At 37.2% G+C, this 60,948-nt stretch overlaps 3 protein-coding genes across 3 annotated transcripts in view; all 3 read right to left on the reverse strand.

Moving 5' to 3' along the window:
* Window positions 1-1,730, reverse strand: part of tlr8b (toll-like receptor 8b) — a 4,379-nt gene extending 2,649 nt beyond the window's left edge. Inside the window, exons 1-2 of the mRNA XM_017693766.2 lie at window positions 1,457-1,730; window positions 1-1,228 (exon numbers count right to left, since the gene is read on the reverse strand). The exon at window positions 1-1,228 is cut by the window's left edge and continues 2,649 nt beyond it. Of these exons, the coding sequence (XP_017549255.1) occupies window positions 1-1,200 (1,200 nt within the window). The 5' untranslated portion in view covers window positions 1,201-1,228; window positions 1,457-1,730. The remainder of the gene's footprint in view (window positions 1,229-1,456) is intronic.
* A 9,976-nt stretch (window positions 1,731-11,706) lies between these two features.
* mctp1b (multiple C2 domains, transmembrane 1b) lies at window positions 11,707-45,464 on the reverse strand. The gene is made up of 22 exons (XM_037547043.1): window positions 45,112-45,464; window positions 36,835-36,955; window positions 36,609-36,751; window positions 35,047-35,126; window positions 34,532-34,643; window positions 34,368-34,415; window positions 30,295-30,333; window positions 28,755-28,925; window positions 27,397-27,527; window positions 26,818-27,004; window positions 22,603-22,696; window positions 21,676-21,778; window positions 20,980-21,082; window positions 20,558-20,659; window positions 20,322-20,396; window positions 18,040-18,159; window positions 15,898-16,017; window positions 15,121-15,177; window positions 13,094-13,203; window positions 12,829-12,938; window positions 12,495-12,592; window positions 11,707-12,365 (listed from the first exon to the last, which is right to left on the reverse strand). The coding sequence occupies exons 1-22, from the start codon at window positions 45,349-45,351 to the stop codon at window positions 12,309-12,311; spliced, it is 2,421 nt and encodes an 806-aa protein (XP_037402940.1). The 5' UTR covers window positions 45,352-45,464; the 3' UTR covers window positions 11,707-12,308.
* A 1,213-nt stretch (window positions 45,465-46,677) lies between these two features.
* Window positions 46,678-59,809, reverse strand: sept5b (septin 5b). Its single transcript, XM_017693765.2, has 12 exons — window positions 59,670-59,809; window positions 59,460-59,470; window positions 55,037-55,127; window positions 54,871-54,957; window positions 53,002-53,125; window positions 51,541-51,675; window positions 50,914-51,031; window positions 50,679-50,780; window positions 49,920-50,016; window positions 49,241-49,376; window positions 48,657-48,759; window positions 46,678-47,874 (listed from the first exon to the last, which is right to left on the reverse strand). The coding sequence occupies exons 1-12, from the start codon at window positions 59,710-59,712 to the stop codon at window positions 47,812-47,814; spliced, it is 1,110 nt and encodes a 369-aa protein (XP_017549254.1). The 5' UTR covers window positions 59,713-59,809; the 3' UTR covers window positions 46,678-47,811.
* Between the last annotated feature and the right edge of the window lie 1,139 nt (window positions 59,810-60,948).

Below are 60,948 nucleotides of genomic sequence, written 5' to 3' on the forward strand. Positions count from 1 at the left end.
TAAATTGTAAAAGTTTTCAAAAAGGGACAGATTGATCTGCTGGAGAAAATTGACCCCCAGATTTAGGACTGAGAGGTTTTTTAAACTAAAGAGAGGTTTCAGGTCACTTTCACAAAGAACTGAGAACACATAGCCCTCAAGATGTAGGCTTTTCAATGACTTCAGTTCTGAAAAACCTTTCGAGAGTTTCAGTCTTCTGGATAATTTTTGTGGTGGGTTATTGTATGACAGGTCAATGACCTCCACGTAGGGCAAACTAGAAAAGAACTGTCCAGTTTCAATTTCACTAATGAGAAAGTTGAAAGAAAGATACAAGTACTTTAATGCTGTAAGATTCTTAAACCATGATGGATTGAGTGTTTGTAACGAATTTCCTGATAATCGTAACTCCTGAAGTTGGGAAAGTTGACTAAAAGCTTCTGGATCGATCTGCAAGGCATTATTTTTTGTTTTACAGGGGCTGCATGGGAAAGGAGCATTGTAACAAAGAGGACAATTTCCAGATAAATCCAGAACTATGAGTTTTGTTAAATTTTCAAGGTCAGATGCTTTAATATTCTCAATTGTGTTCTGTCGTAAATGGAGCTTTTGGAGAGATCCAGGCAAATCTGGTGGTAACATTTGCAGCCTGTTTTGTGCTAAAAAAAGGTAAGTCAGCTGATGTAAGTCAGAAAATGTTTTGTTCTGAATAATTAAGCACTGTATACTACCAATTTTTTGATAGCAGTTCTTGCTTAATCTAATGTCTTTTATGTTTTTTATTCTTGCAAAGTCTGAAGGTCCAATGGTCTCGATGTGATTGCCACTTAGACTTAGAGCCTGCAGTCCAGCTGGAACATCTCTTGGAACGGCGGAGAGGTGATTATCATCAAGTAACAATATTTTGAGTCTAGCTAAATCAGAAAAAAGGAGTTTGTCTGTATGAGGCTCATTCTGCAGCCGATTCCCTTTGAGATTTAACAGAGTTAGATTTTGTAGCTTTGAAAAAGAGTCGCTTGAAACTTTTTTAATTTGATTTTTAGCTAAGTTAAGTTGAGTGGCATTCCAAATGGAGATTTTAGGAACTGTGCATAGTTTTCTGCATGAGCAGTCTAGGGAAATGGAGGTGTTGGATAATGTAATATCACATGGTAGGGTCCTCCAAGACCAAATAAGACCATATGATGAGTAAACATAAGACATCAGAACTACAATCAACATCCTTTCCTGGTGTTTTATTGAATACAACCTATGAATAAGGAAAAAAGTTCAACATTAGATATACCAGCTGGAACTTTCCATTGTTTTGTAGATATGTCTTGATCTCACATGATACATATTTCAACTTGGAAAAAATTAAGGAATACATAAGTCATAAATACAGAGTCTTCCAAACTACCATAGTTAAATAATATTTACTTCCCAGACAAATAGAGCAGACATTAATAATGTTTTAACAGGAAAAGTGAAATCTTACCAGAGCAGTCCTTTCGATGCATGAAAATGTAAGTATGACTTCTAGCGAATGTAAATGGTCTCTTTAACAGAAGTTAAAGTTCCTCTTTCAAGTTTCAAAATGTACATTTTAGTTGCAGAAGTGTAATTGTTATCCTCTCCTCTTTCCAATCACATCAACACACAACCACACTAATGGATTTAAAATAGCAATTTTCAAATAAAAAAAAGTTTTATGTATTGTTTTATGGGTTGTTTCTATGGTTTGCCTGAGACTCTCCAGCTGTATTCTACTTGTCTGTGTGCCTCAGTCTCTGAATAAATCTCTGAAAATAGGTCAGCTTCCCTCAAACAAAAAAAACAATAGGTGGTTATGGTCTGTTTAATGTCAGGCTGTGAAGTTCCTCTGCTGTTCCCTTTACAAAGCAATCATTGTAGTGCTACTGAGTACCAGGGGCGTCACCTGGCCTGGGCTTAACCCAAGCATTATGTTGCACCTGAAAAATGTTTATATAGTAATTTACAGTCCTGTTGAGCAGGTAGCAGACCTCTGAAAATGTTTATCAGTACACTCTTAAACTTGCTCAGAGTGAAATTTTTGTACAATTTAAAGGTAATTCAAAAAGTCTGGGGGAAGTACCGTAAAACCTCAGATCTTTACATGCTCAGGCAATGCCGCTGTTGAGGTATGGTAAAATATGGTACAGACATTATTAGACACTGGTATTCATTAATAAACCCAAGATGATGATAATTTATCAGTGCATTTCTAAACTTTAATGTACATAAAGACAATTGTGAGGGTGGGTGGGTGTAGGGAATGTAGGGGTGGCCTATAACAGGGACTTTTTAGCCAATCTGTAGCTGCTAGCCCATTAGTATGCTGCAGAGAAATAGAGTGACTGGAAGTGGACACTCCAGCAATTAGAGGCATAGCACTCTATTTGAACCCACAGAGGTGCCAGTGCTCATATTCTCCTCTGCACCTGGGGGCAGCTTTCATGTATTGCTTTCCAACGGCTGCTACGTGTTTCACATACTGATTGGGCAGTTATTAATTTTAAACGTGTTGTATCCATGCAGCAAAGTCTACTCCTTCGCTTAGAAAGAATAAGGCATGAAGAGGGTGTCTGGGTTAGCCATTTAGGCATGTATTACTTTGGTGCTCAGCTCTCTGTTGTCAGTACCCTAATTTTCCCCACATTTTGCTATAATGTTTATGTGCTTGTGGCTTTAGCATCAAGTTGTGAGATCTTTGGCGACTCCTCATGTTTCATGCAATTGGTTGTTCATCATAAATGTCACACTTTCAAAGGCACACACCCATAGACTCATCGTAGTCTGAGTGTCTAAACCTGTATTAACAGAAATTTTCTTACTGCTGTTCTCAAACGAACTAACCATGTCTGTTTGTTAGGTTTTGTGAAGCTGAATCTTAGCCAGAGAGCAGGCTTCATTAGACAGACTCCAGATCTACTACTTCTTGTTGTCAAACTGCAAGCCAAAACAAACATAGGCCCTGTGCCTGAAGACTATGCTACATTGCTTTGTCTCATTTATCCCAGTATGTGTCTGGTTTGCAGTTCACCAGCAAAGAGTTTTAGGAATCCAAACTGCAAGTTTATAGGCTCGGAGATGTGCCTGTTTGATGTGACGCTTGAGAGGAGCACTCATGCTCAGTCCTACTGAATAAAACCCAGGAGACCGGATGGTTTTACACAGATTTGAAATCCAAGAATCAAAACAATTTTTGCAAATTTTTAAAACATACTGCACACCAAGAAGGATCACAAACATGTAAACAGTATTCAGAGATTCAACGTCCTACAGCTGCTTGGTACTTGCGTGTCACATGATATTATCATAACAGCCAGGCTTTGAGTGGGTGAAGCCATCCTGTCATGAACACTGTGTTGGGGCTGTGTATGGGGAACTTCAAACATTAAAACAGGAAGCAGCTCTGGCCTGGTATTTTTTGTTCAGTCCTAACATGCTCTACATGGACAGGAAAAGAGATGAATCAGCTTAGTTTCGCTGCAGTGCTGTTCCTTTTTAGACTGGAACTATTTTTGTCTTGAGGCAAATTTTAGTGAAAAACAGGGATTGATATCCACTAAAACATCACCATACCGTAATTTGTTTGTCCCATTTTGATGATATTCTGATTTAAGAGGCAAGAAGATTGTCATTGTCCTTGTTTTGAGCAAGAATATAAAACTGCTGTTTATAGTTGTGCAACAAGTTATGCAACACTTTTAGACTGGACCCTTTTATCTGACATACAAAACAATCATGAGTTGAGCACACCTGATGTAATCACAATTACATTTAAACTAGTTACATTAAGTGAGCACAGTATACTCAACAGATTTCTTTTCATTCTTTTTAATTAATTAAATATCTGATTCAATTGATTCCTATATACAATGTGTGTGAAATCAAAGTGATTAGATGTCAAAAATGTGCAAAACTATGCATGGTTGAAGACATGAATGAAATATCTCAATGTCTTTGAGCAAACATAGAATTTAGAATTCCCATTTTTCACTCAGTTTGCGCACTGTGAAATTAGACCTCTGCATTTAACCCATCCGTGCAGTGAAACACCCACATACATGTACACTAGTGAGCACACACACTAGGGGGCAGTGAGCACACTTGCCTGGAGCAGTGGGCAGCCCTATCCATGGCGTCCAGGGAGCAATTGGGGGTTAGGTGCCATAGATGTCTCTGAGGAGTGAGTGTGTTTGACCAATGGTGAGGTTAACTGATGGATCCCAAGCTTACATTCTTTGATGCTTTTTTATTTTTTCTGTATTAACAGAAATTTTCTTACTGCTGTTCTCAAACGAACTAACCATGTCTGTTTGTTAGGTTTTGTGAAGCTGAATCTTAGCCAGAGAGCAGGCTTCATTAGACAGACTCCAGATCTACTACTTCTTGTTGTCAAACTGCAAGCCAAAACAAACATAGGCCCTGTGTCTGAAGACTATGCTACATTGCTTTGTCTCATTTATCCCAGTATGTGTCTGGTTTGCAGTTCACCAGCAAAGAGTTTTAAGAATCCAAACTGCAAATTTATAGGCTCGGAGATGTGCCTGTTTGATGTGACGCTTGAGAGGAGCATTCATGCTCAGTCCTACTGAATAAAACCCAGGAGACCGGTTTTACACAGATTTGAAATCCAAGAATCAAAACAATTCTTGCAAATTTTTAAAACATACTGCACACCAAGAAGGATCACAAACATGTAAACAGTATTCAGAGATTCAACGTCCTACAGCTGCTTGGTACTTGCGTGTCACATGATATTATCATAACAGCCAGGCTTTGAGCAGGTGAAGCCATCCTGTCATGAACACTGTGTTGGGGCTGTGTATGGGGAACTTCAAACATTAAAAAAGGAAGCAACTCTGGCCTGGTATTTTTTGTTCAGTCCTAACATGCTCTACATGGACAGGAAAAGAGATGAATCAGCTTAGTTTCGCTGCAGTGCTGTTCCTTTTTAGACTGGAACTATTTTTGTCTTGAGGCAAATTTTAGTGAAAAACAGGGATTGATATCCACTAAAACATCACCATACCGTAATTTGTTTGTCCCATTTTGATGATATTCTGATTTAAGAGGCAAGAAGATTTTCATTGTCCTTGTTTTGAGCAAGACTATAAAACCGCTGTTTATAGTAGTGCAACAATTTATGGAACACTTTTAGACTGGACCCTTTTATCTGACATACAAAACAATCATGAGTTGAGCACACCTGATGTAATCACAATTACATTTAAACTAGTTACATTAAGTGAGCTCAGTATACTCAACAGATTTCTTTTTAATTAATTAAATATCTGATTCAATTGATTCCTATATACAATGTGTGTAAAATCAAAGTGATTAGATGTCAAAAATGTGCAAAACTATGCATGGTTGAAGACATGAATGAATTATCTCAATGTCTTTGAGCAAACATAGAATTTAGAATTCCCATGCACTGACCTAAAGCTTAATTGACATAACAGCAAGACCCGCTATGCAATGATTGGAGGGCTAAGAAAATGGGATGAGGCTTGAAATTGGTTAACTGTGCTTTGACTAAAATGGCACAATATTTGGGGCAATATTAACTGGAGTGTATATAAAGGTGAGCCAGGGTTAGCTGTTGTTCTTTTGTATTCATTTAAACCACTTTGTGGCAGCCCACTTTTAACTGTAATCATCATCCAGCACCTGGTTTCATTTATTCAATGCTGGTGATGATATTTTAAAAAAATCTATGTGAAGGCTGGTGCAAACAACTAAGAGTCCATAACTAGCTAACTAGACATTAAATATATTATATGTTTTCTTAGGAATAAGACATTTAGTATGTCCTGTTTCGTTTGATTTTGATAATTTTATGTTTGTTTGATTGTCCAAGCATAGGCTTTATCATCTATGCAAATTTGTTTTTACTGATCTGACTTAAATGAGGCTAGATCAGGCTAATGAGATATTACAACAAAGAGAGCTGGTTTAAAACACATGAGTACTCAGGTCTTTCACATGTTTTAAGACCATTCATGTAGATTTCTATCATTCATGCAATAATTATGGCTGTTATGATAATATCATTTGACACACAAGTACCAAGCAGCTGCAGGATGAATTATTATTATTATTAATATGGAAAAGTAATAAACAGATTCAGTAGCCAGGAAAAAAATATAAACAGAAAATAAATAAACAAGAACAATTGTTTTTCAAGTGTTCTAAATACATTAAGTCTAAGTTGCTTTTTATGTACTGTAGCAGAACGCCTTACTGAATACATTTAAGAAGGTGTATTCAGTGTGCAGCCATCACTACATACTGAAAGGATTTTGCCCATTTTATTATATGTTCATTTTAAGGGGCTTAAAAATATTTTTATTGTGGAAGAGAGTGACAGTAGATGCTATAATCAAGGCAACTGACAAGAGGGACCAAAAGCAATTCTCTGTGTTGTTAGTTTTATCCACATGCTCTTTCATCAATGTCTTATGTGTGTCGTGTTTAACTAGAGTTCAAATAAGTCTCCCAATAATGCAGTAATGAAAAAGCAGATGTTTCATGTCTATACAAGTTACAAGTATATATATCCAAATCAGTGAATCCAGGTGTTCCAATCACTTCCATGGCAACAGGTGTATAAAACCAAGACTGCAGACTGCTTCTACAACCATTTGTGAAAGAATGGGTCACTCTCAGGAGCACAGTGAATTCCAGCAACAAGTCCAGTTGTGAAATTTCCTCACTACTAATTATTCCACAGTCAACTGTCAGTGGTATTATAACAAAGTGGAAGCGATTGAGAACTATAGCAACTCAGCCACAGAGTGGTAGACCACATAAAGTATAACGCGCAGAGGTCGCCAACTTTCTGCAGAGTCTGCAGAATCACTACAGACCTCCACATTTCATGTGGCCTTCAGATTAGCTCAAGAACAGTGCATAGAGAGCTTCATGGAATGGGTTTCCATGGCCAAGTAGCAGCATCCAAGCCTTACATCACCAACTGCAATGCAAAACGTCAAATACAGTGGTGTAATGCGCCGCCACTGGGCTCTAGAAAAGAGGAGACGTGTTCTCTGGTGATGAATCACACTTCTCCATCTGGCAATCTGATGGACGAGTCTAGGTTTGGCGGTTGCCAGGAGAATGGTACTTGTCTGTCTATATTGTGCCAAGTGTGGTGGAGGGGGGATTATGGTGTGGGGATGTTTTTCAGGAGTTGGGCTCAGCCCCTTAGTTCCAGTGAAAGGAACTCTTAATGCTTCAGCACCAAGAGTTTTTGGATAATTTTATGTTCCCAACTTTGTGGGAACAGTTTGGGGATGGCCCCTGCCTGTTCCAACATGACTGTGCACCAGTGCACAAAGCAAGGTCCATGAAGACATGGATGAGTGAGTTTGGTGTGGAAGAACTTGACTGGCCTGCACAGAGTCCTGACCTCAACCCGACAGAACACCTTTGAGATGAATTCGAGCGGAGACTGCGAGCCAGACCTTCTCGTTCAACATTAGTGTCTGACCTCACAAATCCGCTCCTGGAAGAATGGTCAAAAATTCCCATAAACACATAATATATATGTGTGTGTTTGTGTGTGTGTGTGTGTGTGTGTGTGTGTGTGTGTGTGTGTGTGTGTGTGTGTGTGTGTGTGTGTCAAAAAATATCTTTTTTGGCTTGCCATATTAAAAAAAGTAATAAATTGTGCATTTTGAGCTTTAAAGTAAATATGAATATCAATGAATGAGACACAAAGAACTAGCATTATTCTCATTAAACTGCAAAGAGCTGAAGCCATAAGAGAGTCTGCTCTTCTTCTTCTTTAAAAAGATGTCCTTCATAGCTCAATTAGTCTGTCCTGATTCCCAGAGAAGCATTTATTTAATAAAGCCTAGGATTAAAGAAGCTAGCTATAAGCCTTTGGTTTGTAACCAGGAGTTGGTCCCTCTATATTTTCCCTCAGTGTCAAAGACTGCCAGCAGCCCATATGTACAAGCTCAATGGGTATTGGCTGTACTCACAAAGCATAATCTATTCACTGTTTCATTCATTATCTAACACCCCATCCCCTTCCCCCTGAACTGTCTAAATATGGCCGACTTCCCAGGCAAATACACATGGTGTATAATGCAACATGACTGAATGTCCCTTTGGAAGCAAGAGTTGTTTGCAGTTAAAATTCTATAAAGGAATCCTGTTAAATGAAAACATTAAATAAAAATGGATATTCCCAGTTCTAAAATTTGATTAGCTGAGCTACATTTGAAGCAAAATAAAATACTCAATGTACAAACATACAACCGCATCAGATGACTTTTATCTTAATGTAACAAGTCATTAAGCAGTTGTGCTGTTGATGAAATTATTTTTAATATTGTGTAGTTTGGCAACCACAATCTAACTTACAAACTATGCTTAGCAGAAGCATTGACTATTGCAATTATTAACAATTGCAAATTGTGTCATACTGCATGTCATCATTTTATAAAAGCAATAAGCCACTTGAAACCTGCATGACCGTGATTGTGCCTAAAAACACTATATTGTTATTTTTAATATTATTTTCATCTACATTTACATTTACAGCATTTATCAGACATGCTTATCCAGAGCGACTTAAAAAAAGTGCTTTGTCTACCTAGAGAACCTATCTTTGCTAGTTACAATTAGGTTAGAGCTAAAGCTAGTCCTGAGCACAGATACTGCTAGAAACAAAAGCCCATGTTGATTCCTAGAGAAAAGGGAACAGAATTAAACACAGTGCAGTGCAATACATATCAATAAGTAAGTGCAGTACAACACATTACAATAAATACTTAACTCAGTGCTCGCTTAAGTGCTGTAAAAAGAGATGCGCCCTCAGTGTGCATATAAAAGAGACATAACCATAACCTGTTCGGACAGCCAGTGGGATTTCGTTCCACCAACTAGGTGCCAGGACAGAGATGTTTGTCTTCCACACATCTTGAAGGATAGCGGGGTCAAGCCGAGCTGTACCTGAAGCACGAAGGGCTTGAGTTACAGTTTGAGTTTTGGCCATTGCTATTAGGTAGGGAGGGGCTGGTCCCTTTTTGGCTGTTTTGGCAAGCATTAGGGTTTTAAATCTGATGCGTGCAGCTACAGGAAGCCAGTGAATGGAGTGCCGCTGTGAGGTGACGTGACAGAACAAAGGAAGACTGAAGACGAGCCATGCTGCTGCATTCTGGATGAGTTGCAGAGGCTTGATGGCCTGCACAGGAAGACCAGCCAAGAGCAAGTTGCAGTAGTCAAGCCTTGAGATGATGAGAGACAGAACCTGGGTGGTCTCATGAGTGAGAAAGAGTCTAATCTTCCAGATGTTGTACAGGAGAAAGCTGCACGACCGACTTAGGTTGGTGATATGAGCGAAGAATGATAACTGGCCTTACAGAATCACACCAAGACTTCTAACATCTTCAGACGGAACAATCAGAGAGTTCTTGCATGAGACACCAAGATCATGATGAATACCATGATGAAGAACTTATTCAGAGGCATAGCCCAACTTCTAGAACTTGGTCAAACACAAGAAAAAAAATATCTCTATGATAATGTTAACTTTGCTATCAGACCAATGGGATAGCAGTTGTTTGTTAGCGCTAAGCTGATAGCTATTTCCACGAATGTGTTTTTGCCATCTTGTGTTATGTGGCTGTTACTGGCTATCTATCTATCTATCTATCTATCTATCTATCTATCTATCTATCTATCTATCTATCTATCTATCTATCTATCTATCTATCTATCTAAACACATATCAGACATTTTCAAAGGACATTTCATGTTTTACTTAAAGCTTGTGACAGACATGTCAGCATGTCTTTACATTTTAGCAGTTTCACTGTGACTGTTTCAGTAGAGAGCCCTGATATAGAGCCAACATTGTTTTCCATAACAAACTGCCCACGATGGTATTCCCAGTGGCTGTGGGGGTTCTTCATTGTTGTTATTATGTTTAATGCTACTGTTTATATGGTATATAAAGTATTGTTTGTTTATTTAGCAGGAGTGTATCAATAGGGCAAAAAAGTATCTCATATGCTTCTGGGTCATCATTCCATGTGGTTTGCAGGCTACAAGTATATGGCTGGACACGTCCCAGGTTCAGGCCATATCAGCTGGGCTGTCTTAGGCCCTTTGATCATGGATGAAGATCGTTGTAATGCATGATTTTTTATGGCTTATCACTTGATAATGCAGCTTCAGAAAACATCAGAAGACAAAAATGGGGTTTAATATCCACTTTCAAAGAATTTAACATTTTGTTTAATATAACTTCTTGAATGCAGTATGTTGATTCATGTTTAGTAGCTGTTTTGTGTAATTATTACTGGTTTAAGTCTGATTTTATAACTAATGATTTTAAGAAAAATTGGATTGAATAATTGTGTAAGAAGGGTAATAGTTTTGTTGTTACAATATTGATAGCATGAGTTTCCCCTTCAAGTAGGAATACATTTGGATATCTCATCCTCAGCAAGGTAATACTCCCAACTGTCAGTGACCCTTATTCCTGATTGTCCTGTTCTAAATTTTGTGAGAGTAGTTATAAACCTTCATGCTTTTAGAAACATACAGTGGCCCCAAAAATATTTGGACTCTTTAACTATTGATAAACTTCAATTCCATTCTTTATAAAATGTTTAGCACAATCATCAAGGACTGGGGATGTTTATTTATTTATTTTTTTTTAACAATGGTGTTGGTCAGTTTCTATTCACTAATGAGATCCTGAGCTTATGACATATACAAAAACATTTTGGATGTCAACCTACAGAAGTCACTAGAGAAAGAAACAGCTCAAACAATATCAAACACACCAACTGATGTTCTGAAAAAAGAAAAAAAAAGCTTTAGCCAAAAAGAAAATTACAGTCTTGGATTACATTTTTAGGCATGTCACAAATGTCCAAACAGGACAAACACAAATGTCTTGTGGGTCTCTGTACATAATATATTTGCTTCTATGAACCATGTGTTAGAAAATTATAGACAGACATTCTGTTCACATAAAAATAGCTCAAGATAGAGGCATAGGTAATAAATAATATCATATTTTTAAAATACATAGTCATTGCAGTCTCTCCTTCAAACACTTGCTTGACAGGTTAACAAATTTAATTTTCTAGTCCCAGATTATAGGTATAATTATCTGAACATGAATCTCAAAGGTAAAAATAGACAATTAACAGAACTTCTACTGTATAAACAAAGTACAAAATAACTTGTATAGACATGAAACTTATTTTTTTATTATTGCCAGATTAGAAAACCTATTTGAATTGTAGTTAAACACAATACTCGAAAGACATTGATGAAAGAGCATGCAGCTGAAACAAACAACATAGAGAATTGCTTTTGGTCCCTCTTGTCAATTGCCTTGGTTATAGCATTTACAGTCACTCTCTTCCTCAATACAAATATTTTTAATCCCCCCAAAACGTTTGGGACATATTTGATGCTTGACTTCCCTTTCTGTGTTTTATGCTACTATAGAAATTATATTTATTACTGATACTCCTACTAGATGGCTGTAATGGTTCTAAATGTGATAATAAAATAAAATAATTCATAAAATCATAACAATAAACAAAATTATATTGCATCACATTTGAAACTCATTTACAATTGGTCTGTACAAAATTTACACTGCATTTTTTTTACAAGAATAATGCTACTGAATATTAAGCTTCACAAAAAAAGAATTAAAAAACAATTACATTTTGTGTGACTTATAAGTTATCGATGCATTCTTTATTCTTAATTTGAAGATCATTTTATTGACTAGAAATGTATCATTTAAATCTGTCTTCATTTAACAATTGTTAAATATAAAAAGGTTACAAACAAAGCATGTTGCTTTACCAACATTACAATCATGGTAAAGCAACATCTGCTACTTATAGGTGAAAACAGGGCCTCCTTTAGTGGCCATGGATGATTTATTGTTTAGAAAAAATTGGTTCTAAGCTTAGTTCTTTGGTATAACTGGAATTGTCATGTGACATGCCTACATCATTTTTAAATCAACATTTAGAGTCACTGACAATTAAAAAGATAATTTTCCAAAGTAAAATACACTTTTTCTATAATCGACAAAACATGAACACTACTCACTTTGCAATGAACAAACATGACCATGGCACGCTTAGCCCTGCTTATGTACCAGTACATACAATCTTTAAAATAATGGTGCCAAATGGAATCAAATGTCAATGAGACATGCAAGGTCAACAAACCTCAATAAAATGTAAAGGTTTTATACCAGTTATAGATATAGATATAGATCCATTAAGAACCTTTATTTAATAAGAATGTAGTTAAGCTGGATTGTTTTACTTTCGCTTGTTGGGGCTTTGTCTATGTTCTGTCTTCAGCTCTTTGTACTGAACCTGTAAAAAACAGATCATAAATAGAGTTAGATCACAAATAGGGGCTACCGAACCTTTGGCAGTAGCAGTGCTCTAAGCAGTGCTGAATCGTAATTTCAATTCTATGAAACTGAGTAGACAGTCACCAACCACTTGTACATCCGAGGGAACTCTGGAAAGGAAGTCCAACAGCTCATTGTTGTCAATAAGGTACGGGTTACGAAGTTTCTTGGTGAATTTATTGATACCTGCATGAGATGTGTTGGCATGGTTACAGTCTACACTGAACCTTCAGACACAAAGAACTTGACTACAGCCAAGAGTATATAGCACAATACATTTAGGCACAGGTCTATTTAACTCCCACATGAGTTTTCACAAGTGCATAGCTACTATGAAAGTTATTGAAAGATCAATATGAAAATGTATGATTGATTTAAATAATCCTAACCAAAGATACGTAATGTAGGCAAAAAACGCTTACCCCAGACCAACACAATGTATCTCAGAGGAATCAAGTACACTAACAAAGATGCAACACACAGTGCTGCTATGGCTAGCCAGCTAAGAAAAGGCACAGTCCAGTTGAAAATGCTGTAGAGATAAAAGAGAGGGATAGAGAATATTATTATATAATCTACACAGCAAAGCACTGCTCTACACTGTACTGCAATGTCTGAAGTAAATCTATTCTGTTAGATCTCCTTTTATGTACAGGATAAATTCTAGTTAAGGTTTGAATGACTCACTTCTTTATTCTCTCTCCATAGGAGGCCACTTCATCAAGTGCTGTCTGTACACTGATGCACACGTCCTGAATAGCATATAGCTTGTCCATAAAGCCCTTTTTATCAGAGTCCTTTTCATTCAAAACAATCATTTAGAACATTATGGATTTGAAAATGAAATTAGAGCTGGATTAAATGCACACACACACACACACACACACACACACACACACACACACACACACACACACACACACACACACACACACATTTTCCAAGCCGCTTCTTCCTCAGAGAGGGAGTATATATATATGCATATATTGTAATGATCCTACAAACAATTTATCAAAATCAATTAGTTTTGTGTGAAAGCCAGGGTGAGAGAATATTTTCATAAACGTACGATGCGATGAGAAACATAAGCAATAGAGGTGCATTTCTTTTTATTTATTTATTTATTTTGAAGTCTGCTGTCTCTTCAGAGAAGAGGTTACTCTCTGTGTTATTTAACACAATAGCACCCAGCCTTCAATTGCAGCAGCAGCTTCATTTATATGGAAAAGAGGGCCTCTCACTTGACATAGTATTCTTTAGCATCACACAGGATTTGCAGAATTTGAAAAACAGAGCCTAAAACATGGGACTTTGTGGTATATACAAAATTATTCGGCAGTATAGTTCAAAACTGTAAATCATGAACAACTGTTCACTGATTTCTCTCCTCTGGCTATGCTTGTTTTAATGTATATGCAATGTCTCTCAAAATAAATTATTGACTAGGAGAACTACAGGTGTAGCCAAGGCACAACTGATTATTTTTTCAAGAACTGAAATAAAAATGTAGTCAAGGCCCTGCTTCTTTCCTGGCATTAATGTAAGATTCATTTCTCGTGGCAGAAGAAGCCTTAAAATGTTACAGTTTGTGTCTGTGGTCCAACCCAGACAGTGTCTGTAAGACATATTGTCTAGTCTGACCCTTTGGCTTCACCTGCAAACATACAGATGGGAAAATGGAGGGAACAGAGCAAGGTTATGTTATTCTTTTCCCCCACAACTTTTGGAGCTGCTTTTAACAACAAAATCATCCCTCATATATTAGCTGAGACAATTTATGAAGGCTAAAAGAGCGATATATACCCTTGGCCTGCTTTCCTGACTAGCCAGTGGTGTACTAAGTGCAAACATATGTTGGGTCTTAAGCAGTGCCTCCCAGTGAATGGAAAACAGGTGCTTTCGTCATCTGTATCGAAATACTGCATCTAACCCTCAGAGCCAAAATGCGGCCAACTAATGGCTGCCTAGCCTTGTGGCGCACAAAGGTGGGGGGGGGGGGGGATTGGGGGGGTCAAATCCCAAAAAGACATATTATTAGAAGAATCAATTAGTTGTGAAAGACAATTATGCTTGGAACGGCTGAAAGTAAAAGAGAAAGAGAACAGCCAGCAACAAGATTGATAAATATAATCAAAGGAATCATGTTGAATCATGTATAACTCAGAAGTTTAAAGTTCCAAATCACAATCTGTATGGTCACCAGCAGTCAGAATTGACTTGAGAGCAACATACTAATATACCTGTATATACCCAAGTAAGGTGCATTTTGATTTTGTTTTCTAAAAGTATATATATATATATATATATATATCCATCCATCCATCCATATAGCTTCTGTCGGAACAAAACCTTGTATCTCCATTTTTGCTGTCTTCCAGTTTTTTACATAATTTGAAAATACCTTTTGTCCTTTTGCCCTATATTGTGTCAAACTTTCATGATGAATGAGACAAAAGAAACCATTGACTTACATTAAAAGTAAAGTAGGTTATTTCCTTCTCCTGTAAACTTACCATTTTGGAGATATGAGCTTTTGTTCCGACAACAGCGATATATATTACACAGATATAAATAGATGTAGTTTTTATTAACTTAAGCAAACATCTTTTTTTCCCCCTAGAATGTCCATACAGAGGTAATCCATGTGAAAAAACTGTTTGGATGTCTGCCATTTCAAGATACTGTTTCTTCACACAACATTGCAGCAATATTACCTTTTCATCTTTTTCACATTCTTCATCTTCACTCTCAAGAAGGTCTTCCATTGCTTGCTGTTGGGTAATTTGACATATGAATTAATAATGTATTTCATTCAGGCAGTATTTTGAAAAAAATTACATGACTTACATACAGGAAATACATGACTGTATTCCTCTCATAGCTAACTCAATACTGTCAATATAGTCAATATAAAAATCACCATGTATGATCATGTAAGCTGCTAATAACAACACAGCTCCAGCTCTTACTATGAAACAACATATATAATCTCTTCTATTTGCAAATATTAATTCATATTTGTGACAGTTTTCTTGCTGGTATGGTGATAATTAAGAAGGATTATGAGTTCTCTAATAATACACAATGTGAGAATACTCTCCACTCATGCCACGTCATCCTTACAGTTTAGTTGTAATCAATGAATGGCAACATTCATGTAGGCATGAAATTACTTTGACAAATTTAATTGGAGAAAAGTGATAAGTAAATATATTGGGTAAATGGAATGATGGTTTAAGTGCAAGTATCTCTTCTCCCATTCTAATTAACTGAAGTAATAGGAATACAATATTAAATTCCAGTTTATTTTGGGAAAAAATGCATACTGTCCACTCCTGAAACTGTCAAACATAACACTGAAAAGTCTTTAATCTTTACAATCTTTTAAGCATAGGTGATCAGATTTGATTGCATTGTCAAATATATTTTGCTGTGTAGTTAGCTGTTGTCTGTGTTCAGGAAATTTAATAGAGAGATCCTAAATCACTCACCACACTGCCTTCCCGGGTTTCTTTCCCAGAGGCCAGCAGGAAGTAGTTCCAACCCAGGAAGAGCAGCAGCGACAGTGGAACCATATAGAGCTCTAAGTTCCAAACCACCAACACAAATGCCTACACAACACAGAGAATTACAGAGGCAAGTAAAATTTTATTTTAAACTATTTGCTATTTTCAGTTTTACAGAGTTTCCTACATCACACATATTTGAGTTTGAACCTTTAGGACAGTAATACCTTTATGCTTCAATATCAGCAAATATATAGAGAATACATATAGAGAATATCTATAAATGCCAATCCATCCAATTCATATCTGTTGTGGCCAGGCAAAGTTATTGTTACAAAATTTATGGTGAGTATATAATATGTGCCTGTTGGATTGAGGTGTTGACATGGGAGAAAACAAAATCATACAAGAGATGAAATGGAAAGCGGAGAGCAGCTTGGGGAGACTGTGAGCTCACAGTGTCTGCCACAGGTACAAAGCCAAAGCACAGTGTGCACACAAAAAGTTGAAGAAAGTGAACTTAGTGAAACGCCCTCCAGGCATTGTGCTGTAGTGTGCTGGAGAGAGTGCTGTGTCGTGCAGAGCAGAGCAATGGGTCATACCAGATCAATCCCACTCAGCTTAGCCCAAGAGGGTGCTTCAGCATCCCCTGAGAGCCCACTCTACAGTCATCCAAACTCTCTTCCACAAGAGCCCTCACCAACTTACCAAACAGCCTTAATGTTATGCATATGTGTATTTTTGTCAGGGGATGGGGATATGTTTCCCCTACTTTTTCAAACATTCAGATTTTTTCCTCTCCACTTTCAAAGTTAGTTATAGTGTTAGAAATAAGGTTCTAGGAAAAACCTTTTTAAGATAACTTTTATATTACATAGAGGTGTAAACTGTACAAAAGTTGAAAGGTTCTGAACAACTAATTAACTAATAAACATTTCTCTCCAACTTAGAGTAAGTTAATAGAGAACAGCTATGCAGAAAAAAAATAAGCAATGAACTGCACCGCACTGTACTGCATTTAATCAAATCAGAGGTCTTTTGCTATAAACATGTATTTTGGTCAAACAAAATAAAAATAGAACTTATAGAAGCAACAGAAGCAAGAATGAAGCTCATCATGTTTAGAGAAAGAAGGGTTTCACATATTACCCCAAGAACACAATATCCACAGTGAACTACAGAGATGATGATGATAATGATAAGGGGCTGCTCCTCTGTAAATTGTATGGAGGCATTACACATATTAGAATCTCATCAGCCAAGAAAAAGGAGATAATGGACATTGTAAGACAACCACCCCAAACATACATCCAAAATAACTGAAGGCTGGTTTCTAAAAGGTGCTTGTGTGGTCTAGCCAACCTCCTCTACTAAATCCCTTTGAAATTATGAATACATCAGACAGGGATCCTCATAAACCTGGGGAATTCAAGATGGTTTGCCAAAAGAAACCACAATAGTGCAAAAAGTTATTTACTCCTTATTGTAGATGTCTTGAAGCTGTAATTAAAAGCAATGGCTTTGCAACTAAAATGAATGTGCATTTTCCCCTGTCACTTTAATTAAAAAGACTGTTTATAGTTATGAATACATATTTTTGTTTTGTTCATGCCCTGTGATGGACTGGTGACCTATAAGAGTGTATCTTGCCTTTCACCCAATGACTGCTGGGATAGGCTTCAGCTCCTCCTATGACCCAGTAGGATAAGCGGCTTACAAGATATGTGTGTTTGTGTGTGTGTATGTGTGTGTGTGTGTGTGTGTGTGTGTGTGTGTGTGTGTGTGTGTTCTTTTGTTTATATTTACAAATACAAAATACAAAGAAAATACATTCTGTGTGTACACTTCAAAATTACAAATGCACTGAAAGTGTATTGAATAACAAAAACAAAAGCATGTGAATATTTGTTAACCCCCCCTTGTAATATAGAGTACAAAAATAGAATTACAATTAAGAACTTCATAGTGCCCCCGCTTTTTTTTCTGAAACTAACCAATGTTATGTAGTTTCTCTCTTCATCTGCTCATCTGCACACAATGCCTGATTCTATTACAGAAGCAGCAAGGCCTTGAGCATGTATATATGGGTTTTTGAGTATGTTTGTATGTGCATCTCAAACCACCTACCAGGAAAGCACAAATGCTCCTCCTGGGAGACTCCCACTCAAAGCAGCTGTTGATATAGGAGCCCATGTTAATGAGGAACATGATGCAGCGCTTCACTCGGTTAAAATTCTGCAGCAGCAACTGGTGAGGCAGAGGATGTGAGGCAGATAGGATGTCAGGAGGGGAGGAGATAGAACAAGAGATGAAAAAAATATAAGACTGATATTATAGCATTTAATAAAAGTCAGATGTCCTGAGTAAGTTATAGTACAACAGATTAATATAATAATGAACAGATTAAATACAATACAGTCAATAGCTGAAAAAATAAGAACTTGACGATATAAATCAGAAGTAGTAACATGAATAAAATCTGAAGTGAATGAATATTAATGTAAATATTTGTTTATCATATATAGTTTGTTTTAACAACACAAGACTCACATTTCAGCTTTACTGTGTCCTATATGTTATTACATCAACTCAGAACGGATGTTTTGAAATAAGGATATATTGGCCTTCTGTCTAGTGGTATTTGCGCAACATGCAATCTACCTAAGTAAACTTGATTAGAAGAGAAATGCTGTATGAAATGTAATGTGCTCCTGTGCTTATAAAGTGAATCCAGCTGTACTGCAGCATTTCACAGTAGAGAAATCAGACACTGTTAAACCAACTAGACAATGATAGTAATAAATGCAGTGTTAAGTTATTTTGAATATATTGTATTTTGTGGTATCTACTGGGTTCTGTATACAGTATAATCAATTATGCATAGGCTGCTTTATTATGAGCAAAAAGATGCATTCTGCATTATGCAAGTAGGGCCTGGGTTCAATTCCCCAGCCAGGTGACCAGGGTCCTTTCTGTGTGGAGTGTATATTCTACCTGTGTCTGCGTGGGTTTCCTCTGGGTACTCTGGTTTCCCCCCACAGTCCAAAGACAGGCAGTCAGGCCAATCGGACATGGTAAATTGCCCCTAGGTGTGAATGAATGTTTCTATCTGTCTGTCTGCCCTGCGATATACTGGTGACCTATCCATGGTGTTTCCTGCCTTCTCACCGATGACAGCCAGTATAGGCTCCAGCACCCCCCGCGACCCAGAAGGAGAAGCAGTTTAGAAGGTGTGTGTGTGTCTGTCACTGCCCTGGAGAGTTCAGATCCAACACACCTAGCTGTAACATTCTGATGGCCCTGAAGGATTTCATTGCCTGAATCAGGTGTGATAAATTTGGGTTGAGGCTAAATAATGCAGGGAGGTAGATCTTCAGGACCAGCACTGAGCACCCCTGGCCTATTAGGGCCACTTGTATTATAAGGTTCCATGACCTTCTTTGTTACTGATTGGTTTATGTCTGTGCCACTCTGAATTTAAACTCTGCAAGCAGTAAAAAATTATCACAGGATTCCGATGCTTGTCACCACTATCAAAAACATGTTGCTTTTTTCATTGTTGTTGAGAAAGCCACAACATGAAAAAATTCACAAATAACGATAACTCCAGTTAATAGCTTGGCAGCACAGCAGCTCTGAGCAATGCTATGAGTAGGTATATCATCTTTGTCATATCAAAATGTTTTACTTAATTTAGAAATGTCAGCTCCCTGTTACATTGTGTGAATATTTTTGGGCCAATAGAAAGGTTCAGAATTACTCAAATACTAATAGAATATTACTATATTAATATATGTTATTGTGTTAAACAAGCTGTGCTGTCTCTTAAACCATTCTAAATAGTTAAGTAAATTTAAAGAAAAGCTCTCCTAAATGAAAGAACAGACATTAAATGCTGTGTGAACTATCAAATTCATTTCCAGTACTGACTGCTGTCTGTGTTTAGGTATATGTGTGTGGAATGTGTGGGGGCATGGGTATTGTGGAGTCTCATTGCTGAGATCAGCAGAAAGGCTGTGAAGTTTATGTGTTCCTCTGAAAGCCCAGCTTTGGGATCGGTCTGATTCAGCCCAGCCCCTCCAATTCAGGCTCTTTTGTTGCCCAGAGACATTGAGTCAGAGGACAATGGGCGTGCATTGCAGCAGTGCCACAGACCGGCCTTCTGGGGTGGCCCTCTCTTCTCATGAGGGCCAGCTTGACATTTCTATTCAACACGTAGAATGGGCGAGGGCAACAGGGGAAAGCGCCGAGCTCCTGCACAACAACCCTGTCCCAAACGCTTTGGCCCATTGTGCAATCGGCTGGGCCTCATTGATCTTCCTTGGAAAAATTCTCCTAAACATTTAGACTTTGATTTGAGTAATGGTGACAGCCTGCTGGATTAGCTGAACAGGGTTCAAGAGGCCTACCTGTTTGGAGACTTTGGATTCTTCTCCTATATATTTTTGTTCTGGTGTCTCAAAGGTCCGCAGGCTGGCTTTCACCTAAGAAACCAATGTAAAAGAACACGTAATTAATTATGCAGAATATAATTGTACTTTCTGCACATCATTAATTATCATTTATTAGTGCATGACACAATGCCATGGAAACAAAAGAGAATTGCAGAGGGTGGCAGCACAAAGTGTTAGGAGGCAATGCTCACGCTGTTGTAGATGACGTCTGCTTCAAGGAAGATGACCCCCTTTGTTGGCCCTGTCATCTCCTTGTTTTTCAAGATGTAGGCCTTCTGTTCGCCATTGTGGATCTGCATGAAGAAGACGTGACAGCCTGCTGTCTGGCAGAGCCCCAGAGGAACCCCCCTCCTCATGACCTCTGCACCCCCTCCTGTGGCAGCATCAAACAGCCAGCCCCCACCTCAACTACCCCTCCCCACTCCATCTCTTCCCCAATTCTGACAAGTACCGGCTCATTACCGGCAACCCTCTGTCACTGAGACATTACCCAACCACCAGGAGGCTCACTGCTACCCAGCTGTGCGCTGTTTAGAAGTGTGATCAGTCCCAGCCTGCGCTATTAACGTTACACTCTGAAAACATAGAATCCTTGAGCCTTGCTGAAACTTACATTTAATAATGGAATGGCCACTTTTCCCAGAAAATCAGCATTCTTATCTCTGTCCTCATCATAAACGGAGACTTCCAGCACCGAATGGATGTCTTTCACATTCCTGATCAATAGAAATTCCAAAACATGAAATAATACATTAATTTTATGGGCCTTTATAATACTTAGTTCACACTTCTAAAAAATTATGTTGATAGGTTTGGGGGATTGAGGTTTCTTTTACTGACAATGACAAACAATAATAATAATATTAGTAATTACAGAGTTGTGGAAGAAGCACTGGCAGTACATTGAGGTTAACTATGTTTTTAACCTAGTAACCTTTAACCTTTAAGTTTTATGTTTTAAAATTCAGTGTTCCTGATTTGCCAAGGAGTTCAGGGTTCCCGATTTGCCAAGGAAACAAGCCAACAAATAAACCAACAATAGAGCACTATTACATGGGTGGGTACTCTCAAAGCTGTGATATTTAAAAGATTTTACCTGAGACCACAAAAATGTTCCATGTTTTATCAAAGCTGAAAATGGCTATATCAGCAGGTTTAAAAGTACTTTTTTGGATCAAATGAATTAATTTTTGATGCATGTTAGCTACTTGAAAAGTAAATATGGCAATACAGATGCATTAGTAATACTACTTTAAATATCTGTGGAGCTCAGTGAGTCATTTTAAAAGATGTATTGACAGATACTTACAGAGTAAAAACTTTATTCCACTCTGGATTGAGATTCTTGTACACTGTATGAGTCTGCAGACGATCATTACACAGTTCTATTACACAAAAAGGATCACTCTTTCCTGTAACAGAGAAAACGATATTGTAGTTTCTAACATTAGGCTGCACATTAATGGATCACAAATACATTGGAAATACTTGTCTCTCTTTGTAACTTCAATTCTGAATGTCAAATGTAGTTCAAAAGCACTTAATTGAATCAACTGATCTATTAAACATCTTTCTGGTGAAGGTTCTGGTTAGTCTATCTGGCAGTGTGTGTATGAAATCAGAACCCATGACACGGGTTGCTTCAGTGAAGGCCTTCCAGCAGTCACAAGATAAATACGACAGTGGTAGAAGAAAGTACAAAACAGAAAGAGGAATGAGGAGACTCTCCTGTACTGCCTACCACTCCCTCCACACAAATAAAGAAATATATTGAAAAAACATTACAATTCATTCTATTCATATTTGGAAATATACTGACATTGACATTTTCATTTTCAAAGGACACCAGAGTAGAGGAAAACTTAATGCCTAATGTTACTAAAACACTGCATGATAACTGTATAATCTTATCCAAGTCACAGTTAATGGCAACGGTTGATATCACATTTATGTTTGTAAGTAGAAGAAAAGATATTTTATTCAAACTATAACTTATTGAAGATAGACTGTTAGGAACATAGTCTTGTATAATTTTATTTTCTCATAGCTTAGCACTGAAAAAATGTGAAAAGCTCAAATGTGTTTAAAAGCTCTACTGTCGAATTATTGTGGCTTTTAAAGAGCAAATTTTACAAGTTTTAATTGCAATTATAACTGTAACTATGAAAAATCCATAAAGATTTTGATATATTTCAGTCAGATTGCTATGTATTTATTCACACAGATCACCCCTTACCTGTAACATCGGCAGCCATCAGACCCTCAGCTCGTAATATCTTCACCTGTACAATCCCAATATCACTCAGATTGCAGAAAGACCTAAGCAAGCTCTAAGAGAGAGAGAGAAGAGAACATAAGGGTTAGACATTTCCACAAAGCATGAAATTTAGTGTGGTCATTTAGAGTCAAAATGCACCAGCAATACAGTAATGTCTTTGAGAGCCCAAGAGAAACTAAGTAAATTCAGCATTTGCAAAAAATAAGAAGGAACAAGAATAAAAAGGAAGAAGGAAGATATCAAACTGTAAAAATACATAGTGATTCAAAAAGATTAATCCGATTTCAAAGCGCCATATTTTTTACAACCATGAGGCACCTAGGAACCTATCACATTTCAATTAAAGAAGAGGGTCACAGAGTTTCTGACTGTCACCAGAAGATGGCTCTCTTCAATCTACAAGGAAATGGCAACCCCTGAGCAGAAAGCGTTTTGCGTTCTCCACTTCAGTAAGAGTGAGAGAAAATATTCTCAATATATGTTGCTTTCCCATATATGTAATTTTCTTGGGGGTCTTAAGCATGTTTACTGTAGAGTTTTAGCAAATTACATTTTGTTGTAGAAAAGTAATACTTCTCTCCCACCCTTTGCATAAAGGGAGGTGAAAGGTGATAACATTCTAACCTTGTCAACTCACTCCTTTGTACTTGTACTGAGATGACCCTTTGTCTCATAACCTGAAGGTGATAACAATCACCCCCCCTTATCTCTACCCCTACATCTCATATCATATTCTCCTTCTTCATCCCCCTCCTTACCCCTCCTCAAGCTCCTTTGCTTCCTCCTTCCTCCCTCACAGTTTTCAATGTATATAAGGTCCTTCCAAACTATTCTTGTTAAAGTGGCCTAGACTGGACTGCTGACAAGACTGATGAAATAGCTGTGCCCATGCATGAATGTCTGCATGCATGTGAATAAGACTAGGCTCCTGATACTGCTGATGGATGGTTGATCGACCACACTGTACCCATACTCTGTATGTGGAAATAAACTCCAGTCAATGCCAAAGCTCCAGTCTCCTCACTCTTCTTGCCAAATTTCTAACAAGAGTGAATCTGTCATGGCATAATATCGCATTGATGTCTGTACAGCTGGAGGAGGTTATATTGAGCACAATTGATACACAAATTGTATGATAAACATTATGCTCATTTCAACCATTGACAATGTACTGCATTTTTCCGTAATGATATACAAGTGAAATAAATCATTTTGAAGTTGGATGAATCTTTTTGAAACATTCTGTACAATAAACTTAGAAAATTGTGGAATGTGGAAAACAATGGAAACCATTTGAGTTATCCCTAACTTATAGAAATGTGCAATCAAATTTGGAATCACTGACAGGTCTTGGTTGATTGCAGAGTAAAAAAAAATAAGTTATGCATAATGGACTGACATTCAAACAGCCATTCATTACTATACAGTTTATGCAGTTACTATACACTTTTTTTGTTGTTTACGGGCTTTCTATAACACTAGACTAAACTCAGAAAAGCGCATGAAGACATAACATGATAAATAACAGTAACATTTTATCCTATTGTCAACTGCTGCAAGAAAATAAGACCAAGACTGGCATTTTATCCTTGAAGCTACACATCTCCCAAGGGCCAGAACTTTATTCAAAACTTTAGGCTGCTCTTACAGACAAATGCCAACCAGGAGCTAACTTTCTGTGAGAAGCTGTGAGGAAACAAAGTGTATTCAGAAAGAACACAGAGCTGCCACTTCACATTATCTGTGAGCGCTCAGCAATACATCTTCATTCAGCTCCCTTTTTTATTTTTTCGAAAGCGGGTCAGTGTGCATTGGTAGTGAGAGTTCTGTAAAGCATACATTGACTCACTCTCCAGGGAGACAAATGGAACAATAGCAAATGGTGAATAGAGTGCAGGCAAGGCTTATCTAGGCCTGGGATATCTTTCTTTTTGTTCAGCCCAATGCCAGCCCCCACTATAATCCGTTTTCCAGTAGTGACCGTGATGAGCCACATTCATATCTCAGTAATGTAGCTCCCTCATCTGACCATCTGCATGTACTGCAGGTTAAATCTTGCTAAACCAGTGTTTCCTAGGGGGCTTCAAGATGGGGAACACTGCTGTAAACCAATGCGGCAGATCTTGTTCTGCATATGTATGGTTTCCAACCATGTTTTAAGACACCTGAGCCTGATTAGGGAGCTACACTTGCAGGACTTCAGAAGGAGTAGTTCTTTTCAAATACGCTGGCATACATTTTAAGAGGATTTGTATAGTCATGTAAATAAATTATGAAGTTATATTGTATGTCAATGCTTAATCGGAAGATACTTGTTTTTAAATTTTAAATTTATCAAAAATTGAACAGATGTTTAGTTTGGGCCAATATCTCAAACTGATGACATGATATTCCAATTTCTACAAAATAAAAAAAGTAAAAAATTAAGTAAAAAAGTGAATATAGGTAGCCAACTGATAGCTAACTGAGGTCTTTCAGTCAAGAAATCCAGCACTCAGTTACAGAGGGAGGTGTTCAGGCCTAGCAGGCTCAGTTTATCAATCAGCTGCCGAGCCCTAACCTCAAAAGACAACGCCATCTCGACCACACTCCACCTGGCTCTCACCCACCTGGACAATAAAGACACCTCTGTCAGAATGCTGTTCATAGACTTCAGTTCAGCATTCAACACCATCATCCCTCAGCAGCTGATGGGTAAGCTAAGCCTGCTGGGCCTGAATGCCTCCCTCTGTAACTGGGTCCTGGATTTCCTGACTAAGAGGCCGCAGTTAGTCAGGATAGGTAATAAGACCTCCAGCAGCACCATACTGAGCACCAGTGCCCCTCAGGGCTTAGTCCACTGCTGTTCACCCTATTGAGTCATGACTGTACTGCAAAGTACAGCTCAAATCACATCATCAAGTTTGCTGATGACATGACTGTGGTGGGTCTGATCAGCAAGAATGATGAGTCAGCATACAGGAGGTGCAGCAGCTAACAGACTGGTGCAGAACCAACAACCTGTCTCTGAATGTTTGACAACAAGACCGTACAGCATATAGTGAGGATAGCTGAGAAGATCATTGGGGTCTCTCTCCCCTCCATCATGCACATCTACACTACACGCTGCATCCGCAAAGCCATCAGCATTGTGGATGACCCCATCCATCCCTCACACAGACTTTTTTCACCGCTGCCGTCTGGCAGAAGGTACCGGAGCTTCCGTGCCATCACTGCCAGACTCTGACTCTGCAACAGCTTTGTTCCGCAAGCAATCAGATTTTTAAATTCACAAGGACTGATCTGAAAGCCCCCCTCACACACATACTCTACACAAACTCACACACACACACACACACACACACACACACACACACACACACACACACACACACACACACACCTCTTTTGATGCTCATTGCTGCTAACACTGTGTTTACACCATTTACCAGTTTTACTACCTCAGTAACTGCTGTGTTTATGTAAGTTATCTGACTGCATAAACTCACAGATCACAGCATGTTTAAAATCTTTGCACCTTATTCTCACTACCTTATGTCCATAAATGTGTGCTGTGTCGGTGCTGCACTGTTCTGTCTGTTTACTGTGTCTAATGTCTGTTTAATTTGTTGTATTTATTATATTGTTTCTAGCTTAATTTTTTTGTTTGCACACTATGTCTGCACGTTTGCACTTTGTACTTTTGTTCCTTGTTGCACCTTATTGTTCCTGGAGGAATGTAATTTCACTCCACTGTGTACTTGTACATAGATGGAATGATAATAAAAGCCACTTTACTTGACTTGACAGATAAAGTGTCTTTTTTTAGAACTACTTTCATAAAGTGTGTGTAATCTAAGAAGAGGGTTGACATAGCTGAAAGATATCAACTGTAAAGTGAAGCTAGCTATCCAGATAACTGTAGATAACAATGCTTGCAAGCTAGCTACTTAACCCCAGTAGATAGGATTGTAGATAAATCAGTAGATATAGTTTTTTGTCAGATAAAGCAAGGAGTAAACTAATTGTTCCAATATACTTTACCTTGTAACCTTTAGAGCTTCGATTACATCTGCTGTAAAATCTTCTTTTGTCATAAGGATTATCTTGTTGGTGTGAACAGAGTTCAAGTGATGCTTCTCCTTGCTTTTAGGAGCACTAGGGTGGAAAATTTAAGACACCTCCTGCACTTACATATTTGTTAAGGATCTGCTGGCACTCATGTGGGTCATCAAGCAGGTGGATGGACAAGTCGGAGATCGAGACAGCAGCGGAGGCCGTGAGAGTGACCAGCAGCATCAGCTGGCCTTGTCCATCTTCAAGGTCCAACTCCAGTTTATGGGTCTGCTCTCTACTCAAAGCAGACAGGTCCAAGGCACACCTATAGTGCACATTCACACACATGTATCGCAAAAAGTGTACATACACCACACATGTTTCCAGTTATTTCCTGTTCAACATTTTGTAAAAAAATAAAGCATGAACAACTTTTGCACAGGCCACATTTAGTTTTTTTGTTTTTCTCCTCAATATTTAAAATTTGACCCTGACGGAGAAGCGGCTTAGAAAATGGATGGAAATGGATTTAAAATTTGGCTAAATAAATAAATAAATAAATAAAACATGCATTAAAGTTTGTAAAACTATGTGTACTTATTTTCACTTCGAAAAAGAGCAAAACGCATCATGACCTACTCATATCGCCGTCAAAAGCAATAAAAGTCATGTCGATGGCATGAAACTCAAATTCCACTTCATTAGATTTGTGCTCACCGGCCCATGAAGTCATCCCTCCTGCCTGTGTCCTTGTCCCACACTGAGATCTCGAGGACTCCCCCGTCCTCATCAAACACATGCAGATCAAAGTGTTCCCTCCACTGAGGGTTCAGGGTCTTAGACATGGTCTGCTCATATGTGAGAAATGAAACATGACAGAAATATGGACTGTACTGTAAATTACTACAGCTGTGTATAGTGCATATCATAATGTTTAATGTGTTCCATTACATGCCTCTGAAGTTGTTCTGCTGAATGATATTCTAAAATGATAGCCAAAAAGTTGCTTAGTGTCATTAAAGAGTACGCCCCACAACTCCGCTGACTCAACTTTGAAAAATGCTTAAGTACCATCCCTGTCTTCGAGGAAGGTGCTGATGGAGACTTGCAAGAATCCTCACTTAATTGGTCCAGCATCTTTATTACAAACTAAGTTTAGATTAATTTGAGATATTTATAGTTGGTACAGACAGCTGGCATATCGCAGCCCTGTGAGGTGGTGCTGGGGGTATTTTGGGGGTTATCTCCTTGCTCTAGACTCTTATTCTTTTATATTTATGAGCGCAGCACGAGTAGGGCATCATCAGGGGGCAGTAATGTTGTTTGACTGATTTGCTTACTGTGACATCCGCACCTATAGTGGAGTTGAACCAGAGGGGCGCTGCAGAGGCAGAACTGACAACAATAAAAATTCTATTTTTACAGTTTGGAAAGACGTGTTCACATTTTAAGTAAGGCTGGTATATTTTATTATTAGAGAAAAGTGCATTTCAGCTATTAATGTGAAAAAAAGGTTTTAGGGTGTAGTTACTCTTTAATGTAGTACTGAAGATCTCCAGTAAATAAAACATACATGGGAAGCAATCATATTTCATGTATAAAAATTTGTTTAAAGAGAACTGCCATAGATCTGATATTACAAACTAACAGGTTTAATAAGGGTTAAAATACAGTACTGTGCAAAAGTCAGAAACCACCCATCATTCAGTTAATTTTGAAATGACTGTTACTTACAAATGATTTATTTATCAAAGTTCAGAAAACATTTAACAGAAAATTACAACTAAATATAATATCACAGTTTTTAGTATTCATTGTGCCCTAATTACAGCTTCCATTTTTTCAAGAGGCTTGCTTTTTCAGGCTTGATGTCTGCAGGGATAATTTTCACACTTCCAAAGTTCAGTCTTTTCTGATTCTCAAGATCCAGGTAATTCCAGACACATTCAATGATGTTAAGGTCTGAGCTCTGGATGGCCAGTCCCTTGATCTCCAAGCAAGAGTGGAACTCAAGTGAATAAATTAAGGGTGGTCTCTAACGTCTGCACAGCACTGGACATGGGAAACAACCATACCTTGCTTTTGTACTTTTCATTGCCAAGTTTGAATTTGACATAGGGGTCACTAAGGCCATTCTGATCCATAGGAATGAGGTCACGACCCTCTATGAGGCTGATGCTCACCATGCTCCTCCACAGCTGAGACTTCTTGTGCACTTCAGACAGTCGCTGACTCTGCTGCTGTTGCTGTTTTTAACACAGTGCATTAGAGAGGCATTCATACACATACACAAAGCAAAAAGACACACACACAAACAAATGATTGTACATGCATAAATGTACACACACAAAAAACATTTCTAATAGAAAACTACTAATATGGATTTTCTGAAACAGATACTGATACCAATAATAAACACCCACACCAATATTACTAATATCAATATTACCAACTGACATAATGATGTACTGATATACTGATAGCTATAACTGGACATGCAGGAGTAGGACCGCTATTTTTCCAATATGTTTAACTGACTTGTCATTTTAACAGCAATAGAGCAGTAGACCATTCCTCTACACAGCTTATGACATAACTTAAGTTAATGAGTCCTAAAGTGTATATTCAACTTTGAGGGGCGCAGTAGGATTTTGAAATTTTGTACTATTCAATATTCACTGCAAACTACTCAAATGTCTTGCTTGATCTGTTTTTGAGAATTCCTCTTCAGTTATCAGTGCTAACTTCAATATTTATTTAGTATTTCAACGCAGAATGTGATATATATCAGTTGGCTTATACTCTCAGAAAAAAGGGTACTAAACTGTCACTGGGTACTCTCTTGTCACTAGGGTATTACCTCAAGGGTATATCTTTAATACCTTTAGTTAAGGAACATAACTGTACCACATTCCACTGAAATCAAAAGTTTTTTTTAAGGAATACTGTCTCCACACATTCTGTCTTGTTTCTAGACTTTTAAATTTGCAGCTCTATTTTAAAATATAATTTAAATATTATTTTTGAACTTTACAACCATTGCTGTACCTTTATAGGCACATTTACCTTGTTTGTTTGTACCCTGGTGAACAAAAATTGTACCTGCACAGTACCTTTTTTTCTGACATTGTACAATCTAATCACTTACATGACACAGATACATAACTACATTTCCTAAAGAACTGTTGACAAAAGCCCTGTTTATACTCTATAATGCTGTAGAAAGCTCTGATAACATCATTTCCAGGCCAAGTTCACAACAGTTAATAGACAATAATATTCTTATGGAAATAAGCTTAATGATTAGGAAAGCAAGTGTAGCTTATGAGTACATGTCTCATTCTCTGAAAAATCTTTGGATTCACAGTGCAACAAAACGTTTCTATCTTCAGCATGTACACCAGGAGATTGTTTGGATTAGACCCTAGACAAAATGAAGGGACTTTTTGGGGGGGCTATGTTGAACTTGTCTTCACGCAGTCCTACAACAAATACTTCATCAGTGAATAAATGTAGACTGTGCCATATAGATCGAACAGATTGCGTGTAGACATAATGTAACTGCACAGGACAAGCATGCCTTACTACATGAAATCTCTGTTGTTCTCTCTTTACCTTACTGGTTCGTTTCCAGCTCCTTGTCAGTAGCATGGTCTAGAAATAACACACATGATTCAGTGAGTCCTCACCATTGCAGTAGAAATGCAAGGGGCAAAGGACCACTAGAGCTATCTTTTTATTCTTTTCACCAGTTCTAAGGAAAGACTTATCTTTATTAATGGATGGGCATGAGTACATCGACTAACATAAACTTTCTTAAGTAATTGATTAGTAAAATGCTACTTAAAATACTACCCACACTTTTTCAAAACTGATTTTGTGAAACAAAATTTTTCTCAGCTGAAACTAGTAGGTTTAGATGCTCAGAGTTGCAGGTAACTAATTTTCATTTTAATACAAACTAGTATGAAGCTCAATATCCCATTATTGATACCAATACTTTTAAACGTTTTCTCTGCTTTAAAAGGAAACTTACAGTGTAAAATTGGTAAATGCAGACATAAGGAAAAAATACATTCTCTTAACTTGTCTTAATTAAACTTTCCAAAGAAAGTCTCCATGAGCCTATTCAATGACCTATTATTTATAAAACTGATGATAATAAAGTGTGTGCTCCAAAAAAATATTATAGTAGACATTTCATTATACACCTGGATAAGGCCAATGATTAACTATTAAAATTGAGACAGAGGCATGTTTACCAAAGTGTTGTATCACTTTTCTTTTAAAAACATTCAGTAGTCATTTGGTAACTGAGGACACCAATTGTAGTTGTGAAAGTGGACTATTTCTCCAATTTATACTTTGCTGCCCTCTGCTGTTTGTATCAAAACAAGCAGAAAAAAACATCTAGATGGCAACATGTTCCGCCAAAATGCAAATGATGCTGGCTTTTAAACTTTACGTTGTTAACAATTGGGAGGCTCCTTTTCTTCTTTGGCTACTAATCTTTCCAAGAACAATTTGAAAGCTGGACTTATCAAACAACAGCTCACTTTTCCACTTTGTGTTAGTCCATCTTAGAAGAGCTGCAGCCAAGGGAAGTCACCAGTGTATCTGGATGTTGTTAAAATATGGTTTTTGCTTTATGTTGTATAGTCTTAACTTGCATATGTACATGCATCAACAAACTAGGTTTACTGACAAGTGTATTTTAAAGTATTTAAACTTATGTTTGTCACAGAAGTTTTTCAAAGTATTGAAAGTATTGAAGTATTCCTTTCACAGTATTACTTCAAAAACACTTGCCAGGGTTTACTGATGAGGGTTTTTCAAACTATTCCCAAACTATATTTCCTTCAGGAAGTATTCCCAAGTTTTACAGAAGAATTCTACAGTTTTAGCAGTTGATGTGGTTATACTCATTACAGAAACATTTTGGTTTTTAATGCAGTTTTATCTGAGGGATCTCATGAGTATTCAGTACTGGTTTTTGGCTTTGCCATTCAAGAGATTTCTCCAGATTCTCAGAATTTTTGATCAAGTAAACCCCCTAAATTCATTACCTCATTTGTCATTCATCATTCTTCTTAAAACCCACTTGGGCACTTTTCACAAAGATTATGAAATTGTTTTGTTTTCTAATTATGGATTTGTTCTTAGGTAAGAACAGAATCTACGCACACTTGAGAGCACAAAGGTGTGACAAATTCTGCAGTTTAAGAACACGGCATGAGTCTGACTTTTTCTTAGGACTTTTCTCAAGAATAAATTTAAGAAAAAACGTTTCCGCCCATTGTTCTTAAATTGTTGGATGCTTACACGTTCTTACTTTGTGCTGATTGAACCTTTCATGAATGCTCCTTTTACACTCAATCATATTGCATTACCTGTTACATATTCACTTATTTACCTGTGGAAAGTTCCTCATTCCAGAAACTTCTCAGTCCTGTCTTGCCCCTGTCCAAACTTTTTTGTAATGAGTTTCTGGTGTCAAATTTGTAATTAGCGTACTGAAAAGGTACAACCACAATTCCAATGAAGTTAGGACGTTGTGTAAAACATAAATAAAAACAGAATACAATGATTTGCAAATCCTTCTCAACCTATATTCAATTGAATACGCTACAAACACAATATATTTCATGTTCAAACGGATAAACTTTATTGTTTTTTGCAAATATTCACTCATTTTGAATTTGATGCCTGCAACACGTTCCAAAGAAGTTGGACAGGGGCATGTTTACCACTGTGTTACATCACCTCTCCTTTTAGCAACACTCAATAATTGTTTCAACTAATTGTTGAAGCTTTGTAGGTGGAATTCTTTCCCATTCTTGCTTGATGTACAACTTCAGTTGCTCAACAGTCTAGGGTCTCCGTTGTCGTATTTTGCACTTCATAATGCACCACACATTTTTAACTCTTTTACTACGAAGCCACGCTGTTGTAACACATGCAGAATGTGTCTTGGCATTGTCTTGCTGAAATAAGCAGGGATGTCCCTGAAAAAGACGTTGCTTGGATGGCAGCATATGTTGCTCCAAAACCTGTATTCTGCCTTACCCATGCCATGGGCACTAACACACCCCCACACCATCAGATATGCTGGCTTTTGAACTTTGCGCTGATAACAATCCGGACAGTCCTTTTCCTCTTTGGCCCAGAGGACACGACGCCCATGTTTTCCAAAAACAATTTGAAATATGGGCTCGTCAGACCACAGGACACTTTTCCACTTTACGTCAGTCCATCTCAGATGAGCTCGGGCCCAGAGAAGCCGACGGCATTTCTTCGTGTTGTCAATATATGGCTTTTGCTTTGCATGGCAAATTTTAACTTGGACTTGTAGATGGAGCGACGAACTGTGTTCACTGACAATGGTTTTCTGAAGCCCATGTGGTAATATTCATTACAGAATGATGTCGGTTTTTAATGCAGTGCCGCCTGAGGGATTGAAGGTCATGGGCATTCAATGTTGGTTTTCTGCCTTGCTGCTTACTTGCAGAGATTTCTCCAGATTCTCTGAATCTTTTGATGATATTATGGACTGCAAATTCCTTGCAATTGCACGTTGAGAAACGTTGTTCTTAAACTGTTGGATTATTTGCTCACGCAGTTGCTCCCAAAGTGGTGAACCTCGCCCCATCCTTGCTTGTGAACTGAGCCTTTCAGGGATGCTCCCTTTATACCCAATCATGACACTCACCTGTTTTTTATGAACCTGTTCACCTGTGGAATGTTCCAAACAGGTGTTTTTTGAGCATTCCTCAACTTTCCCAGTCTTTTGTTGCCCCTGTCCCAACTTCTTTGGAATGTGTTGCAGGCATCAAATTCAAAATGAGTGAGTAAAAACAATAAAGTTTATCCATTTGAACATTAAATATCTTGTCTCTGTAGTGTATACAAATGAATATAAGTTGAAACGATTTGCAAATCATCGTATTCTGTTTTTATTTATGTTTTACACAACTTCCCAATTTCATTGGAATTGGGGTTGTAAAACATTAAATATTTAACATCTTACTGTGTAATTTTCATTTAAATATGTGTTAAAGACAGTTTACTAATAACTGCTTTCTGTTTTTATTTTACTTTAGCTACTATCCCAATGTTTTTGGAATTAGGTTTGGAGGCAAAGATCGATTATGAAGAGAAAAAACTGCCTTGGAAGTATCAATATTTCACAATTGATTTTTATGTAAACTTCTCAACCTAAAAGTTACACAGAATATTTATTACTACAATCATGTCCATATTAATGCTAATCTTAAGTGTTTGCTGCTTCGTTATTTGGTGTAACACAGCCAGTGAAAGGAAGCTTCAGCAGGTTGCTCTTGTGTAACTCAAAGATTCTCTGTGCATTGCAAGGGTTACATGAGTGCACCATCCAAGTTCTCTGTCTTCCTCTGAACAGTGCTAAGACAGTGGATGTATTCCTGATGCTAAGAACAACACAAGGGAAACTGAAGCACTGAGGAGTCAGGAAAGGGTGCAACATTAAATAAAGGTGTAATTGCAAAATTGTTGTGACAACACATTTCAGGTGGGTGCTGCAGTAATAGCTTTTATCACAGCTTCATTCAGTCAAATTTAATCACTCTTGGTATAGTTCCCACACATTCCTTGTGAGGTCAGGTTGATGAGGAAGCTAAAGCTACATTACTGCTCTCTACAACAACACTCACTTTAGCCAAATATGGCTTCCAGCGGTGAGCTTTAAGCCCCTTTTCACTCTGTGGGAGAATACAACCAGACTCAATGGAATACCAACAATCTGTCTGCTTCCTGTGTGCCTTGAATTTGGTAGATCAATAAACTAGTTGAGTCATTCTCAACTATTTGCTCTTACCACTTCTCTATCCCATCCATCTTTGGGGCTCAGCATAATTGCTAGTTCTAGAAAGCCGAGGTCTTGCATAGGGCATTGGGAATCCAGGAGATCCAATCTGACATCAAGAAATCTGGCAGAAAAGAGACACACTTTAGCATGCATTAAGGTGATGGTGATCACTTTTAAATAAAACAACAATATTTGATTATAGCATTTAAGGAATACTCCAGCATTTATTAACCTATCTGCTGCATCTGGAGCAATTGTCATGGACATTAGAATTCAGTACCAGCCACCTGGCTTCCATTACATGTTTCTTGAGAGTAGATTTTCTGTTCCTTTACTAAGTACAGGTAAACATGTCAAAATGATTGTCCAAGGTAACCAACCATATGCTACAGATAGAGATTAGATTTAAAAACACCAGCATATACCTGTAATATATTAAATATCCACAGCGCAAATCATTACAAATTTTAGCATAATTACAAAGCCTAACTTCACAGACCTTATACTACAATCAATTCACCTACCTTCGGAGCTCCAGTGAGTCCAGGTACAAGTATGCTGACCCCATAAAGTCATCATGACAGCCAAAGTCATAGTCAAAAACCTGCATGGAAATTTAAAGAAATATCAAGTGTAAGTAAATCCTGAAATATACTGTAGACCTGTATCACTCTTAGATCATGACTTAGGGACCTTCAGTCTGTGTTCTGTTCCAGTTTCTATGTTTGAGCTACAACCTTTGGTGATCTGGTTCAGGCGTGTTAAGGTTAGGTTGGTGATTAGATCAATATCTGTTTCACATATAAATTGCAAATAAATTACAGTTCCAATTTCATGTATTTTGACCATGGCATCTATGTAGTACATTTACATTTACATTCACAGCATTTAGCAGACGCTCTTATCAAGAGCGACTTACAAGAAGTGCTTTGTCTATCTAGAGAAAGTATCTTTGCTAGTTACCAATAGGTTAGAGAAAAAGACAGTCCTGAGCTCAAGTACTGCTAGAAAAAAGTCATTGTAGATAGCCAGAGAATAAGGAACAGAGTTGAACACAGGACTCTGGGCTGTTCAGTCCAACACAATACAGTAAACTACAATACACATTGCATTACAATAAAATATAATATATAAGTGCAGCTTATAATTCAATGCTCATTTAAGTGCTGTGGGAAGAGATGTGTCTTCAGTCTGCATTTGAAGACAGTAAGAGACTCTGCTGTACAGACAGCCAGTGGGAGTTCATTCCACCACCTCGGTGCCAGTACAGAGAACATTCTCGACGCTTGTCTTCCACGTGCCGAGCCGAGCTGTACTCGAAGCTCGAAGGGCTAGTGGTGCAGTTCGAGATATATAGTATAATAAACTATGATGAATGCCAGCTGGTAAAATGGGCCACTAACTAAGTAACTTTGTAAACCATTTTAGAAATAAAGTTGCTAAGTAAAACATGGTCAAATGTCACTTAGTCTAGTGTTTACCACAAAAGATTCAGTATTTGTGTAAATCCATAATTCATATTCATATTAAATATTCTGTCAGTAAAAAGAGACCTGTGGCTATTGCCCAATAGCCTGACCCTAAACATACCCCTGGGCTAGCTCCCTGAAGAGACAGAGACAGCAGCGATCAACACATACCATGTCATGTATGGATGGCTGAAAAAGTGATGCAGTTTTAAAAAATTGGAATAAGAAATGCTCTACCTGCTACTGCAAACATATTTCATCTTGTCACTTTTGGAAGAAACCAATACCATAGGGAAATGGGTGTGTGTGAATTTCTGAGGTTTGATCTATGAGAGTATTAGAAGAATATGCTTGACACATAATATATAATGCCTATAATTTTATATTTAAAAAATAGTTATAAATTAAATAAAATAAAAACATAAAACATTTTAAAAAGCTGGTGGGCAAGCCCCCGTGACCCTGATGGAGAAGCGGCTTAGAAAATGGATGGATGGATGGATGGATGGTGGGCAAGCACTAGCTAGAATTGGCAAGACGCCCCCTAGCTTGAATTGGCAAGATGCTCCTGCAATGGATGATTTATAATGCTTAATGTGACACTGCTTGACCATTACCTTAATATAAAGAGGCTCATGTAGATTGTCTATGGGCAGGCAAAATCTCTCATCCCACACTGGATTAAGGTTCTTGTAGATGACCTTGCTGCGAAAAACTTCTTTCTTGCCTAATTTGAACTTCACATATGGGTCACTTGTTCCTAAAGATGAAGAAATGTTACAGAACTTCAAGTCATTCACAATCAGATTTCAATATGTACTCAGTTTGCTAACATGGTCTTACCCCCTCTGTCCCTTATTGCTAGATTATGACCTCTCTTCAGTAATATGTCCAGCTTGTACATTCCTGGACTGGGCAGCATAGACTGTGTGTAGACTGTGTCATGACCACCTGCATTAACGTCCTGCATGGGGGAGCAGCGTTACACATAGAAAGTACAGAGAAATTATATTTGAGACAAACCATGCAAAAATGAATCGTCTGTGAGATGTGTCTGACAAAATCAGTTCACTGTTTTGTTGCATTTAACATATAATTTAGCTGTGTTTAGCTTAATTTAACCATGCCATGAAATTAGATAGCCAACAACTCAGCTAGCCTATCAAGACATTTGTTTTATATGTTAAAGCTATGTTTATAAGCAGCACACAGAAAGAGTATATAATCACATTTCTGCAATTATTTTATTTCCTACAAATCAAATAATTGCAAAATCAATGCTGGGGATAGCTTGTGTAAAGTGAGTTTAGTAGCTTTTACAAAGCTTACAAAATAATGACAGGTGGAGATCATTTCAGAGGAGATAGCATTTCAACAGCTAATTTCATATCTTGCCCCAGGATAAAGCTGTGCATCTACTTAGCAACGCTTTTGTGCATGCATGTTGAGACAGTGGGCAGCAACAATAAGTCACTTAAAGCATGGCTTTACTCAAAGGCTGCTCTATTTATGTGAACGAAGCTGTGGCTAATTTTAAGTGGTGATTACATGCAATCCTCTCAGTATAGCAGGTTTAGAATAGGAAGTATTTCAGGAGATTGAAGAAGCAGCCAGCAGGTCAGGTGAGAGTTGACTCATTCAGACTACAAACAATTATGGATACACTGATGTAGCCCATCCATCATCTGCAACTGAAACGATGACCATTATAATGAGGTTGCAACCAGAGCAGATATTCGTCTCACCTGCTTTCCAAGCAGTGTTGTCTATGTTACTTGAGACGGCATGTATCTGAATGATTCCGCTATTGAGATGCCACTTACTTAGCAGGGTTTTTAGAATAAAATTAGTCAATGTACAATGTGGTTAACAAATATCCATGCTAATCTGATCTAGAATTTTTTTAAATAATATATTTAATTACAGCCTACAATTTATGGAATATTCCAGACATTTTATACTTTCATGGGTGAAGGCTTTCAGGTTACTGTATTGAGTGAATGTTGAGGGAGACAATGTAAATGTACATTTTTCAAAGCCTATAATGAAGACTCATGAAATAGGATGTTTCTAGCATGAGATGTAGAATATATTCACACAATAATGAAAAAAATAAATTTTTTCATGGTTATATTTCAAGGTAAAGTGTAGTCAGCTGGGACAAACAAAACTAATGCTCTCCATGTGATTCAGATATGTTTTATTGATGTTAAAAAAATATGCAGATATTATACTAAAATAATTTCTTTGAAACATTCACATAAGTTGTTGTGAAGGACACTTTATCCATGTTTGAAATGACTTTTTACCTTTATATACATATTTGTAAATGTAATTTCAGTGGGTTAAAAATGGCCACCTGATTGGAATCACCCATCTAACTTCCTTCTAAAAGTGGGCGAACTTGTTACAGCAGGAGTGTCCAATCTTATTCGCAAAGGGTCATTGAGGTAGCAGGTTCTTCATTCCAAATAAGCTGGTCCTGGTCCTACTCACTTAATTAATTGGTCTTAATGTTGGTCTCACAACTGATTAGATGAGCTCCTGCTTTTTTTAAATGAAAACATGCAGCCACATCATCTCTTTGTGGATAAGATTAGACACCCTGTGTTACAGGGTTTAATGTAAAGCAACATATAGGGCTGTCACCTATGATTAATATTATTATTATTATTATTATTATCAATTGAGCTGTTTACTGATTATTTTAACAATGATTCAAGTAATTAAAAAAAGCAAAACAATAAAAATAGTCCAAAAAAACCTTTAAAATGTTTAAAACTTGTTTATTAGACAAAGATGAACTGAAAAATCTCAAAAAAGACACAATGCTGCAAAAGAAAAAAAAATTACCCTCTAATTTATACTATAGAAGAATTTAAAAATGCCTTATCGTGCAATTATCCAACTGAACTTTGCATGATGAATGACTAGAATTGATCCAAAATTACTTGAATTAATTTCTTGTTGATTCACAGAGAAGTTACATTTTAATGAATGTTTTTTGAGCATAGTGCTTGAGTTTTATCGAGTTATGTAATAGCCCTAGCTGTACATTAAACAGGGAGATATGGAAAACATATCTTCTCTCCTGCTTAGTATTGTGAATTGATTCTGTGACAGGTGCTTGTTTTCAGTGATACAAAGATGAGCATCAGCTAAACGCTTTCAGTCATTACAGTCATACTTACAGTTATTATCTAACTTCTTGCCTCTAACTATTAATGGATGGTAAAACAGACAGCTGATATGCATATATGCTTGGAATGCACTCATGCAAATATGTCATGAGTGAAATATGTTACATTAATAACATAACATAGTACCATAACATAATAAATTCATAAATTCTTGATTACAATTTGAAAAATATTTCTGGGGTAAGCATGATGAGCTTATCATCATATGTCATTAAAGGACTCAAAATTTTTTGAATACAAGTCAATAGGTAGTTACTTCCATGCCTGCCCATAGATGTACAAACACAATTACAAAAAGGTTAAACCAGTAGGTAAAATGCAAATAAAAAGAGAAAACAATGATCTGCAATTTGTAAATTTACTTTCACCTGTAATTCAAACAGTATAAAGATAAGGTATTTAATGTCTTATCAACTTGATGCCTGCAACAGATTCCAAAAAAATTGGAACAGAGGCAGCTGAAGACTTGAAATGTTTTAACATTTAAAAGGAGCATCCAGAAAATGCCTACTTCTCTATCAGCAAAATTGGTCCAGCAGTTCAAGAACCAAGGGGTTCATTCACCAACTGTTTTTAAGAAGAAATATCTTCTTAACTATCTTACACAGTTTTCGCAAAGATTGTGACATTCATCTATGTTTTCTTATGTGGAATTTGTTCTTAGTTAAAAACAGAATCTACACACACTAAGGAGCATAAAGGTATATGTCTGTGATGGATATCACTGCTTGGGCTCAGGAATACTTTGATTAAACATTGCCAAAGGATCATTAAAGCTTTTTTTTTTTAAATGACAACACCAGGAAAAAATCTATGTTACAACAGCACAACTGTATAATCAGACATTGCAGGTGCTAGACTGCATCCTGTTGGACACTTGTGCTGCATTACGAAGTGCATAATATGACCACGAAGGCTTCAAAAAATTGCACAGCAGAAGACTTCAATAACTGAAGAATGGCAAACAATTCTTATTATGACCAAGGCTTTCTTCTTCTTTTCACAACTAACATTTGCTTAGATCACCAAGAGTATTAGTTTAGGGCACGGGATCACAGGCAAAACAAGAAGCATAAGCAGTAAAATAAGCAGTTTAAAATTACTTTAAGAACTCTTTTTAATAAATAATACTACCAAAAGAATGAGCTTCTCTGGCAAAACAAAAGGTTGTTGGCAACACATTTCATTGCCAGTTTGTTTTATGGGATACAAGATGTAGTTACTCAGTAATATCAAATAGGTCCCAAATGGTCAATTTTGGAATTTTGTACAACAACCAGTGGCATAACAAACATCTTTGACTCCAAAGCTAAATAAATAAACAAATGACAGAAATTGAATATTATAGTGTTATGTGAAAGTCACTCTCCTTTTATGTTATATCCAGCCAAAACATCTATTAACTACAAATTATTCATTTTCAGAAGATATTTCTGAAGAGGCATATACAAGATATGATACAATCCTTGCATAAGGAAGGGGTAAGTCAAAGAAAAATAGGTGAAAAACTAAAGTTTTCAAAACAGCAGATCAAAAAAAAAAACAAACTGACAAGAACAAAAAAACTTCTAACAACCCTACAAGCTCTAGTAGAAATTTGCCACCATAATATAAATATTCTTTAAAGCTTTCATCTGTGAGAAAGAGGAGAAAATCAAGCTCCACTCTTAGATCTGAGAAAACCCACTGTAAAGAGATAGCTCAACACTGTGGATCTGACAGGATGTGTAGCTGTCAAGGATCAGGTACTGAGAAAAGGAAACGGGCAAGAAAAAGAAGAAAATCTGCAAATCTAAAAAGAAGCTGGTGTTCTCGGAACAATTGATTGGCCATCTTAGACCCCGACCTCAAAACCATTGCATGTGTTTGGGATTACTTGGATCGTGAGAACCCAAAAAAATAAATAAATAAAAAATCAGCCAGCTTCTAAGACTGAGCAGTTAGGAGACATTATCCTATTTATCTAGAAATAAAAAAAATGTAAGAATGGTCTTTGAATTTGCAAAGTAATGCACAATGGTTGTTATATTGTTTAATTTGAATTTTTTTATCACTTAGGTTTTTAGGGTTATAAATAATGAATATATTATTGTGTAGCTTTTGGAGGATTCGAAAATGGCCACTAGATATAAGATGCATCATGAATAGGAGGATAGACCACAACCCTGCTTATGCTTATGGCCACATACAAAACGATTTGCTTTCTAAACTGAATCAGTTTTGTGTCTTTAGTCCCTGAACAATTATCAGGTGTGGTTCAGCTATGTAACACAGTGTTAATCATTCTCCTGTCTCAAAGTTTTTGGAATGCGTTGCAGGCATCATATTTGGAATGATCATATACTTACAAAAGAAAAAAACAATTATGTTCAGGGGGTAAACATCAAATATGTCCTTGTACTGTTTTATACAGGTCAAACTGATTTTGCTAATCACTGATTTCTATTTTATTGACATTTCACCTACTGTCATATAAGTGTAGGGGACACATAAAAATGATTACCCATGGATAGCATAGATACAGCGAATAAGCTGAACAACTCTGGCTTATGCCTTTAAAATAAAAAATGTATATCGCTGCTGTGTACAAATAGCATTCATCTCCAAATCGGTACATTTTAAGGGGAAAGCAATGATGTTCTCAGCTTTTAATGTAGTTAAATGCTACATCAGGTTTTCTCTCTGTTTGAGTCCTCTCCGCTTGTTATGAGCAAAGAGGCCTTTTGCTTCCTTCGCATAGTCATAACCACTAAAACTTACTTAGATCAGCAGCTGTCCAGTAGTGTTGTGCCAATGCAGATAATGAGGTACTGCAATGAGGGCATTTTTTGAGTGTCCACAAGCCATACTGATCACAAGTCAAACCCATCAAGTGAGTGCTCTCAGTTTGACAGGATGTTACCCTGTAACACTTGTGTGGTAAGGGTGTGAGCTCACAGGCAAAATAAGCAAAATAAAGAGTAACATGTTGTTGCTGTCCAAAGAAAAAACATGTATCTCAGTTCGATTTTCATTTTTGTACATCATTTGAAGACGACATTTCTCCTTTACATTGTGCAAAAATTTTGTGATGATTGGACCAATAGAAATGCCACAAAATCAATTAAAATATAGCCTCTTTGCATTAGCTTACTTTAAAGTTTAAGGGCATTTTTGACCTCTCCTGTAAAGTTATTATTTTGGAAATGCTTGTTTTCTTTGGACAGTGACAATATATATATATATATATATATATATATATATATATATATATGTGTGTGTATATATGTGTATATATATATATATATATATATATATATATTTTTTTTTTTTTTTTTTTTTTTTTTTTTTTTAAATAATGTTACCAATGGGGTCAGCTTGTCTGGCAAAAACAACTTGGCAACATATTTAATTAATGCAGCTAGTAGCTGAATTATACTTTGTTATCGCAGCTACCACCCATGTGAAATTACATAAATGCATAATAGTTCCAGTAAAGATAATAGAGAGGCCCCCTGCCCAATACCCCTGCTCCCCAACACCCCCTAGCCAGCAAAACAGGTCCTAGTGTGAATGCTTCACTTGCACACATTCACTAATATTTTTGTTTGTTTTGATAACACCAGGCAAGACATTGTAAAATTCTCACTCTTTAAGTCCTTACATAAATCATCATATCTAAATAAAATAACCCAGTTCACCCCATTATATTAAATCGGTGTGTGAGTATAATTTCTTAACACTTATTTGTATTGCAGCATCGTCAACAGGTAGAGCAGGCCCATAAGCAGAATTACTAGGACATTTTAACACAATGAAATTAAAATAACACGCTTACCGATATGAAGTTAAGGCATTTAGCAGAGAATGTAGAAGATGCAGGGAGTGTGCTGTCAGACTTACACAAAGCCCGTAAAACTAGCAGTGTTCTCACAGCCTCAGTCAAAGAGGGACAAAGAGCATGGCCAGGTGGCCATCATGGATACAATCCTCAATCGTTCCACTGGTTTAAGTATAAGGATACAATTAAAGACAATTCCGAGTCAAGACACTTCAAACCTCCCTATGTTCATGGCTGCAAAGACTCAAGGAAGGTCAGCATATCAACCTAACAGAAGACTGTGAGGCACAGTACACTGAACCTTTAGTCTGTTATTGGCTTGGCTCTAATCTGTAGCATGGAGCTTGATTAGCTGCAGTTAAGCTAGTGATGTAATAGCCTGAGGAGAGATGAGGACTGACTTGGTAAAGCCTTTTTTAATTGTTATATGTTGCACTTCACTGTTACAAGTAGAGTTGTTATTTTCCTGATAGGTCTGCATTCTAATCACAAACATTTACTGTGACCTGTTATCAGATCCTTATTCATTCCTGTTTGTATTATGTGTTTGGAGAGTCAATAGCAGGAAGAACCTGGGAGTTTAACTTGTTCTTCCTGGATCCTTAAAACTATTTGACTATGCAAACTCATTTTTTACTCATCTTTTTAAGCTTTTAAGCTGACTCACACTAAACCTAGATACACGTATATGGTACATGCCATCCATTTAATCAGAGGACAGGATAACTAATACTTTCAGTTGTTACCATATATTGCTGACCTTCACATTGAAGAGTACCTCTGTTTGACCAGAGGAAGTGACAGAGGAATTTGGTGGAGTTAGCACAGGAAATGCGCAAATGGAGTGTATTTTACTTTTGCAAGACTTGTTAGTTACTATCGTGCATCTATAACAACAGATTTTTGCTATTCAAACCAGCAATATACATTTACTTCATTGTGCCAATGCCTCTGATGGGATCATTGCTTCATCCTTGCAGTTGTACGTAAAAGCTTAAACACCTTTGGTTAAATTAGATGTTTTGTTGATTTTTACATGAAAATATGTTAACATGTCCTCTACACAGAATAACTTAAGTGCACGATTTCTATTTTGTTTTTTTTCCCCCAATATGTTAAAATCAGCAAATGAACAGTAATTGTGTGCTTAAATGTATAAAAGTATGTTCTCTGTAGAGAATGTGTTGATTCATTTTCACATAGAAAATTAAGAAAACATGTAAATTGACCAGGGTACTCAAACTCTTGTATAGAACTGTACATGAGGATTAGTAGTCAGGTCAATCAGGTGAGTAAGAGCATATAACATAAAAAATATTGTAATGTAGGTGGAGTAATCAGACTAGAGCCAAAGTATGGGATGGCATGGGCAGACTCGCTTCTACAACGAGATAGCTATCCAAAGCATACCTCAAAACCTACCATGAATAATTTAATGCTTCTGAAATTACCCTCAACTTGAATTAAGAATATTACAGAAGTAGAAGCATATATATATATATATATATATATATATATATATATATATATATATATATATATATATATATAAATGCTTCTACTTCTGTAATATTCTTAATTCAAGTTGAGAGTAATTTATATATATATATATATATATATATATATATATATATATATATATATATATGTATATATATATATATATATATATATATATATATATATATATATATATATGAGTGTGTGTACAAACCCTAGCAACCTCCAAATTATCAAATTATAACTGTCCAGCACTGCTGATAAATGACTAGGCAGGATCCGTTCAATGTACTCTCACTTTGAACCGCTCCTTTTTGTTCATTATTGGTCAGTTTCTGTGATCGCAAACTGTGCAATGATGAATGGGGTAGAGATTCCCTGCAGTATGTACATCTATGCCGTGAACCTCATAACATTTGAGTCTTTTAGACTTCAATCACGTTGATAGGCTGTTTAACTCCAAACTTCACAGTACAAGAGGTTTTACTGTGTGGCGTTTAACATAGCCGGGTACTGATTTTTATCTCAACTGTTTTTAATTAATCTTTACGAACATAAACTCCAGCCTGCGACCTCCCTTGTATCGCACGGTCCACTCACCTCGTTGCTCTTTGCCAGCTGTCCGTGCATATCTGCTGAGCGGGAGACCCTCTCGATCCTCTCGAGGCGTGTGGAGCCGAGCAGAGGTGAGCCTCTGGGCAACGGGCAGTCCTCTAGCTGGCCAGCTGTCCAGCTCTCCCCTCCAGGCTCCTCGTGACGAGGTGCGGTGCGTAGGTCGGTCTGGGAGGAGGAGATGGCACGCGCCAGATCAGCCTGCTTTGGCCGCTTAAAGGACCACATCAGTCCGTCTTTCTTCACATCTTTCTTGCTCGATTTAGGGCTCAGAGACAGCTTTGTCTTTATTTGGAGTGGTCTCCCCAAGGTCTGGTTGAACGGGGATCCAGCGTGGTGGTCCGTTCTCTCCTCCATGCTACGCTAGTAGTGAGGAGCAGAAGGAGGAGGAGATAGTAAAGCACATGAGTGAAACGCCCCGCATCATTAGCCGGTGTTTTCCTCACAGCCGTGTTCCTCAAACAAAAAAGCGGCCGTAACAACACACGTTTCCAATATTAAACAAGGTCGCTTCTTCCAAATTCACCCGATTAACAGATATTAGCGTTTTCCCACATTCCACAGGGAGTTCTAGGTTGTTTTAACAGTATCTCTGCAGAAAAAAAGCATGGAAACCATTAGTTTCTGTTGGTTCAAATTACAGTAAGTGCTGAGAATATAACTTCAGCACATCAATAGTCTATCAGCTTAAGAACTTCTGTTTGTAAATATCTATTCTTCTCTTTTTGGGATCATTGTGATCTAAAAAAGTGCTAAGCTCTAAAGGTGTTAAGGACCTCGAAACTAAATATGAAGGATTAAAGTGGAACTGAGGAAAAACACCTTTCTTTCCTCAAAAATATACTTCAGTGCCAGCAAATTTGACCATTTCCTTAAAAATACCCAAAAAAGTACAAATCCATCAAATTTTACTAAAGCAAACAGAAACTAGCTAAATGTAAGTAGTTCCTACCTTCCCTAGGTTGTCTAGAATCTAAACAACTGTTCAGGCAGAAATACTGTTTGCAATTCTGGGACCCAACATTTCATCAAATAAAAAGTCAAATTTACTCTTTCAGTCGTTTGTGGAACTTGTACAACTTAATTCAACCTTGTAGGTATTCATTTAACACTGGACAAGCTCAAACGATTTCAGTTGAAAATGTGCTGTATGTGTTTGCATTATTTTATTGTTTAATGTAAAAAAATTATTTATTATTTAGCTGCTAATCCTAAGTCTTTGCATTCAGTGACTATTATGTAAGCTGTGTTCGAAAGCATGGAACTGAAGCATGGGTCCACCTACAGGCTCTTAAGAGTTCAAAGGGTAAAAAAGAAAACTGCACACTGTGCAAATTAAAGTTGTATTTCACCAATTTTTGTTAAAAAATCCAGCATTATTTAAAACAGTATGATGCCATGTAAATGTAGTAAGTCAGTAAGTTTTTCTAAAGTGATCTATTTCCCATGAAAACTCTCTTAATGACTTTATCACACCTGAATTTTACAGAAATTTTTAAAAATCTATAGAATTTCCATTTAACAGCAGACAATAAAATACTACTATTGCTGAGAAACAAGGCCTTTATTTCTCATAAAAACCATCAAACCATGACAGCTGTTCTTTGGCATGCAGATAAAATACCTAAAATACTGAACACTTAAGGTAGCTTTATAATTAGACAGGACTTAAGGTGTTTTTACCTAAATCTATGCCAAACGCACTCACACCACACATCAGCGCTTCTGTAATGATGAAACATCTCCGATATCACTATTGTAGTTGGCAATATAAAAGTAGTTATTTTTATTTATGGGTGATAATATAATGTTTTGTGCAAAAGGGTAGATGTTGTTATATTAAACCAGACTTTTAAACAGAATATTAGTCTGCTTTATCATCAGAGGAAAATACCCAAAGTGTGACAAAAATGTCGTCTTATAAAAGAGAAAGACAAAAAAACTAGAGGTTACTTCTAAGTCATTAAATTTGGCAGGATCAGGATCTGCAGTAAAACAGAACACATACATGTAAAACATTAAAGTGTACTTTTACATGTAAATAAGTAACAATGTGTGATGAAACTGGTAGTTAAGGAATTAAAATGTCTTAATACGTGCTCAAAACTCTGGGAACACAAAAATCCTGGTACAAAGCTATTACTAAGAATTATAATAAATTGTTTAGAGATAGACACACAAATACCCTGTCTTGCACTGCTACTCCCTATTCTCTCCCTCACTCACTCAACAACATAAATATCTATAAATAACGAATAGATATGTAACTTTCACCAAAACCACTCTGATATAACATGGAAGAAGTTAAAGGGGAGATAAAACAACTAACATTCACTGACGGTGTTACACTCAAAACTTAACTGTCGTTACATACCTTATCATATCAAGTGTGAAAATTACCAAAAAAACAATCTAAAGAAGAATAAAATCAAAATAAATATCCAGATGTAGAACTTACTTTTGGTTTTAGAACCATGTATATCCTCAGAAATGTTAACTTTTAATGCATCAGCCATGCGTACAATTGTGTATATAAAGTTCTAAATCTGTAAATGCTTTCAAACTCTGGCATTTCGATCAGGAGTCTGTGGAAAATGCAGACAAGGATAAATTCACCACTTCTTCACGCTGCTACTTGTTTCCCACAAACATTAAGCTACTTGCTTCAGGGTATTGCACTGTTGCACTTCACAAGTCTTGTTCATGCATCTGCTGCTGCATTTTCTGAAGCATCTCCTGCATTCTCCTCAACTATGCATAAAGACACAAAAACAGACACAAAAATGAAGGAAGAGAGAGAAATAGAACAGTTTTTCACACATTCACAACAAATCATCAACTTTCTTACATGGAATTCACACTGTACTTAATGAAAGCCCTACACTGTTAGAAATAAAGGTTCTGTGCAGGTACATTTTTCGTTCATCAAGGTACATACAATGCTAATGCAAGGTACAATAGTGCTTTTAACGTCCAATTATGTACCTTAAATAAGTTTTCCCAGTTGAAAAGTATGTTTTGTACCTTTTCATAGCCTAATGTTTTAAAATGCAACAATAAAATAAAAAGCCTGGAGGCTTAAATGTATTATGGTACAATTATGTTCCCTGACTAAAGGTATTCAGATGTACCCTTGTGGGACGAACCCCAGTGACAAGAGGGGTGCTGCTCCAGTGACAGTTTCATACCTTTATTTCTGAGAGTGTAGGTAAGCGAAGCACAAGTGTTAATCCATCTAATTGCCTGTTACATTGCATAAGCACTTGTTTCTGATTAGCTTTTCTCTTCCTTTCTGATTAAAATTTTACACCAGTCTTCAAACTTCCTAATCATAGTAGATTATGATTGTAAATATACTTCACAATGTTTACTTTCAAATGGAAAAAAAAAACATAGACAGAAGGTTTTGCATTTTGATTGACATAAGATGCATGTTTAATGGAGTATGTGCGGACAGAAACACTAATCAATTTGTTCCGTCAGACAGACGACTAGACAGCACTTTAGAAATGCGTTGATGATATTTTCCTCACCTCCTCATCCTTCATTTTGATCAGTTTCTCTGTCTCCACATCAGGAGTGGACAGCTGTAGAATGGGAATGGGGCTCTCCACACGATTGTCCTGAGTCAGTTTGCTAAAGAAGAAAACAACTAATATTAATTCCCCACAAACACCTTCAGCCTTTGTAGACAGTCTTCTCATTACATTTCAAAAGCAATACATGTCTGTAACAACATTTACATTTGTGCATTTGGCAGACACTCCCTATGACTTACAATTTAATCATGTTACAGAGGCAGGCTAAGAGTGTCGGGTAAAATAAGAGGTGTTGGGTTGGATTTTGTGGGAGCTTTTAGGACTGTCACACCTCTTTATGTATAAACATCACATGAACAGGCATAACTACAAAGTCTGGTTAAATGTTTATGTCTCAAAGGTAAAATTGACATTATACTGACATATGAAGATATGACAACAGTAAATAATTCACCAACATCCTTGAAAGATGTCATTCACCAAGTTTTGAGTTTTCTTTGAATACTTTTAAAGCACAGGGAAGATGTATGAAGCACAGTTGAGCTTAAAAAACACTCAGCGCAAGAATGAGCACATACCTGGTCATTTGCTGAATGCACTGAGCCCTGTAGTTTTCGTAGTGAACGTCACATGTAATGTCCTTCAGGTCGTGCATGTGTGTGCGGATCAGCATGTTCCTCAGCTTGACAAAATCACAGTGTGACTGATTCTCCACTGTACCAGTGAACACACATACAGAATGATGAAGTTAGAAATGCTTTGAGAAGTCATTTAGAATTTCTGAATTATTTATAACATATTTGCTGCTTCTCATGTCTTTTTGTTTGGCTTGTCTTGCACTTTATTGCGCATCTTATTGCTGATATACCTATTAAAGCACTATTAGAGCCAGGTTAGTTTTACTGAAAAAAATCTGTAGCATAATTTTAAGGGATTTAATTTTCTACAAATTACTACAGACAGCCTAGATTGAAGCAGCACTGGTATGTGTCAGGTCCTGCACTCCATAACAATAACACAGTGCACAGCCACTATTTTGTTACATTACCGTGAACTGAACAGAAATACCGCTGCAGAAAGGCTGTGGGTTTAGTCAGTTACAGGAGGTACTGTTTCTTTTCAGATTATGTATAAAATGTATATCAAAATTAATCAAATAAACATGGTAAAACTAATATAGCACAAACTGGCCTTTACACTTCTTATTGTACAATCTCTATTCATGTGAGAATTAATGTATTCAAGTGCTGGACTGACCTTCAACAATGCCCCATGGGTAGAGTCTCCCTCTGACCCGCTGGCCTCGTGCCTCCACCACAGTATTACTCCCAATCACAGCAAATGGAGTGCTCTCCTGACACACACAGCACAGAGATAATAACACTTATTTTTATTAACCACTAATTAATAACATTATGCTACAGCCAGAGATGGAGACAAGTTCAATACACTTTCACATAACAAGTTTTATCAAAGAAAAGCTTTTCGTCTGGCCTACACTAAATGAGGCAAAATTAAAATGGCTGACTGGCATGTGGTTAGTCCAACAAGCATGCTACCTAGCACAATAGCTAATGTGGTTGAAGGTGTCTGCTAAATTAACTGAACTTTTAAAAAGTTACATATTACATTCCTCTAAAACTTACTGAAACTTGACTCACAGCACTTGTGTACATCTGTGGATAGAGCACTAGTAAAACATTTCAACCACAAAATGGAGGCCATTTTAGGTTCCCTTTTTAAGCAGTTTACTGAGCTCAGGTAAATATTTTTGATGTAAGAAACTGAAGAAGATTTGCGAGGGACCCTCACTGTTCTAACAAAATCTCTTCCCTAACTTTACATGTTCTACACTTTAAAATCTAAATTATTTCTATTGGTCCATTTGTCATGACATGGTCCCAAAATATAAAAGATAGTTGGCATTTTCAGATGGTTCAAATTGTTGCCGAACTTGTGCCTTGAGAGCTTCATCAGTTTTGCAAGCACAACAACAAATGAGCATGCCATATTGACCTTCAGCTCTCGGTCCTGCTGCTTGAACTCCTCGTCCTCATCTGAGTCACAGTCAGGGAACTGATACACTTTGATTCCAAACTTCTCAATCTCTTCTCTCACCTTGAGCACAAGGATGAACCATGCATGCAAATCACATCAGTGACCATGACATTAACTACATTATTATGTAAGGAATGAAAAAAGTGACCATGTGTGTGATCTGATGTAAGAGGACCCCCCCTCCACCCCATACTCTGTCCTTCATTTTCCTGATTTCTGTTGGCGTCAGACAGTCAGCCTTGGAGATCAGGGGAACCACATTAACCTTGTCCTGAAGTGCCTTCATGAACTCCACATCCACTGGCCGCAGCCTGGGAGGCGGGATAGATGAGTAAACAGAAAGAGTAAATTGAATATCCTCCATTTAATGTGCTTTGTTCACTTTAAGGTCTCAAAGTTTAAACTGATAAAAGGCAGAGCTCAGTCACATTTTGGATTTTTAACTGACTTTACAGTAAAATCAAAAAAATTTGCTCTGAGTGACAATATGCCTTAATTATGTTTATTTTATTAAAATCAATGACTGAACATTTCATTTTGTTGAAATTTGTTGAAATTTAGGAGTTAAGGTTGGGAAAGCCCCCTACCAACAATATAAATGATGATTTACTTATAAATATCTCAATTAGTGTCTTGGGATTAAATATATTAGATAATCCTTGTAAATATCTAGGGTCTGAAATGTTTGTCACAGAATGCAATGTACTAATTACAAGTGATCTGTTAGATTGTTTAACATAAACTTAGGTCTCACAGGAAGAACCTTGACTTCCCACAAGACTTGTATGAAATGCTTTAAGTAAACATGTCAGGTGCTTACCCATGTCCAAAAGGGGGGATAAAGTATAGGCAACAGTGGACACGGTTATCCTGGATGTTCTTTCTGTTTAGGCCACTTTCATCCCGGAAGTACTGCTCAAACTGCTGGTCAATGTAGTCTGTGATGGGTTTCCAGCTAAGGAATTGGACACACATATCACTCACCGTGGACTTCTAGACTGCAGGCTATGAAAATCAGTTTTTGTTTCAAAATAACACTGTTTAGTAGGCCATAATAAAGACATTATTAATGCCATAGGTTAAAAGAGCCTGCACAAATGCATAAATGTATAACTCCATTCCCAAAAAAGTTGGGACGCTGTGCAGAATGTAAATAAAAATAGAATGCATTGATATGCAAATCATGTAAACCATATTTGTAAAGGAAAATGTTACAAATACAACATATCAAATGTTGAAAATTTGAATTTTTATTGTTGCTTGAAAAATATATGACCATTTTGAATTTGATACCAACCACTGTGAACATCACCTCCTCTTTTAACAACACTCTGTGTTTGGGAACTGAGGTGATCAACTGCTTTGAAAGTTGATCAACAGTTTTGAAAGTGTTTTCCCATCATCCTTAACATTGGATTTCAGCTGCTTAACAGTTCAGGGTCTCATTTGTTGTATTTTTATCTTATAATGTGCTAAATGTTTTCAGTGGTGACAGATGTGGATTCCAGGCAGGCCAGTTTAGCGCCCGGACTCTTTTAATATGGAACAATGCTGTTGTAATACATGCAGAATGTGGTTTAACATCGTCTTGCTGAAATAATCAAGGCCTTCTCTAAAAAAGATGTCATCTAGATGGCCGCATATGTTGCCAAAACATGTATATATCGTTGAGCATTAATGGTGCCTTCACACATGTGCCAGCCACCCATGCCATGTAGAGGCAGTCTCTGACTGAGGCAGTCTCTGACTGAGTATTTATGAAAGGTGGTAGTGGCACAAATGACCAGGAGAGCGGGTTGGTGATAGGTGAGGAGGAGGCCCTGATGGTCAGTCTTCCAACATATTAAGTAACAATACAGACATGGGGGCACATATTTATAAGAAATGTTCGCATTACTACAGCCTTTTTCAAGTGACAGAAACATGTTTCCATAGCAGGAAATAAATTCTCAAGAAAATGTATCATTTGCAAAGAGAATATCGGAGCTTAACACATTTACGCAGTATCCAGCACATTTGGCTAATATGCATTTAGCGTGTTGGAGTTGTTTGCGTTGCTATGCCAGATTTATTGCTGCAGATGTAGCAGCAGTCCAAATGGTTATGTGCAGCAAAACCACCAGTCACAACCACCCAAAGTATAAAACAGTAAAGTTTTACTAATTGGATTTTTCCATTTGAAACATAATCAATCCTGTAATATTCGGTGTTAAAAGTGCTTAAGTGTCCCTGTGATACTCATACTATTTCTGCTTTTAAACAGGTTTTTGCAGATACATACCATTCTGTGTTGTTGACAGCATCACCAAAACCTGGAGTGTCCACAATGGTCAGCTTTAGCTTCACCCCTTTTTCCTCAATATCAACTGTGTGCTTGGTGATCTCAACTGTCTGGTGGATCCGCTCTAATCATTACAAAGATAATAAAGTCTGTCATTTTTTTAAACTCATATCCTTAGAACAGCACATTAGCATTAAAAGAGGAATGGTTAGTGAATCAGCCAAGACATGCCTGGTATCAACTCCTTGCTTCTTTAGCTTAGTTTTGGATCTACCATTGTTAAGAAACACTAGAAGACAATAGAAATATATTTCAGTAAATAAATCCACAAAATGTCCCTCATCTTTCTCAAACCATATCCAGGTCACAGAGACTTGATAATGTGGTTATATAGAATACAGTCTGACTTACTATGAACTATATAATGAACAAAATGTTGGGAAAAAACATTTTGATTATTTTTGTTTTACATGTGCTACTCAGTAACTTCATTTTGGTTTAAAACAGGGCTATGCTGGTGTTTGTTTCTCTCCTCCAAAAAATTACAGGACACATTATCTACTGTTTTTTACCAAATTCAGCAATAATTCCTAGGTGTTCAAAGGGGAGGAAGATTCAATGTCAGGCACAACACCTTACCTTTAATGGCTGCCAGCTGTGTTCAGCTACACTGTAAAATTTTATTTAGTTTTATAGTAAATACTGTGTCATGAATTATATCAACAAGTGTGCATGACCTTAAAAAGACCTAGATGTGGTTTGAGCGAGTTGAGAGGAGATTTGGGCATGTATTTTTTATGGTTATGTGAATACTGACTTCTAGAGTGAAACAAAAGAAGCAAAATTTGTAAACCCAAAAATTTTTTCCCAAACTTTTCTTTTAAATCTACTAAACTCTCCTATCAAGCAACAACTCGCAGTTGTTGTAATAACTGAAGGACGTGGTTGAAGGTACATCACTAAATATACAGACAAGTCCATAGATGCATATTTCAACAGAGTCTGACTGCAGACACATGCACTCTCTCCCACAATGGCAGAAACAGTCTAATGGCACGGTAACTTTTGGATGCTTCTGCTTAGCAATATCAACACTTAATCCACTTTTAGTTCAAAACTCAGCTAGAGAATTCCATTTAATGTACCTTCCTGTTGAAAGAAATTACAGAACCCATTAAAAGTGTCTGTTGGTTCCTGGTGGTTTGCAGTAGTTGCTAAAGGTGTTCTGTGTTTCCTGATGTGTTGATATTAGTGTAAAGGATTCTAATAATTTAATCAGTTGTTTTGGGACTGATTCTAGGTAGATTTCCAGATAGATTAATTTCGTAATGGTCTCCAATGGCAACCATCAAGCCAATTCCCTTTAGGAAGCAAAATCATCAGGTTTTATTCCTAATGGTTCTAATCGTCTTCAGCATGGCTTTCGTGCATTTCAGCAGGTGCCTGTTTGTTTTTTTCTGCAAATAATTCATTCCTTATCATCATGGTAGGTTTTATTTTTAAAGTTTTCACATTTAATTACCTTATTGTCAGTATGGCAATATTAATATATGTTGTGAATAGGCTGGGGGTGCATGTCAGGCTGAGAGTGCATGACTGCAGCCAGATCCTTCTTGCATATTCAGTGACTATAAGATACATGGTGTCAAGCACCAATAACTTTTAATAAGCTTACAAACAGTAAAAACTTCATGAGGCATTTAAAATGAAAAACACCTATTAAATCAAAAATGTTGAGTACAGGAAGTACAGGAAAATGCATACATTTTTTGTCTGTGGTAATCAACTGTGTGCTACAAACGTAGCAGATGAGCAAGTAACAGGTTAAGAAATGTTGGGCTACTCCTTTAACCTGAATTCACAACAGACCTTCAGCATTCAGCAGCTTCCTATCCTTGTGCAGATCTGTGAGGAACAAGCTATTCACCAACGTAGACTTTCCCAGACCAGACTCTCCTGAAACACACAACAACAGTCTCAATAAAAACATGTCTCATTTGGACATCTGTGCCAGAAAACAGACAGCAACTCTCACCGGCCACCATTAGAGTGAAGTCAAATCCTTTCTTCACAGACTTCCTGTGAACCTGGTTTGGGAGGGTAGCAAAGCCCACATATTCTTTCTCCTTACAAAAAAAAAACAACAAAAAAAAAACAACGTCATGGTTAATATTATTCTACCCTTCTACTAGTGCACAGTGATGTAATCAACACTCTGAAGACGTTTTAGAGGAAGGCAAAAGTAACTGATGGAAAATTACAAGAAGAGAAACATTTTGTCTTTTAAATAGTACAACCCCAATTCCAGTGAAGTTGGGACATTGTGTAAAACATAAATAAAACAGAATATGATGATTTGCAAATCCTTTTCAACCTATAGTCAATTGAATACATTACAAAGACAAGATATTTAATCTTCAAATGGATAAACTTTATTGTTTTTTGCAAATATTCACTCATTTTGAATTTGATGCCTGCAACACGTTCCAAAGAAGTTGGGACAGGGGCAATAAAAGACTGGGAAAGTTGAGGAATGCTCAAAAACACCTGTTTGGAACATTCCATAGGTGAACAGGTTAATTGGAAACAGGTGAGTGTCATGATTGGGTATAAAGGGAGCATCCCTGAAAGGCTCAGTCATTCACAAGCAAGGATGGGGCGAGGTTTACCACTTTGTGAACAACTGCATGAGCAAATAGTCCAACAGTTTAAGAACAACGTTTCTCAACGTGCATTTCATCACCTACAGTCCATAATATTATCAAAATAAAATAAAATATTAAAAGATATTATTAAAATAATATTTTAATATTCAGAAAATCTGGAGAAATCTCTGCAAGTAAGCAGCAAGTGCCCATGGCATGGGTAACTTGCACATCGATGAATGCACCATTAATGCTGAAAGGTACATACAGGTTTTGGAGCAACATATGCTGCCATCCAAGCAACGTCTTTTTCAGGGACGTCCCTGCTTATTTTAGCAAGACAATGCCAAGCCACATTCTGCATGTGTTACAACAGCGTGGCTTCGTAGTAAAAGTGTACTAGACTGGCCTGCCTGCAGTCCAGACTTGTCTCCCATTGAAAATGTGTGGCGCGTTATGAAGTGCAAAATACGACAACGGAGACCCCGGACTGTTGAGCAACTGAAGTTGTACATCAAGCAAGAATGGGAAAGAATTACACCTACAAAGCTTCAACAATTAGTGTCCTCAGTTCCCAAACGCTTATTGAGTGTTGTTAAAAGAAAAAAGTGATGTAACACAGTGGTAAACATGCCCCTGTCCCAGCTTCTTTGGAACGTGTTGCAGGCATCAAATTCAAAATGAGTGAATATTTGCAAAAAACAATAAAGAGTTTCCGTTTGAACATTAAGTATTTTGTCTTTGTAGTGTACTCAGTTGAATATAGGTTGAAAAGGATTTGCAATTCATTGTATTTTGTTTTTATTTACGTTTTACACAATGTCCCAACTTCATTGGAATTGGGGTTGTAAGATGTGATGAACTAATATAGGTTATCATGATTACAGCAGATGATTTGTATCACTATAGTTTGACACAGACATTTGAAAACTGCTATCAAAAACAATGAAAATGAAGATTATTATTCAACATTTCACATACTATTCACTTAAGAACTAATTATGCTCTCTGTGTGGTGAAGCACGCTGTTGGTCAGCTTTCTTTAAGTAATGACAATATCCATAAAATACTCAGAAATCACTAATAAAAAAATATCATGATAGCGATAAAATATTGTCATGTTAAAAATTTCAATATGACAATATTTTGATCATTTTTGTTATTGTGATTTCTTATTATACTTATTTTGTGGATATTGTCATTACTTAAAGAAAGCTGCCAACAGAGAGAGCAAAATGCAATTTTGATTTCAAGTTGACTTTAAGCTATACTGTATGTCCCTGTCTCACTGGTAAACTTTTACTGAATCAGTTCATTTTCAAAGAATTTTATAAAAATTAATGTGCAAATCAGAGATCTTAATTAAGTAGTAACTATTTAAGTATCATTCATTGTTCAATAAGCATTGGTTGTTCAGAGAATGACGAGTGTTGGTATCCTTATTACAATTCTTGCATCGTTACAAGCCCAGTATGAAGCAGCCCCACTGCCCCACCCCCAACCACTCAATATACGTGCTAGCATTAAACTCCCCCCAACCCCCCAGCACCATTAGTAGGGCATTCACAGAACTCTTATAGTACTTGATGGAAATGAAAGTTGACTGAGACAGTGTTTTGGGGAGCCTGGAGGTTTTCTGATGGTTGGCTGAAACGCTACAGCAGCTCTAGCTGGAGGACATTAGAGAGGACACACTAAAGAGTGCACTGTCCACATCTACCCTATTATATAATTCATTCTGTTATATAAAACAGTGTTTCGGCTATACTGTATCTTCAGGGCTGCATTGCATCATAAATGCACAACATTACTCTCAGCATATCTATGATGTCATTTTGTGCAGAAAAGAATGATACATGATTAGTCAGAAACTTCAGGATGAAGTTATAGTTACTTATGATTACATGAAAAAAGAGTGTCTGAGAGCACTGATCAGAAAATAGAGATAATGGGGAAGAGAGCATTAAACGTGAAAACGATTAAAGTATTCTTATGAAAAGTAATGTAGACAGAAAACGTCAAATTTGCATTAGTCAATACAGGACAGTTTTTGTCAATTTTCTGTCTTAGTTAAATGAAAAATGCATTCTGAGTGATTGTGTCCATATACACAAGAAATAGTGAACTGGATTTACTTGATTTACATGTATACATTAATTCAACATAAATATAATATATTACAACAAATATAATACAATTTGTCTTCCAGTTTATTTGACACTTCTGTTAATGTAATATAAATTACCCATTTATACACATTTGAATAAAGTACATACACTATATTGCCAAAAGTATTCACTCATCCAGTGAGTGAATGGTACTTGTCTGATTGCATTGTGCCAAGTTTTCTGGAGGGGGGATTATGGTCTGGAGTTGGGCTCAGCCCCTTAGTTTCAGTGAAAGGAACTCTTAATGCTTTAGCAGACCAAGACATTTTGGACAATTTCATGCTTCCAACTTTGTGGGAACAGTTTGGGGATGGCCCCTTCCTGTTTCAACATGACTGCACACCAGTGCACAAAGCAAGGTCCATAAAGACATGGATGAGTGAGTTTGGTGTGGCAGAACTTGACTGGCCTGCCTGACCTCAACAGAACAGAACACTTTTGGGATGAATTAGGGCAGAGACTGTGAGCCAGGCCTTGTCGTCCAACATGAGCGTCTGACCTCACAAATGTGCTTCTGGAAGAATGGTCAACAATCCCATAAACAAACTCCTAAACCTTGTAGAAAGCCTTGCCAGAAGAGTTGAACCTGTTGTAGCTGCAAAGGGTGGGACAACATCATATTAAACCCTTTGGATTAAGAATGGGATGTCACTCAAGTTCATATGTGTATGAAGGCAGACGACCCAATACTTTTGGCAATATAGTGTGCAAAGCACAGTATTTTAGTGTACAGGAGACATTTTAGTGTACATCTGACATCTTACAGGACTAAAGTGTGTCGAAATGAAACTAATGCCCTTGTCCTCACTGTATGGCATGAGTATTGAATTATGGTTCAATGGCAGACTACCTCCAGCCTGCCAGTTATTCACAGCTAAAAAATATGAGCATGAGGGGAGAACGAATGGCATCATCTTCGTACCATAATACTGTTTCCAACAGAATGCGTACGGAGTATATATAATAGGATGCCCTCAAGCACATATGCTGAGTTCCAAGTCAGTGGACAGTGTATACATGCCATTACACCCCAGTATCCACTTCTATGTAACATACACTCCATTTTTTGTTATATTAGCTGTTCAAACACAAATAATGTGCAAATCATAAACATCATAACCGTGTTCTCTCCATAGCTGAATACAGATGTTATGTTGTCGCAGCAATAAGATTTTATGCAGAAATTCCATATTGCATCTACCCATAGAAGCTCCCTAAACACAGTACACTAATGAGATTGGTGAACTGTGCATTATTCATGCATTATTAATACTATTTTTTTGCTGTGGTCATCGAGCTTGTGTGCTCAGAGGAGAGCCCAGCTGTACAGAGCGCCTACAGGTAAATGTCCTTTAAATCAGCTGGACAGAAGCACACAATAGATGTGGTTTGTGCAACTTAATTACTTTAATGATTAATAAGCTAATTATAGCGTGTAACTCTTCAATTCTGAGGTGTTGCTGTGACCTACACAGGCATTTGTAACCCAGTTGCAACAGAATGGAAAACTGGGGCAAAAACAGAGTATCGCTTCTCAATATCGCCCAAAGATGCTTCGCGAATCAGCATTATCTGATCAACCAGCTCGCAAAAATCTGATCACATTTGGTAAATTGATTGTAAACATAGCGTTATGTAAGCTTACCTCCCCGTCCTCTGAGTTGCATTGGGTAATATTAGTTATTCAAAAATGATGCCCAAGGCAGGTGGAAGACGGAGACGCCCAGGATTTCATGTACGAAAAAAGGAAAACGAGTGATCGTTAGGCTTTGAGATATGATATAGCTACAAAATAACTTCCTTAAATTCTCTGTTGCATGCACAAAACCCGCTCATTACCACGTTTGTCGTTTACCTGCTTTTACAGGCCGGTTCTTGTACCTGGTGTTGGTCGTCATCCTTGTCTAGGTCGCCGTTTTTTGCCCACCCGAATTTTAACATCTCCCGCCTCCTGCGCCAGGATTGGCTAGTAGTTCATTCTCACACAGCCGTCCGTCGTTCGTACCAGCCAATACTAGCGCAGGAGACAAGATACTACTAGCCAGTCCTGGCCAAGAGACGCTCCAACGCTGGCAGCATCACGAATTTCAGTCGCTATCAATAATATGACGAGGTTACGGACGATGAATGTGTGGAAAATTTCAAACCCACTGTTAACGCATTAGGCCTCTTAGTTAAGCTGGTGGTGCTTCATATGTGTCAGGTCAGTTGCAGCCAAACACTAAACCGTGTAAGTGGCGAAATAGAGCATGTTTTGCTCGCTCTGAAGCGCTGTTACACAGGCACGTCAACGCTAGGTGGCGGTTTAACACTGAACAACACTTTGTGTTCAGCGCGTTTAGAGCTGAAACGTTCCAGATAATGGCATTTCCCCGCGTGTCCTTTCATCTTACTTCTTTGTTAAATGAATGGAGAGTAAATGCATCCTCAGACGGTCTTGTGTGTTTTCCTTTGTACACTGTAAGAAATAAAGGTACCATGCAGGTACATGATTCGTTCATCAAGGTACAAACAGTGCAAAAATCCCCTCAAAGGTACAACAGTGATTTTAAGGTCCAATTGTGTACCTTAAATAGGTTTTTCCCAGAGGAAAAGTAGATATTTGTATCTTTTTATAAACTAATGTTTTAAAACAGCCGCATTTAATAAAAAGCCTGGAGGCGAGATGGGGTGTGTGGAGTCAGTACAACTTAGAAAATATCATTTCAGTGGATTATGGTACAGTTATGTTCCCTGACTAAAGGTACTGAGATGTACCCCTGAGGGTACCACCAAAGTGACAAGATGGGTACTGCCTCAGTGACAGTGTCGTACCTTTTTTTTCTGAGAGTGTATTCAAGACGTGGGCTGTTAAAGTACAGAGGAAGGCAATGAATCAAAACGGTATGCAGGTATTTCCTCACACTCATCGAGACCTGACCTAGTAGGCAGGTTACCCACGTCTACCTAATCAATTGTTCTTTTTCTAAGTCAGGTGGGCACGTGTTTATTTAGGTTTTAAATACATGAAGTCTTCCTCGTTTAGATTCTGGCCTGTGGTAACCAACCCTCTACAAAAACTCCAGCTTTTCATCTTTTGTTCCTGTAAATGAGGCCTTCCTTGGGTGCCAAGAAAAACATCGCTTCCTCTACGT

This window comes from Pygocentrus nattereri, chromosome 18, assembly GCF_015220715.1.
Source record: "Pygocentrus nattereri isolate fPygNat1 chromosome 18, fPygNat1.pri, whole genome shotgun sequence".
Classification (NCBI taxonomy): Eukaryota; Metazoa; Chordata; class Actinopteri; order Characiformes; family Serrasalmidae; genus Pygocentrus; species Pygocentrus nattereri.

Bases quoted from the DNA above. Each gene is read 5' to 3' on its own strand.
- mctp1b (XM_037547043.1), bottom strand. From the start codon at position 45,351: ATGTGGTCCTTTAAGCGGCCAAAGCAGGCTGATCTGGCGCGTGCCATC. The intron at 34,416-34,531 runs GTAAGAGCAAAT...ATTCTCCCACAG, and splicing joins ATGGATGGGATAGAGAAGTG to AGTGAAAAGGGGCTTAAAGC. The intron at 12,366-12,494 runs GTTGGTGACTGT...TGTTTTTTACAG, and splicing joins TTCCCTCGGATGTACAAGTG to GTTCAGTACAAAGAGCTGAA.
- sept5b (XM_017693765.2), bottom strand. From the start codon at position 59,712: ATGACGACCAACACCAGGTACAAGAACCGGCCTGTAAAAGCAG. The intron at 50,017-50,678 runs GTCAATATGGCA...TGTGTGTGTCAG, and splicing joins AGCAGGACCGAGAGCTGAAG to GAGAGCACTCCATTTGCTGT. The intron at 48,760-49,240 runs GTATGTGCTCAT...TTTCTTCTTTAG, and splicing joins TGCATTCAGCAAATGACCAG to CAAACTGACTCAGGACAATC.